General features: G+C 37.0%; 2 protein-coding genes and 1 pseudogene across 7 annotated transcripts; 1 reads left to right on the forward strand and 2 right to left on the reverse strand.

The window, feature by feature from the left end:
• The first annotated feature begins 1,671 nt into the window (after positions 1-1,671).
• Positions 1,672-39,826, forward strand: LOC131150355 (mitogen-activated protein kinase homolog MMK1). Its single transcript, XM_058101033.1, has 6 exons — positions 1,672-2,071; positions 2,246-2,375; positions 3,678-3,815; positions 8,128-8,460; positions 35,588-35,768; positions 39,456-39,826. The coding sequence occupies exons 1-6, from the start codon at positions 1,818-1,820 to the stop codon at positions 39,629-39,631; spliced, it is 1,212 nt and encodes a 403-aa protein (XP_057957016.1). The 5' UTR covers positions 1,672-1,817; the 3' UTR covers positions 39,632-39,826.
• A 1,110-nt stretch (positions 39,827-40,936) lies between these two features.
• On the reverse strand, positions 40,937-45,124 carry LOC131150356 (disease resistance protein RPS5-like). Of its 6 annotated transcripts, XM_058101039.1 has the most exons (4): positions 44,918-45,114; positions 44,428-44,648; positions 41,423-44,257; positions 40,937-41,240 (listed from the first exon to the last, which is right to left on the reverse strand). In XM_058101039.1, the coding sequence occupies exons 3-4, from the start codon at positions 44,249-44,251 to the stop codon at positions 41,223-41,225; spliced, it is 2,847 nt and encodes a 948-aa protein (XP_057957022.1). In that variant the 5' UTR covers positions 44,252-44,257; positions 44,428-44,648; positions 44,918-45,114; the 3' UTR covers positions 40,937-41,222. The 6 variants fall into 6 exon arrangements, with proteins under 6 accessions (XP_057957022.1, XP_057957021.1, XP_057957020.1 ...); XM_058101038.1 differs by lacking the exon at positions 44,428-44,648 and having other exon boundaries at positions 44,922-45,114; XM_058101037.1 differs by lacking the exon at positions 44,428-44,648.
• A 2,366-nt stretch (positions 45,125-47,490) lies between these two features.
• Positions 47,491-52,438, reverse strand: LOC131150358 (disease resistance protein RFL1-like; annotated as a pseudogene).
• Between the last annotated feature and the right edge of the window lie 12,636 nt (positions 52,439-65,074).

Raw genomic sequence — 65,074 nt, forward strand, 5'->3', positions numbered from 1 at the left:
CCATCATGAACCCAATTATATATATCAAAGCAAAATATCAATGAGCCTTGTTGAAAAGTCAAGTCTTCATTGATTTTCATAAAATGATACCATTTTTTTTTTCTTTTGTTGTTATGTTTTAAAGTAATTTATGTGCATTATAATAGATTTTACTTCTTAAATGATAACCCTAATATAGAAAAATCTCTCTCTCTCTCTCTCTCTCTCTCTCTCTCTCTCTCTCTCTCTCTCTCTCTCTCTCTCTCTCTCTCTCTCTCTCGTACACACACACACATGCATCTTTACAAAAAGAGGTAATGTATGTTTATTAAACTTAAACTTTTAGGTAAAGTGATTTCTATGTTGGTATTAGAGCCAATTTTTGGGAGGTCTTGGGTTTTATTCTTGTTGCCTGTACTTATTTTATGGTATGTTTAAAAAAATTATCATATTCCTTATAATGAGTGTTATTTATCGTGTGTTTATCTCTGCGAGCTGTAAGTGCAGAGGGAGTGTTAAAGTTTGATAATTGATATACATTGTTAGCTCACAACTTGATAACTTAAACTTTTAGGTAAAGTGAGTTTAAAAGCTAGTCATAACAAAGGGATGCTTTTGTCATTATCTTCAAATATCAAGTTTGTTGATATCGTTGTTTAAAAATCAATGAAAAATAACGCTTTTCGTTAACTTTATGGAGTTCCAGTGTTTTTGGTTTTTTGTCGTATCTCACATGTTTTAAATTTAGCATACTATGATCGCAACTAGTATTCTTCGACACAAAAAGAAACGATATAATTAATGCTGTATATAAATGCATCTAGGTTTATAATAATTTTAAATAATTACATATTTAAAAAGTATTTAATGTCGGATTTATGTTGGTTTCCCCTAAAAATTTATCATAATTACGCTAATGGACTTTTCAATTAATTCCAGTTATTGATATTAATATATAAACAAAATGACTCTTATACCCTTATTATTTTTAGTAAAGTTGAAAATTTTGATAAAAAAATATTTGACTTTTACAAAAGTACGATCACACGATATGTTAGTTTACAAGTTTTCAGGTTTATGGAATAGCATTTTACGTTAATTTATTAATCTTAATTTAAACTTTCAATTATGATAAATAAAATTAATATTTTAACCAAAAATAATTTAATGTTATTGGAGATGAATACAAAATAACACAAATTAAAGAAAAATATTTTATTATGACTAAATGCTAAACTTAACGGGGTGTCAGAGTGTTTTTTCTAAATAAAAGAGCATCAACGTAATTATAATAGAATTTAGGCAGCTATAGCTTACATTTTATGTGCCGTTATTTTGACTATTTCAAAAAAATAATTATCACAGTGTACTAAATTCTGCTATCATTTCAAAGAGGCTCATCATTAATGCAAAATGACTCATTTCACTGATGAAAATTAATATGATATTATCACGGTGATCGACCTACTTAAAATTCGCCAAACAATATTATAAATTTAAATATGCTTGATTAATTAAATCAAAATGTGTGGAAATAAATGATGAGAGCATCTCAGCCGTCCATTATTGTGGGGCCAGGTGAAACATGTATGAACCGCATGGTAGTAAAAGGAGGGAAGAAACGGCCATGAAAAACAGTGCTTTCACGTGTTCATTTTTTATCCCAAAACGGTAAAAGCAAAAACAAAAAATGAAAATAGTAAAAAAAGAAAAGAAAAATAAACAACAAAAACCATTCTCTCCTTCTCTGCTTCCCAACAAGATTTGCAGAGAGCTTTCAACAGATCTGTTGTTGACCACGGAGACAGAGAGAGAGGGAGAGAGGGAGATTGGGAGAAATGGATTCAGCTCAGCCGACGGACACCGTCATGGAGGACGCGGGGGCGCCGGCGCAGCCGGGGAATCCGCCGCCGTCTCAGCAGGGCCATCCGCCTCAGGCGGCGCAGGCCGCCGGGATGGAGAATATTCCGGCAAGCATGAGCCACGGCGGCCGATTCATCCAGTACAACATCTTCGGGAACATTTTCGAGGTTACCGTCAAGTACAAGCCCCCTATCATGCCCATCGGCAAAGGCGCGTACGGAATAGTTTGGTACTCTCTCATCTCCTTAATATCTTTTTCTTTATCTCTTTCCGTTCCTTTTCTTTTTAACTTCTTTGATGGTTTATAGTTCAGCTTTGCACTCAGAGGCGACGGAGCACGAAGCAGTAAATTCTTCTTTTTCTTCATCTTCTTCTTTTGATAAATCTTTTTGGTGATTTATAGTTCGGCTTTGAATTCGGAGACGAATGAGAACGTAGCAATAAAGAAGATTGCGAATGCATTCGATAATAAGATCGACGCCAAGAGGACTCTTCGGGAGATAAAGCTTCTGCGCCATATGGATCACGAAAACGTCAGTGAGTGATAGATAATGTTTTCCATCTTGTTCATTTTTTAGGTATTTTCGAACGAAATTCGAGATTTTTTATTGAATTGGCACTGAATTATTCTATATCTGATTAGCTCGCGTTCAAGTTCCAATCGGACAAAAAGCGCAAGATAATGAAACTTGCAAGAAATAAGGAGGAAAATGGCATAATCATGGTTCATGATACATCGGAATTTTCGTCTTTGCTCTTGGGCAATCCAGAAAAAACTTTTCATTATCAAGATGAACATATTAGCTTGAACACTTTAGTCCACAATGAAAAATCCACGACTTTGCCTGTCAATATAGGCCAAGACTTAATGATACCCATCCCAGGCAAAGCCCATTGCAAGACATTCTCAATATTGGCCTTGTATTATAAACCCAACCCTGCACAATGGACAGCCAATCTGCTGTTCGAACATGGTCCATAAAACTCAAGTTTGAACTTTGATCTTGGGAACATGTCCAAGCATGAATTATAGGTTAGAAGAGAACTTGTGCACCCGCTGGTTTTCCTTCCTTATATGGTAAATAGCCAATTAAATTGCTTTGGAAAATATATGCCAACTTTGTTGCATGCTTCCTTTTTCTCTTTCTCTTTTTTGTATTACATACCAGGTGGTCCCACCACATGGTTGGGCCCAACTCAACATGCGCGCATTATATGTCTCTAAATGAAAGAAAGGAAAAAACCCGCATATACTACATACTAGTTTTTGTGAGTTTTCTATGTTTTAACTTCCAACCAATTTTAAAAGGCAAACTTCACAAGCATTCATTTTTTTGGAAAGAAACAAGAGCAAATACTTTTGATAGAGGTGTCCTTTGAAAAAAAAAAGCTGTATGCTCAAACAATGACATGAAGCACAAGTGCTTATTGTCTGGCGTAGTTTAGATAGGATTACTTGGCGTTGTCTCATTTTGCCTGCTCATGCTACTTGTGAGTTGTGACCGAGAAAGGCATTGTACCAAATTACCGAGTGATGTTGAAATATGAAAACGGAAGCCAGCATTATTTTACCTTGGTAGATATTTTGTACCATGGATTATTTATTGTCTTTGCATAGATAATTTTCATGATAATCTGAAAGCCAATTGTTGCAACTTGCAGCAAGATGCCTTTTATTTTGTTTTATATGGTATGCCACCAGAATATTATGATATGTCTTATAGGCCTTGATATTAGTTCATCTGAAGGAAAAAAAACTTTTGAGGACACATACACCGATATTATAACCTGATGTAACTTTCTCCTCAACTGATGTTGCTTGCATCAATTTGCAGGTTGTTGCTATTAGAGATATAATACCACCTCCTCAGAGGCAGTCATTTAATGATGTTTATATTGCATACGAGCTAATGGACACAGACCTGCATCAAATAATTCGTTCCAATCAAGCATTATCAGAAGAGCACTGTCAGGTTTAAGTGAACTTTTTTTTTTTGGTTGGATTTGGTGTAGTACATTCACCATTAAAACTGTTTTTAGTTGCATTATTAGAGTTCTTATGTACTTGACCAATCTGAATTGTGACCATACACACACACATTGATATGTGTGTGGGTGTGTAATTATGAATAAGCTTTTCATCGAGAGGGAAAAATGGCTTAAGTCTAAGTGCGTTGACATACATAAAACTTTATCTTGGCCTTCTGGGATTGGCTGTACCATCATAATTGTTTCTTGCTACATTTATCATTAGTTAAATCCAATAACATCTCTGTTTTTCCCTGTTAATTATGTGTAGTACATTCACCATTAAAACTGTTTTTAGTTACATTATTAGAGTTCTCATATACTTGATCAATCTGAATTGTGACCGCACACACACATTGATATGTGTGTATGTGCAATTATGAATAAGCTTTTCATTGAGAGGGAAAAATGGCTTAAGTCTAAGTGTATTGACATAGATAAAACTTTATCTTGGCCTTTTGAGATTGGCTGTACTACCATAATTGTTTCTTGCTACATTTATCGTTAGTTAAATCCAATAAGATATCTGTTTTTCCCTGTTACTTATTCTAATTGCATCTATTTTGACCTTTTTTTCATCCTCGTACTTTTTGTATTCTTCACCACATCACTCTTTGTTGGTTTGATCATTTTTCTTATTGTGCATGAAGAGAAACAGATGTGAAAACAAAAGATCACCATCCTACTGCAGTCTATCTGTAGTTTAAAAAATTCTAAATTTTTGCTGGTGTGTTGATTGGTACTGATCTGGAAGTCATTAGAACTGCATTATATTTTTTTTTTGGCAGTGTGTTGCTTTGTATTGCTCAGGTTAGAAGATGTTTTACTCTAAAATTTCATAGTTCTTGGAATCCTTTTATAGGATTCTTTAATAAGGTAGGTGGGGCAATGTTTCATACATGTGATGGGACAATATTAAAGAGGATTAAAAGCAAACGCATCTGCTGGTTTGGGTTCTGGGGGAGGCTTGGGGTGAAGACTTTTATGCAGACAAGCACGACTTAATTTGTCCCCTCCTCTAAAAAGCACCCTCCCACGCTTTTCTCCCTTCTCCCAACCTCACTCTCTCATTCTCTCTCTCTCTCTCTCTCTCCTGAATTCTCTAAAGTGAGAAACTACAGAACAATTCTCTGCAAATTGCTCATGGATAATCAGGAACCCAGTGTCTGAGAAATCAAACCCAGAAACAGAAGGATCATGGTTAATTACCTCTGCTTCACGACTCATCCTTATGTTAATTTGCTTTTTTTGTTTATTATTTTTCTGTTTTCAATTGGCTTCTGAGGTTTGTGAAAAAATTGAATTGATTGTGGAGCGGGAGGCCCAGAGGATAAGGAAGAAGACAGAAAGTGGCCGCCATGGCTGGGACTATGAAATTCTATTATTTTTTTATAACCTAATTTAATTTAATTTAATTTAATAAAATGACTATATAAGTCGTTGACTAACTTGCATTTGATCTTTCTTTTCGGTAGCTTAAGCAACTTTCATGATATTGAATAGTTCGATTTATGGTATCTTTTTATCCTGATTATTCAAGTTTCTTGCTTGTCTAACCAAGATGCCTTTTTTAATTATATTACCTTTATCTTTTTAAAAATAAAAATAATTGAAATTACAATAAAATAAAATTAAAAATATAAGGTTTCAAAATTAAAATTCAAAAATTTTATTATAAAATTCTAAAAAATCTATAAAGATATGCTAAAAAAAGATTCAATTTAATGGAAATCCCCCCATTGTATATGTCATTCATTTTAATTAATATAAATGTATAAATGCTCTTTCTAATGTAATATATATGCACATATATAATAATTATCATAAGATATGGACAATGAGCGTGCATAAAGTACGTCCCTTATTAATTTTTTAAAGTTTTATTTGTATTTTTTTATAACCTAATTTAATTTAATTTAATTTAATTTATATACCTGCAATAGTTACTAAAATGAGTCATGACATGTATAGTTCTGGTGTATATATGTTTGTTGATAGTGCATAAATATTATGTTTTTGTTAATGCATTTATTGTTGGAAAAATTAATTCCAATCAAATGTTATTTGTGTAGAGAACTCTCGATTGTTATTTATTCTGATAACTTTGTTTTGTATGGTTGTGTTTTCTTGGTAAAATGATCATCTATGGCTTTGGTTTTTTGGTCTTATGGCTTTAGGCTTGCTATTGGGCTATTAATAGTCCAATGAAGAAACGAGACAATGACTTTTATGACTTAAAACGAATGCATATTTTGTTGAGCTGTTGGAACATGAAGGCTGAAGTTATTAATTATGAGGAAGCAATTGCAAATGAACTCATGTGCAAAATCTTTTATTGGTTGTTTAAAAATTAATGGATGTTTATTAAGTGCAGATATAACTTAATGCATGTTCATATTAAAATATATAAAAGTTAGTGTACATATTAGCAATGTGAAACATTTTATGAGTCCATAATAATGAATAGGCAAGGAGTAACTATTCACAAATTTCATCATGGGGTTGTCTATTCTTTCATATTACATGTTGAATGAAATAATTAGGAATATATAAGGAATAACTATTCCTGATTCCAACAGTTAAACTATATTTCATCTTATACCAATGAATAGCTATTTTGCCGAACCAAACGAGCCGTAAGGTTAGGGGCTTTCCTTAGAGATTTTAGTTTTGGCCCACTAGGCAACTTCTATTCTAATTTATCCCAAAGACCCAATATTAGTTTACTTCTGCAAAACTCATAACTAACCCATTCCATCACATGTGAGTCTAGACTTCTCCTGGAACCAATGTATTTTTACTTTGCTTATTCCTCCTCCCCCCCCCCCCTTTAAACACACACACACACACACACACGCACACACACAAACAAAAAGAAAAAAAAAAAAAGGAAAAAGAAGAAGAAGAAACACATGAGACTTGAATCAAAGACCTCCTGGATCAAGAGGTGAAATACCATGATAAATCATCAAGAATGCCAAAAGCTTTAGCTTATAGTGCCCAACAAAATATATCAATTCAAGTTATCGAACAAGATCTTTTTATTTTTAGCGTCATGTTGACTCAATTTTTTAGTAGGAGAGAGCACAAAGATATATAGTCATGGACAGCATTCAATGATTTACAATTGCATTTATCTCTTTTTTATTTTAATAAATGTTGCACATTTACAGAAAAAAATTCTTGTCTTCTATTAAGTGGAGAAAAAAAATAGTAGTGCAAGAAGGAAAAACATTTTCAGGGAGCTCATTATAAGTCCACCATTTTGGGTTTTGTGGATTGCTGCTGCTGTTATGTACTGCAAATCCTGTTTTAACTAGAGCTTAGCACCTAGCAGCATTTTCTTCACGAAGTCATAATAGACAGCAATCTTGTTGCATGGTTCTTCCATTCAACCATAGGGGGTTGCATGTAGAAAATGTTGTGAAATTCTCTGGTGAAATAGGGACTCTCTATTTGTTTAGAATGAACATGCATTTTGGAAAATGGACAATGTAATAGCATTTAATGTATTGAGATAACCGTATATAACCTGTGAAATTGATATTGCAAAATTATATTTGAGTAACCTAAGTGGAAATGGAAACTGATGGGAAACCTAGTCTCTTGCCATTGTTATTTGAATGAAATTTTTGAAAAAATAGTCCCAAAAATTTGAGGCCTGTTGATAATTTATTAGTGTTTAACTCATTTGAGGGATTTATTTGAGGTGGTATATCAAGGGTTCTGGGACATAGTTGAATTCTGTGCAAATATCTTCATTGCTGGTATTATGTATCATATCCATGTAGTTGACAGGTGTACCTGAGATGAATTTTTTGAAAAATTAGTCCCAAAAATTTGAGGCCTGTTGATAATTTATTAGTGTTTAACTCATTTGAGGGATTTATTTGAGGTGGTATATCAAGGGTTCTGGGACATAGTTGAATTCTGTGCAAATATCTCCACTGCTGGTATTATGTATCATATCCATGTAGTTGACAGGTGTACCTGAGAACTATATATTGACTGGTAATTACTGCTTGCACGAAGTTGCAGTCTAGGTATCTAACATCATGTCATGCCCTGGCTCCTGTCCTTGAAATGGGAGGTGTTGTGGGTGTTTGTATTTCTGATTTTTGCTTGTTCAAGCCAGATACTTTTATTTTCCTTGCTAGTTTAGCTTTCTTATATTTTCTTTTACTCACTTATCTTATTGTTTTGTGCCATATCAAGTAACCTGCTGATCAAATTAACTTCTTTGTTGTTCTTTTGCAGTACTTTCTGTATCAGATCCTCCGGGGGTTGAAATACATACATTCTGCCAATGTTCTGCACAGGGATTTAAAGCCGAGCAATCTCCTCTTAAATGCAAATTGTGACTTAAAAATATGTGATTTTGGGTTAGCTCGTGTTACCTCGGAAACTGATTTCATGACAGAATATGTGGTTACAAGATGGTATCGGGCACCTGAACTGTTATTAAACTCTTCAGACTACACTGCAGCCATAGATGTATGGTCGGTAGGTTGCATTTTCATGGAATTGATGGACCGAAAGCCTTTATTTCCTGGCAAAGATCATGTGAACCAGCTGCGTTTGCTTATGGAGGTGATTTATTGTCAATTTTGTATTCTTTTTCTGGGAAATTATTTATCTGACACTTGATTATTGTTTTGTTGTCATTTTTCTTATTTTTGAGTATTTTGGTTTTTAATGACTTTAATTCCTTCTTGGATTTTCTGATCTTGAGTGAACCAAAAGTGTGAAGAGTATGCTGCTACTTGTGGCACTGAATGTATTATTATTGTATAACTGAAAATTTGTAAAGGTACATGCTTGAAGTGCATAACTGTTGTATATAAAAAATTCAGGCCAAACAATATGTATTTTTTATAGTAAATTGGAGGCATTTTCTTTTGCGGAGGATGCTGTTTGTCTGGAGAGACTGTTCTGTGACAGGGAGATTGTTGATACCTTCAAAAAATGGAATGGGGATAATATTCTAGGATCAGATGGGTTTACAATGGGTTTCTTTTGGGAGAACTGGGACGTTGGGAAAATGATGTGTTGAAGGCTTTGTGGATTTTTTATGCAATTGGTGAGTTTGTTGAAGCTTGAATGTTACTTTTTTGTCCTTAAGTTCTAAGAAAAGTGGAGCCATAAATATTTCAGGCATATTGGTCTTATTAGGTGCATGTATGAATTTATTCCCAGTGTTGGCTTAGCCATAATTATCATTGACTTCAGGCATATTGGTTCTATTAGCCATTAGGTGCATATAAACTTATTGCCAATGTTGGCTTGTGATTGAACCTCATCCCTCTCACCATCTTTTGGTGTGCTTGGAAAGAAAGAAATAAGAGAGTCTTCAAAGATACAACTACTCTGCTTCATATTTGCAAAGAGAAGTGGATTGCTGTTGTTTCCCAGCTGGCTTAGTGGGCAAATTGCTAATGATCTTAATGTAATCCTCAATGTTTGCGACACTCTACAGAGTGGTTGATGTTTTGTACGACAGGATGGCATCCCCTTGATCCCTAGCTTGCGATTGAAATGTTTGTGGGGAGTGGGGGCTTATCAAAATGTTTTTGTAAGATGGAGAAAAGTTCATGATGCTGTTGGAGGGTTGTCCACATGTCCCTAAATGATAGGGAGGCAGAGGAACTCTCTTCTTTGTTAGCTCTGTTGGAGCCTGGAGGGTTGTGATCTGTCAAGTGAGAGCGATGTCGGGTTTGGATTTTGGATTCCTCAGGAGTCTACTCTTCTAAATTTTTTTTTAAACATTTGACCAGATCCTTTAAGTCCTTACCCTTTCATTGTTTTATCTCTATAGCTAAAGTTCCTTTGATGATAAAGGCTTTTACTTGGTTGGTTGACTTAATACCAACATTCTGTTGCAGTGTAGGAGGCCTTTAAAGGCATTAGCTCAGATGTTTGTTTCTTGTGTTTTGATAGCTCAGAATCTGTGTTGTATCTATTTTTTGCATCGCTCTTTCTTTTGGGGGATATGGAATAAGTTCTTTGCTGTGTTTGGGGAGAAATGGGGTTTGCCTGGTTTCGGTGGAGGATCTATTACATATCTCTTTTACAGGATTTGGGAAGAGTGGAGTTGGTTTGATATAGTGGACTTGTGGAATCTCTGCTGTTTTATGGGGAATTTGGATGGAAAGAAATGCTTGTATCTTCTCAGGGAATAGGAATTCTGGCACTTTGCTTTGGGAAAGGATTCAGTACTTAGTTTCTCTCTAGTCTGTTGCAGCTGGCTGTTTTAAAGGGATGTCTTTCTCGGCAAACCTTCAGAGAGTTTGGAAGGTGGTTTTATTTTGATTGTTTTCTAGTTTTTTGAGTTTTTTCTTTTCACTGCAGATACTGGGTATCTTATTCTCGTCTTTGTACATTCTTTCCTCTGTGATGAATATGTCTTCTTTTTCTATCAAAAAATAGGGGAAAGGGTGATCTGTTAGCTGGACAGAGAGGCTCATGCCCATGTCTGGCAGGACTTTCTTCTTTATGTCATGGAAGGGAATTGAGGATGAGTCTTGGGGTTTTGATGGATATTTGAGTTAAGAGCTGTATTTCCCTCCCATTTTCATGACTCTCTTTTGTAGAAAAAGAGAATTTGTTAAGAAAGAGAGACTAAGTGGTCCTAAAAGAACGAAACCGACGCATGCATGCACACAACAGATAAGTAAGCAGAGAAAATAGAAGATGTTAAAGTCAACAAATGTCATCCAATCCTGCTAAAAATCTAAGTGCGTGCTAGACCTTTCAAGCGACTAGAGGAGAAAGTCCATGATAATGAGGAAACTGGTTCTGTCCTGGTTCTGTTGCATAGGCAGAGAATGACCATTAAAAATGCAGCAATATTTTCTAGCCATATGCCAAAAAAACAATGCAAAGACAGAACAATGCCACTACCTGCTAGCATTCTTGACCCTCCGGAAACATCTAAAAGGAATAAGCAGGAAAGCCTCCAATGATCCCAGGCACACCAATCTCTAGAGCAGTGCAAGATGAGATTTGGTTAGTGATAACTGGGAGTCCTATTGGTTGCTTTCACTCTAGAAAAGTTCTTGGGCCAAGAGGATATGTGATCTCCTTTTTTGTTCATTTTAGTGATGAAGGTGTTAGCAAAAGAGTTGTTGGGTTTTAAAGATGCATGGGGAAATGAGGAGATTGTAGTCTCACATTTATTTTTGTTGCTGACACAATTACTTTCTCTTGGTACGTGGTCAGCAGATTTGGAATCTGAGGTGTCCTTAGCTTTTACGTGCTGTCTCAATTTAAGATGAATCTTGAGATGACCGAACCAATGCCTTCGGGAAAAAGGGTTGATGACAGACTGTTGGCTAGCATTTTGGGTTGTGGTAAGGGGTAGCATCCTGTGTCTGATTTGGGTTTCCCTTAGAATCGAGTTCAAGGGTAAAATTTTATGGGCTAAATATCGTGGAGAGTTTTAAAAGGAAGGCTGGATGGAAAAGGAACTGTTGTACCAAGGAGGAGATTGACAGTTGAAGATAGTTTAATATCATTTTCTGATCTTCTTTTATTTTCTATTATTTTTTTGAGGAGTAGGGATTAAACGACCTGTAAACCTGGGAGGCTTTGGCATCAAATCTTCCTTTCATTTAAAAATAAAAAAAAGGGTCTTTGGCCCCCTTTGGTAAATGAATGTTGGTAGTTTATGGTGGAGAGGGACAATCTTTGACAAACATCTGTTGTATCCAAGTATGAGCTGGATAACAATGGTCGGGTTACAAAGAATAGAAGTGAATTTTATAGGGACGTTTGGTTCATGGAATAAAAAATATTCCCATGGAATGATATTCCTAGGAATCCTATTCTTGAAGAATGGGATGCCAGCCCCGTGGAAATATATATATATTTTCTACGTCACGTTATAAGATTTCAAGAATGTACACAAGATGCCCACTTCACTGTTGGTTTTGGCAGGCATTTAAAAAATATAGCCGTTATACCCTTGAATGAATAATATATTAAGAATAATCATATCTTAAGCCCAAAAAACCTATTAAAAATATGTACCAAATTAAACCCATGTCTTAAAAATTCCAATTATCTTAAGTAAAAATATTAATACATAATAATCCAATTAACCAAAATAGTGGAGGACAACATGGTCTCAAAGTTTTAACTATTATGTTATATTAATATTAATAGTGGTATTTTTGTTTTTTTCTTCATTTTTTTGTTGCTATAGTAATTCCTTGTTAAATATAATAATATGTATAATACTATATTATAGAGATAATAATGTTGGCAAAATTAGTGAGGGCAATTTAGTCCAAAAAATAAGATTCTCATTGGAACAAGATTCTCATGGAACTTGCCAATGATAGAGCATGGGATTCCATCTTTTATGGGAATCCTTTGTTCCCAAGGAATTTGTTATTCTCGCCATGTCAAGTTCTAGCTTCAAAACAAACAGGGGAGTGGGATGTCATAGACATCACATTCTCAGGAATGTTAAAAGATGCCATGAACGAAATGCCCCCTAAAGGGGTGGGTGTCTTGAAGTAGATTAGAAAAAGATGGAAAAACTTCCTATTGTATGTATAATTGGAAGTGGGAAATGATACTCTTATCTTGTTCTAGCATGCCAAGTGTTTCCTGAAGCTCTCTTTGGAAGATTGTGGTTGGACCTTTCTTGTTGGCAAGAGGTAAATCTGCATTAGTGGGTTCACATTTGTGCCTTTTGATGAAAATGTAGCCTTGGATTTGAATTTTTGTGAGTCATGTGCATGACTAAGAGAATTTCTCAACTTCCACTGGTGGATTCAGCTAAATGGAACTCAATAAAAGCGACTAATTTAATGTTAAATCCTGTAACTGAGCATTGATGAAGATGGTGTGATGGATGGTTGGGTTTGACTTCTTTTGGAAGAGTTCGGTTCCAGCGAGAGTTGTTTCTCTGCTTGGGAAGCTGCAGGGAGGGGGGGGGGTTGATTTATATTTATTTATTTATTTTGATAATTGCTAATCTCTAGAAAATAGAGAAAAATAATGGTGAAATGGATGTTATCTTCTCTAAAACTGCGGCTGAAAAGGTGCATTAGCTTCGTGTGAGAAAAAAAAGGAGCATTATCTCTTATTACAGTGCCCTTTGACTAAGCAGTTGTTTGTTTTGGTTTGCTCAATTGCATTTTATTGGTGGTGTTTAATGGAATGAATTTTGGTTTGGAGAGGTGCTTATACCTTGTCAAGGAGGAAACATATATTTTTTTGGGGGATTGAAAAAAAAAGATTTCATTGAAGAAGAGAGTGTGTGCAAGGAGCATAAAATATTCTCCTCAAAGATAAAACATTCTCCTTTGGGGGAAGGATAAAAAAGAAGAAAAAATTACGATCAAACTAACACAGCCACCCGGTTTCACTGCAAATCCAAAAAGCACACCCCTTTAAAACAACCAGTTGCTACAGCCTAAAGTGAAGCCAAGTAATGAATTATGTCACAAAGCATTGAACACTCTAACATCTTCCCTGCAAAGATAGGAGCATTCTGTTCCAACCAAACTCTCTGACAAAATCCACACCTCCAAAAAGCTGAAACATCTCCACTTCTCCCAAATCTTTCATAGAAAATTGTTAAAAAATCGTCCACTAATTCCGGATAACTCTCCAAAATAACTGAACAACTTTTTCCAAATAGCTTAGAGAAATAAGAATGAAAAAAAAAGATATGCAGATTCTGAACTTAGAAGGCCTCCTCCTCACCAAAAGATATAATTCTATAAAGAATCACCAACCAAATAAAACCTTTTATCTTAGAGGGAACTTTGGCTTTCCAAATACTAAGATGAAGTGGAAAGCTCAAAAAATATTTACAAGAGTAATCCTCCTTATGAATCTAGAACATACTGTTAATGGTTATTTAGTCATTTAGCATTATTATTATGTGTTAGAGTTTGGTTAGTAATAAGTGTGAGTTAGTGAGAGTATTATGGTCATTCCTAATATTATAAATAGAAGGAAAGACATATCATTGAGTTTAAGTCTTCCATTTTACCCAGTTATCCAACATGGTATTAGAGCATGATTTTGAAATCTAAACCCTAGTTGTTACCACCATCTCCAGGCAGTGTCCCACGCGCTCTCACTCGCCTGTCGAAGGCTGCCAGGACCAACCCCACGCACCGGCATGTGAAGCTATTTTCAGGCATGGTTTGGGACCTGAAATCATCCTGTAGTGATCCAATCCCTCTATTAACATGTTATTCGAGATTTATTGATGTTTTTTGCACAATGATCTCTCCTTTTTTAATTGCTCATGTGCGGCACCCAAGGAATGGTTGTTTGATGCTTCTTGAAGCTGTTTATCAATGGTTATTGAGTTTATTGGGTCTGAAACAGTGGGATTTCTTTTGTTTTTTGATTCAGTGTTCTAATTCCTTCCATATATCAAAACATCAAGCTTGTTGGGCATGTGTTTTGCTCAAAGATCCAATCTTTGTTGTGGCCATGCACTCATGGTAATTTGTTAGTTGTTGTTCGGTGTTAGTAGCAGTTATTGGTGACTTTCTTGGAGCAGTGGCAGTGCTCATAATGATGGGGATTTACATGCACCTCGAGTATCTTTCGCGGATATTGTGACACGTGGACGACCACCTGAAGTCCACCATTGGATGTGAACTCTATTTGCAGAAATTGAAGCTTCTCTTGGAAGCTAGCTTGGAAAGAGGGTGACAACTTGCAAGTCAAAGAGTCTTGGTTTTTCAAGAAGCATGACAACTTGCAAGTCAAAGAGTTGTTTTTTCAATAAGCATTTATTTCATTTCAAGTTCCTAGACTCCACTATCATAATTATTCTAGTTCCTAGGCACCTATTTCCTATGACAAACTATTTCCTAGGAACCTCATTGCTTATGTTTTAAGTTTTTTATTTTACTTTTATGTTTTATTTAATCTCTTAAGAAGCCATGTGCAAGTCATGTGCATGCTCATGTAAGGCTATAAATATGTTATCACTTGTATTGTAAAAGGGATCTTTGCATTATCAATTAAAAAGGAAGCCTTTGCTTAAATTTGTGAATCTTGTTTCTCTCCTTGTGAGTGAGTAGTGTGAGGCTATGTTCCATCTCCTCGGAGATTGGGTGGTGAGAGACCATGATGACATCGACGTCATCATCAACACTACATGCCCACTCCTCTTTCATGGCTCATAGCCACAACCTTCCTCAAGTTTCATTCTTGTCCCAAGATTCCTAAGGATCAACAAGCTTGTTTGTGATGCAATCGAGTACTCGTGTGTCTTGGTGTTTGTCATTCCGAACCTTTTGGTAAGTTTATTGCAATTCCTTTTTTGTGATCATCTAAAACAGCCCTTAAAGGTACCTTGTAAGCCTTGAAACTCTACCCGAATCCTTGATTGAAAAACCTTGCTCATTCTATTTGAATCTTCCTAGATTTTCAACATGAACATGCTTGCTAGTATCATGCTTAGGGATATTTGATTTGTACGTTAGGACTTGTAATCTAAGACTTCCAATATAACATATTTTAAAATGAACTTGATTACTTGAATGAAATGATCAACTAAGGACATTTAAACAAAATCATATACGTTTTCAAAATCTCAACAACTTGTGATCATTAGAATATGTTTGTGATGTTCATTCTTGGTTAATTCAATTCTTTCCATAGATTGTGATATTGTGTGTGTGCTACAAAGAGGGTCAATCGTAGGACGAGGGCTACTTAGAACCATCCTACATCATATTAGTATCATAGCCTAGGTTAGGTTCACATTTGACACTACTTTGTGTGACCAAACACCATTTTAAATGGCTGCCCTAGTGCTGGCCGAATCCTTCCCCAACCCCTAGGATGTCTACTCGAGCCGGGGATCCTTACCTGGGTCGTAGGACTGATGTTGAGAGAGATGCCTCAATAGATGAGCTTCAAGATCAAGTCCATGACTTGAATCAAGAGCTAGTTGATCCCTGACAAAGACTAGATAGGTTGGAAGTCCAACTAGTCCATAATCCACCCCAAGACAATTTAGAGCTGCCCCTTGAGCGAAGCAATGATGACGAACAGCCTAGAGAGCAACCTATGCCTCCTAGAGAAAGACCTCCTCTTCCTCCACAAAGGCGAGTGAATTGCCAAGATGACTTTATTAGGAGATCCCTATGTCATGAGCCTTATGCCCAACATTGGGGTGATGAAGACTATGACGTTGATGACTTTCAAGGTAGGAGACATTACCGTAAGGACCATCGTGATCCTTATGAGGATGTGATGAGGCAAGTGAAGATAGAGGGCCCCACCTATGATGGATAGATGGACCCAAGATTGGTTGATTGAGATGGATTCCTATTTTGACTGGTATAGGATGACTGGCCCTCATCAGGTTAAGTTTGCAAAAATGAGGTTGACGGGGCAAGCCAAGCTCCATTGGTTGAGGTAGCATGACCGTGTCAGAATACATTGGGACCTAATGAAGGATAGGTTGAGAGGCAAGAGGTGAGGATAGATCATAGGCTCATTGAGCATTGGAACCTAATGAAGGTTAGGTTGAGGGAGAAGTATGTACCTCTTATAGAGAGCACCTTATGGATCAACTCTATAGTTTGCGTCAGGGTAGCATGATCGTGTCATAATACATGAATCAATTTGATGAGTTGTTGTAAGATGTGATGCCTATGTGACTGTTAATCAGCAGATCTCCCAATTTCGCATAAGATTAAAGCCTGAACTGAGGAGAGAACTTTTTCTCCATCACATTGAGTCCCTTGAACAAGCCTATAATTTAGCTCATGATTTTGAGCAAATGAATGAAGGGCCCATGGGAAAATGGTTTGGTGCCTCTTCAAATGAGCCATACTCTCGAAAGGTATAGAGTTATGACAAGTCTCGACTAGCGCAATGAGGTCAAGTCACCTCCTGAGGGAGCAATCCCACAGTCTAGTAGCCCATGGACAAGGGAAAAGTACATGACTGGATCCTCTCGCCAAAGTTCTAGTAATGCAGTGTGTTTCAGGTGCCATAAGCAAGGACACTTTGCCAAACAATGTCCCACCAGGAACTTGGCACTTGATAGGGAAGATGGTGAGGACGAGCCTGAGGAGGATCAGGTATATGTTCCTTAAGTTGTACCTAGTGAGGATGAGTTGTCAAGTGAGCCTGATGAGAGTGCCCAGTTAAGTGTGATGAGACGCATTATGATCATTCCCAAGGATCAGGAGGACTGGCGTCGCACTTCTATTTTCCATACTTATATCAAGTGTGGGAGTAAAAGTTGCAAGATGATCATAGATGGTGGTAGCTGTATGAATGTTCGTCTAAATTGGCAGCTGAGAAGTTGAGATTGAAAGTTGAGCCACACTCACAACCATATAAGGTAGCTTGGGTTGATGCAACTACTATGCCCATGAGCCATGGATGCCTAGTTCCCATTAAAATTGGTGATTATGAGGACAAGATTTGGTGTGTTGTCCTTCCCATGGACGTTACCCTTATTTTGTTAGGACGACCTTGGTTGTATGATTTGGATGTCCCACATAATGGGCATGCCAACAGTTATTCCTTTAGGTGTAATGGCAAGAGAACTGTTTTGAGTACACTAGAGCCGAAAGGTGAGAAAAAGAAGAAGGAAAAGACAAAAACTAGTGGAAAATCATTAAATATCATGAGTAAAAAGCAATTTGAGTAGGAGAGTCAAGATACACAGGTAGTGTATGTGGTTGTTACTAGGGAGATTGAGGCCTCCCTTCTTGAGCATGAAACACCACTGGAAGCATCACCCATACTTTTCGAGTTTGAGAATGTATCTTTGAGCCACCTAGTGAGTTACCTCCCATGAAAGACATTCAACATGTCATTGACCTTGTTTCTAGTTCATATCTGCCTAATTTACCACATTATAGAATGAACCCGAGAGAACATGAGGAGTTGGTAAAACAAGTGAATGAACTGAGGGAAAAGGGGTTTATTCAGGATAGCATGAGTCTATGTGCTGGCCTTGCTCTCCTCACTCCCAAGAAAGATGACACTTGGAGGATGTGCTTCGATAGTAGAGCAATCAACAAGATCACCGTCAAGTATAGGTTTCCCATTCATAGACTAGATGACATGCTTGATCAAATGGTAGGATCCAAGATATTTTCTAAGATAGACCTTAAAAGTGGATACCATCAGATTAGGATTAGACAGGGAGATGAGTGGAAAACTACCTTAAAGAGGAAGGATGGGTTATATGAGTGGTTAGTCGTGCCATTTGGGCTAACTAACACACCCAGCACTTTCATGAGAGTTATGACTTAGGTATTAAGGCCTTTCATTGGACGCTTCCTTGTAGTCTACTTTGATGATATATTGATCTATAGCCAGACTAGGAAGGAGCACCTTGTCCATTTGAGGAGAGTGTTTGAGGTTTTGAGGGAGTAGAAGTTGTATGCCAATTTAAAGAAGTGTACTTTAATGACTACACACGTCATCTTCCTTGGTTTTGTTGTGTATGAGCATGGTGTTTCTGTTGACCCTGATAAGGTCAAAGCCATTAGAGATTGGCCTACTCCCTGGAACATACATGATGCGAGGAGTTTTCATGGGTTCGCCACATTCTACAGAAGGTTCATTAGGAACTGAGCACCATCATGGCCCCCATTACAAACTTCCTCAAGAAAGGAGAATTTACATGGTCGAAATCTGTGACAAAAGTCTTTTTGGATATAAAAGATTTGATGACTAAGGCACCATTGCTACACCTCCCACATTTTTAGAAATTATTTGAGGTTGCATGTGATGCCTTAGGTGTAGGCGTTGGAGGAGTGCTTAGTCAGGAGGGACACCCCATAGCCTTCTTTAGTGAGAAGTTGACTGAGGCGAAGCAACGGTATTCTACCTATGACAGGGAATTTTATGTTGTAGTACAGTCACTGCGACAGTGGAGATACTACCTTATTCCTCAGGAGTTTGTCTTGTACTCAGACCACCAGGCCCTTAGGTATTTACATACTCAGAAGAAGCTAGGGCATAGACATATGAAATGGGTCGAGTACATACAGAAATACACCTTTGTACTCAAACACCGAGCTGGTGTTGAGAATAAGGCTGCTGATGCTTTGAGCCGAGCTATAGCCACCATACAAACTCTTCAGGTGAAAGTTGTTGGCTTCAATAGCATCAAGCAACAGTACTCTCAATGTAAAGACTTATGTGATATCTTTTTTGATTTGCTACAAGGAGTTCCTAGATCTCACCTAGACTTTGTGATTCATGATGGATTTATTTTTAAAGAAGCTAGACTGTGGATCCCATCCACATCTCGACGTGACCAGCTGATTTGGGAATTACATGCTGGAGGTGCTGCAAGTCACTTTGGTAGAGATAAGACCATAGCTATGATTGAGGATAGGTTCTACTAGCCTAGTATGAAGAGAGATGTTGCTAAGATTATTTCACAATGCCATACTTGTCAAACAGCAAAGGGTAGGAAACAGAACTCAAGATTGTATAACCCTTTGCTCGTGCCACACATCCCATGGCAAGATATCAGTGTGGACATTGTGTTAGGTCTCCCTAGGACTGCCAGGGGAAATGATTTAGTGTCTGTTGTTATGGATAGATTTTCAAAAATGTCATATTTTATTCCATGCAATAAAACACATTGCCACTATATTTCTCAGGGAAGTAGTGAGACTTCATGGTCTTCCCAAAACCATTGTTTCTGATAGGGATGTGAAGTTTGTGAGCTACTTCTGGAAAACCTTATGGGCATTATTAGGTACCAAGCTCAAATTTCCTAGTGCATGTCACCCATAGACTGATGGGTAGACTAAAGTGGTAAATTGGAGTCTTAGGGACCTATTAAGATATTTGGTAGGTGAGAACATCACAACTTGGGATTTATGCCTTCCTATGGTCGAGCTTGCATTCAATAGTTCAATGAATAGGACCACAGGACTTAGCCCATTTTAGGTTGTTACAGGATATAATCCTAGGAAGCTTGTAGATCTCATTCCATTACCACTTGAGTCTAGAGTGAGTGAGCAGGCTGATACATTTGCAAAGCACATACAAGATTCACACTCTCAGATAAGAATGAAAATTAATTTAAGCAATGAGCATTATAAATCTATTGCTGATGTACATCGCAGGTTGCAGGTTTTTTTAGAAGGTGATATGGTTATGGTTCGAATTCGCCCCAAACAGATTTCTTTAGGAAAGGTAAGAAAGTTTCATGCCAAAAAGATGGGACCATTCAAAGTTCTCAAGAAAATAAGTTCTAATATGTTAGATATTCTTGATGATTTTGGTATAAGCAATGTATTTAATGTTGAAGATCTAATGCCTCTTTTGGAAGCTAATTCTTTTGCAAAACCTAGCCCTACTAACCCTGCAAGTGAACCTACTCCATTCATAACTCCAGTTGCACTAGAAAAGCCAAATTTACCTTTACCACCGCCATGAGTCCAATCAAAGAAACTCGAGCAAATTGAAGACATTTTGGATGTTAAAACAACAAACACACAAGCTAGAACGTACCAAAAGTTTCTAGTCAAATGGAAAGGGAAGCTACTATCAGAAAGTAGTTGGATTCTTAAAGATGATGTCCTTCGTCTCAACCCGGAGCTGTATACCGAGTACTTTCAACATAATTCTCGGGAGGAGAATTCTTTTCGGTCGGGGAGAGATGATGGGAACCAACATGCACCTCGAGTATCTTTCGCGGATATTGTGGCACGTGGACAACCACCCGAAGTCCAGCATTGGATGTGAACGGAATTGAAGCTTCTCTTGGAAGCTAGCTTGGAAAGAGGATGACAACTTACAAGTCAAAGAGTCTTGGTTTTTCAAGAAGCATGACAACTTACAAGTCAAAGAGTCTTGTTTTTTCAAGAAGCATTTATTTCATTTTAAGTTCCTAGACTCCACTATCATAATTATTCTAGTTCCTAGGCACCTCTTTCTTATGACAAACTATTTCCTAGGAACCTCATTACCTATGTTTTAAATGTTTTATTTTCCTTTTCAATTGATAGTGCAAAGATCTCTTTTACAATACAAGTGATGACATGTTTATAGCCTTAGATGAGTATGTACATGACTTGCACATGACTTCTTAAGTGATTAAAGAAAATACAAAAGTAAAATAAAACATTTAAAACATAGGTAATGAGGTTCCTAGGAAATAGTTTGTCATAAGAAATAGGTGCCTAGGAACTAAAATAATTATGATAGTGGAGTCTGTCCACAACAACAGACACTAAATCATTTCCCCTAGCAATCCTGGGGAGACCTAACACAATGTCCATACTGATATCCTGCTATGGGATGTGTGGCACGTGCAAAGGGGTATACAATCCTGAGTTCTGTTTCCTACCCTTCACCGTCTGACAAGTACGACATTGTGAAACAATCTTAACAACATCTCTCTTCAGACTAGGCCAGTAGAACCTATCCTCAATCATAGCTATGGTCTTATATTTACCAAAGTGACCTGCAATATCTTCAGCATGTAATTCCCAAATCAGCTGGTCACGTAGAGATGTGGATGAGATCCACAGTTTAGCTTTTCTAAAAATAAATCCATCATGAATCACAAAGTCTAGGTGAGATCTAGGAACTCCCTGTAGCAAATAAAAAAAGATATCACATAAGTCTTTACATTGAGAGTAATGTTGCTTGATGCTATTGAAGCCAACAACTTTCACCTGAATAGTGCGTATGGTGGCTACAACTCGACTCAAAGCATCAGCAGCCTTGTTCTTAACATCAGATTGGTGTTTGAGTACAAAGGTGTATTGCTGTATGTACTCGATCCATTTCATATATCTATGCCCTAGCTTCTTCTGAGTATGTAAGTACCTCAGGGCTTGGTGGTCCAAGCACAAGACAAACTCTTGAGGAAGGAGGTATTGTCTCCAGTGTCGCAATGACTAAACTATAGCATAAAATTCCCTGTCATAGGTAGAATACCGTTGTTTTGCCTCTTTGAACTTCTCACTAAGGAAGGTTATGGGGTGTCCCTCCTGACTAAGTACTCTTCTAGCGCCTACACCTGAGGCATCACCACCTCAAATAATTTTTGGAAATTTGGGAGGTGTAGTAGTGGTGCCTTAGTCATCAAATCTTTTATATCCAAAAACACTTTTGTCACAGATTTCGACCTTGTAAATTCTCCTTTCTTGAGGAAGTTTTTAATGGGGGCTATGATGGTGCTAAAGTTCCTAATGAACCTTCTGTAGAACGTGGCTAACCAATGAAAACTCCTCGCATCATGTATGTTCTGGGGAGTTGGCCAATCTCTAACGACTTTGACCTTATCAGGGTCAACAGAAACGCCATGCTCAGACACAACAAAACCAAGGAAGATGACATGTGTAGTCATGAAAGTACACTTCTTTAAATTAGCATACAACTTTTGCTCCCTCAAAATCTCAAACACTCTCCTCAAATGAACAAGGTGCTCTTTCCTAGTGGCTATAGTTCAATATATCATCAAATTAGACTACAAGGAAGTGTCCAATGAAAAGCCTTAATACTTGAGTCATAACTCTCATGAAAGTGCTCGATGCGTTAGTTAGCCCACTCCTCTTTCATAGCTTATAGCCACAAACTTCCTCAAGCTTCGTTCTTGTCTCAAGATTCCTATGGATCAACAAGCTTGTTCGTGGTGTGATGGAGTACTTGTGTGTCTTGGTGTTTGTCATTCCGAACCTTTTGGTAAGTTCGTTTCAATTCCTTGTTTTTGACCATCTAAAATAGCCCTTAAAGGTACCTTGTAAGCCTTGGAACTCTGCCCTGATCCTTGATTGAAAAACCTTGCTCATTCTCTTTGGATCTTCCTAGATTTTCAACGTGAACATGCTTGCTAGTATCATGCGTAAGAATGTTTGATTTGTACGCTAGGACTTGTGATCTATGACTTCTAATATAACATCTTTTAAAGTGAACTTGATTACTAATGATCAACTAAAACCAAATCATATACGTTTTCAAACTCTCAACAACTTGTGATCATTAAAATATGTTTGTGATGTTCATGCTTGGTTAATTCAATTCTTCCCATAGATTGTGATATTGTGTGTGTGCTATAAAGAGGGTCAACCGTAGGACTAGGGCTACTTAGAACCGTCTTACATCACATAAGCTGTTTTTTGTGAGGCTGTGACAATTTTATATAATTTTGTTGGTGATTCGTCCGTGACAGTTTCAGTGGTTCACCTCTCTAGTTGTTCTAGTGCCGTGTGTTGCTTTCTTGGGGCTTTGTCTGAGTTTCTTGGTGCTATGGCAGCCTTGTACTAATTTATTTGTGGCTTGTTTGTGGTGGTCACCTCGTTTGTGGTTGTTCTGATTGTTTTTGCAATTAATCTTATGATCATTGGTTAGAGTTTGTGAATGTTGGGATGGAGTTTGCAAATCCCAAAAGTATAGTTCCTTCATTAGTCACTTGTTTGAGTGAACCGCATACTGTGACTATGTCAGAGGAGGAGTATTCAAGGTTTGAATAGTATCAATTGTCTCAACAAGCATCTTATCACATTGAGTCTTTTGCCTAGAAAGGTAATTTTATAGTCTGTATGTCATCTGATATCCTTCCTACTAGTCCTTGGGTTATCGATTTTGCTGTCGTTGACCATATAACATGTGCAACCAACTTCTTTTCTGATTTCCAGTATTTTAAAAATCTACCTCAAGTTACCCTTGCTAATGGGTCCACTATTGCTGTTAAGGGGATAGGAATAGTAAATTCTACTCCTTTCATCTCTCTTTCTTTTGCTTTATACATTCATAAATCTCCTTTCAATCTCATGTAAGTTAGTAAGCTTACAAAGTCACTAAATTGTTTTATCACATTATTTCCTGATTTTGTGGTTATTTAGGATTTGAAGACGTGAAAGACGATCGGCATAGGATGGGTGAGGCTTGTGGACTATACTACTTTGGGTCGCCTTCTCCATCCATTGCCTGCACAGTCGCAGCTACACCACTTCAAATCCATTGTGGCCTTGGTCATCCGTCCTTGGACAAGTTGAAACGGCTAGTTCCTACATTGAGTTTTGTATCTCATCTTGAGTGTGGGTCTTGTCAATTGGGCAAGCGTCATTGTGTGCCCTTGCTTCTTGATTGACAAACGGGTGGTTAGTCCTTTCATAGTTCATTTCAATATTTGGGGTCTAGTCATGTCACATCAAAGTTGGGGTTTTGGTACTTTGTTACATTTGCTGATGACTACTCTAGGTTGACTTGGTTATATTAATGTAAGATCATTCCGAGTTGTTTGATATCTTTTTTACCTTTTGTTCCCAAATAAAGACTCAATTTGATATGCTAGTCAGAATACTTTGTAGTGATAATGCTAAGGAGTACTTCAGTACCCAATTCAGTACTTATATAACTAACTCTGGTATGATCCATTAGTCCTCTTGTGCCCACACTTCACAACAAAATGGAGTTGTAGACCAGAAAAACAAACATATTCTTGAAGTCACTCATACCCTATTGTATCAAATGATTATCACCAAAGTTTTTTGGAGTGAAGTTGTGCTTACAACTTGCTCCCTCATTAATAAAATGCCATCCTCTGTCCTTGGAGGTAAAATCCCATATTCACTTATCTTTCCTATATTTGGTTGTGTGTTCTTTGTCCATTAGTTAACTCTAGGAATAGATGAGTTGGATCCTCGTGCTATCAAATGTATGTTTCTGAGCTATTCCTATACCTAAAAAGGATATCGATGTTATAGTCCTACTATACATCGATTCTTTGTCTCTGTTGATGTCACCTTCTTTGAGTCCACACCATGCTACTTTGATTCTTTGAGTTCTATTGACCTTTGATGAGTCCCTTTCTCTACCTTGCCTTCCAGATCCAAACCTAATATTTGTGTCTGATCTCCTACATCTTTATCCAGTTTGAGTCCTTATCGTTGCTTGGATCTTTCCTATACATACAGCAACTCAAGGGGAAAGTGCCTCCTCTAGCTTCTACTATTGTGCCTCTAGTTCCCTCGTCAAATGATCTTATTCCTATGATGTTGATCCTCTTATAGCTGTTTGAAAAGGTACATGCACTTGTACCCAACATCCGATCTCTAATTTGGTTTGTTATGAATTTTTGTCACCCTTTTATTACTGTTTTGTTAGTACTTTGTCTTTTGTTGCTCTTCGAAAATCTAATTTTGAAGCCCTATCCCATTTTGGATGGTGGACAACAATGGTTGAAGAGATGTGTGCACTACATGATAATGATACTTGGGATTTGGTTTCTTCCTCTTGATAAGTCTATGGTTGGTTGTTGCTGGGTGTACAATGTGAAAAACAATTGTGATGGTTCTATGGCTCGTTTGAAGGCCCGCCTTGTTGCTAAGGGGTATACTCAGGTGTATGGTTTGGATTATTCAAAAACATTCTCTCCAGTTGCTAAACTTGCCCTAGTAAGTTTGTTCATTTCTTTAGCCACGACTTGTCATTGGCCTCTACATCAGTTAGATGTGCAGAATGCTTTCCTACATGGTGATCTTCATGAGGAGGTATATATGGTAGCAACCACCTAGGTTTGTTGCTCAAGGGGAGTCGGGCTTAGTATGTCAACTTGAGAAATCATTGTATGGATTAAAACAATCTCCACAAGCATGGTTTGGTTGTTTTAATATTGTAGTACTTGAGTTTGGCCTCCGTCGGTATGCAATAGATCACTTTGGTATTCTATCGTCATACTCCATGTGGCAAGATTTTGCTTATTGTGTATTACTAATGATGATTGAGGCATCCAAGCCCTAAAGCTTTTCCTACAGAGTATGTTTCAAACCAAGGACTTGAGACCAATGAAGTACTTCTTGGGTATAGAAATATTGAGATCTCGTACAGGAACTGTCTTCTCACATAGGAAGTATGTTCTTGAACTTTTAGATGAGATGGGGCTGTTGGGATCCAAACCTGTTTGGTGGAGGAATGCAATGATAGTAGAGATGCATGCTTTATAGGATAATGATGCTTAAGACTTGGTTCTTAATAAGTCTATGGTTGGTTGTCATTGGTTGTACATTGTGAAGGTTAATCCAGATGGTTCTCTGGCTTGATTGAATGCCTGCCTTGTTGCTAAGGGATATGCTTAGCTGTATGCTTGGACTATTCAGACACGTTCTCCCTATAGCCAAACTTGCTTGAGTACGTTTGTTCATCTCCTTAGCCACCACCTATAATTGGCCTTTACACCACTTAAAATGTGAAGAATGCTTCTCACAAGGTGATCTTCAGGAGGAGGTCTATTTCGAGCAATTGCTTGGGTTTGTTGCTTAGGGTGAGTTAGGCTTAGTGTGTTGGCTCAAGAAGCCATTATATGGTTTGAAATAACCTTCGAGGGCATGTTTTGATTGCTTCAATGTTGTAGTACTTGAGTTTGGCCTTGAATGGTGTGCAATAGATCATTCTGTATTTTATTGTCATACTTCATTCGGTAGGATTTTTCTTATAGTGTATGTGGATGATATTGTGATTATTGGTGATGATGATCAAGGTATTCAAAGCCTAAAGCTTTCTTTCAGACTAAGTTTCAGACAAAAAATTTGGGACCATTGAAGTACTACTTGGGTATAAAAGTATTGAGATCTCGTAGAGGAGCTTTCTTGTCATAAAGGAAGTATGTTCTTGATCTTTTAGACGAGACATTGCTGTTTATCCAAACTTGTTGACACACTCATGGATCCTATTAACAAGTTAATGTCAGATATTGGTGATTTATTTCCTAATCTCGGGCGGCATTGGAGAGTTGTTCGAAAATTGAACTATCTTACAATCACTTGAACATATATGTCCTTTGCAACAAGTGTTGTGAGAAAGTTTCTTGATTCCCCGAGAATGAATCATAGGGATGCAATAATTCACATTTTGAGATATCTTAAAGGTGCATCGAGAGAGGTCTCTTATATCAGGATTGGGGCTACACTCATATTCCGGGATATATTGATGCAAATTGTACTAGGTTGCCTTTCGACCGAATATCCACAGCTGGGTACTGTATGTTTGTTGCTGGTAATGTGATGTCTTGGAAAAGGAAGAAACAAACTATGATGGCTTGGTCAAGTGCTGACTCAGAGTATAGGGCTATGGCGCACACTCCATGTGAGCTTGTTTGGTTGAAGAACATGTTGAAAGAACTTGATTTTCCACATTCGCAGCCTATGAAGTTGATGTGTGATAATTGAGCTGCTATTCATATTGCCTCCAACCCGGTCTTCCATGAGCGAAAAAAGCACATAGAAGTTGATTGCTACTTTATTTGGGATAGACTTGTACCGAAGCTCATTATGAAAACTCATTGGAAGTCTGAGTTTCAGCTTGCTGATTTGTTTACTAAAGCCTTGGGAGATGCTCATGTGAAATTCATTTGTAACAAGCTAGGAGCATATGATTATATATGCTCCAACTTAAGGGGGAGTGCTAGTTGTTATTTAGTCATTTAGCATTGTTAGTGTGTGTTGTGTTGGAGTTTGGTTAGTATTAAATATGAGTTAGTAAGGGTATTATGGTCATTCATATTGTACTGACATATGTTATAAATAGAAGGAGAGACCTATCATTAGGTCCTCCGGTTTACCCGATTATTCAATGCACACGAACTGATATCCCTCCTATTGATGGGCAATAACCCTATATAAACACAACAAAGAAGGGAGCCTCTTCACCTTCCTATCATTAGGAGACTTACGGAAGTACAAGGAGAGATGATACAAATGAGAAAAAGAAATGAAGGCGATGAATCAACCAACCAAATGTCTTCCCAAAAATGAACACGAGAACTACTAACCACAATAAATTTAGGATAAGGAGAAAGAATAAATCTTCTCAAAGGAACATCTCACACCCATATTTGCATCCCTCCCATTTACCTGCATAAATTAACCTTAATCACTTTATGTCAAGGGGAATGGGAACCAGCAAGCCGTTTAACCATTAAGGCGATGTTTTGTGACACAAACTTACCAAACTGCAAAACCTCCTTAGCCTAGTCCTACGAACAATCTCCCAACTAACCAAATGATCCTTCCCTCTCCATAGGCCGAAGAAAATCTCTCATGACACTCAATATTCCTAGCTACTCCTATAGTAATTCGGAAATAAGCGAGAAATAAAGAGGGGCACTAGAAAGTAAAAAGACAAGCTTGAATGAGGGTGATGCAACCACTTCAAGAAAACAAAGCACCCTTCCACCCGTCCAAATGCTCAAACACCTTCTGAAGCGTAGGATCCGAAAAACTACCTAGGATTACCAGCACAACAGAACCCCTAAATAAGTCAAAGGCCATTGTGAAATACCACATCCAACTAAAGAAGCCAACTCCATAAATTTATCCACACTCAGAATAATCCCTGCCATCGCATTCTTCCCCAGATTTACTTTTTAAACTAGAAATTTTTAAAAAAAAAAAACTGTAAAATAGTAAGTACATTCAAAAAAGACTATGATCTTCTAAAGGAAAAAATAATATCATGTGCAGAACTAAGGAAAGACACCATAATCCCCTCCTCATCCTAATTCCTATGGCAAACCTTCTATCCATGGTCCCCCCCTATCACTCTACTCAAGAGAAGGACAAATTAAAAATGACAAAAGGGAAATCAATCATTTTTTTAATCTCTTTCCCCTTGCTTTTGAGGGAAATGGAAGCACCTTCATGGCCATATGAAGCGGGTGGCTGTAAATATATATTATAGTGGGCAGAAAAAGATGAAATGCGCATAAGGTACAAGATTTTGATGATCATTTAACTTGTACATGTGGATACACAGAAACTGGGCTTGAGTGGGTCCCACTTATATAACTACAGCAACTGAGGACAGCATGATGCGTGCACCATTGTGCTGCATTTGGACAAGAAGTGCATGGGACATGCTTTCCGTTGCTGCCAGAGAGCAAAGACAAGTACAGTTTGTCTGTCGACTATTTCTGCATAAACAACCATGATTGGCGACACACAAGAGAACATTAGAAGGTAGACAAAAGGTTTTGGGTGGTTTTGAACATTGATTGCAGCCCCTGTTGTGCCTATTAGGGTAATATATTTGGATCTTGGGTTCTACTTGTCAAAAAGAAAGAAAAATCTAGAGGTCCAATGAATCTATGGATAACAATTAAGCTGTTATTAGTTTTTTCATTATCACTTATATAATTCCTTGAAATGTGTCACTTGTCCTCTGTAAATGTAGGAATAATTCTTAAAATTCATAATTACGAGTTTTAAGATTATATTACTAACATGTTTATTGGAAAATCAAATAAAAAAATGACATGAAAAGACTGCTTCGTGATTGTGGTGATTGCCATATAAACAGTAGAGAGAAAAATGTACAGGACCAAGGAGAATGTGATGTGTGGTTGGATGAAGAAGGAGATGGCAATGTAGAGATGCTTGGAAGATTGCCACTTGTTTAGAATGACGTGTGGGTGTTATTTGAGCTCACTTGGAGAGGTTAAAGGAACAGGCTCCATCCAAACCCAACAAGTGTAATCTCTCAGAAAAATGTGCATGACTAAGGACATTGAGCTGTGTGCTTGGATGTGGAAGGAGATAACAATGGAGAGATGCATGGAAGATTGCCATGTGTTGAGAATGACACGTGGGTGATATTTGGGGTCACTAGGAGAGGTTAAGCAAACAGCTCCAATCCAGAACCAGCGTTGTCTCTGTAGGTGATCCTGAAGACTTAGGACCAATCAATGACTTCACGAAAAATCCATTAGTTGTTCATATCCCCACGATTATTTGTTCGGTTTGTGCCTTGAGCATTATTATTCAGTCCCTTGATTGCTGCTTGATCAAAATTTCTTTTGCTTTATCATCGCAGAGATTAGCCAAAAAAGTGATATGAAGTGCTGTTCCTGCATGCATATGTGTCACGAGTTAAGCTTGTTCAGGGCATTATGCTTGCCTATGACCGCTTATCTCGTGTTCTTGGGATGGGTTTCTATCATGTAAATACTAGTGTAGGGTTATTTTTTGCTAGTAGTGTCTTTGTATGCCAAATAAGGCAGTATGACTCCTCGGTTACTTTGATGTTTCCTAGTGCCAAGATGATAATTACATAAAAACCTCTTTAGGGGAGAGTGAGTGTTCATCAATCATTGTAAAACTCACTAGCTATTGTCAATGTGTTTAGCCTACTTGTGTCCCTCGCTAAGCACACAATGTCAACGGAGGTGGTGTTAAAGAATTCTGTTTGCTTAAATGTTTACTGCTTGCTTGCCACGACTTTTATGAATTGATTACTGTTTTCGCTACTATTTGAATGAATGTAAATGAAAGTGTTTCGTGGATGAATGTTGGTAAACGATAGATTGGCTAGTGAAGCAAGAGTGTTTTAGCTAGCGCCGCACGGCCCTTCACAAGGGTGTGAAAATAGTTGATACGTGACACTTGGTATCAGAGCCCAAGGTTGAGTTGCTACGTGAATTCGATTGCCTTCGTTGTGGGATTTGGAAAGCTTTGGTAAGGGATCATGGCACCAAACAATGCTGAGAGGATCAGTGTGCTAGAAGCACAGGTTGAGGCAACAACCAATACTGTGGCCGCGGAGGTGGCCCAGGTGAGAGAACTTGTTGATGAAGTGATGGGATCACAAAAACATCAAGCAGGTTTGATAGGCGACATGTCAGAAGACTTTCGCCACATAGTTGAAACTTTGCAGTTGCGGATGGCTGATCTGGATGCAAAGGTGAATCTGATGGTTCTTGCTATGGGGAACTCCAACACTTCGGGAGTTAACAAGACCAAGGTGCCAGAACTCTGGACGTATGGGGGTGCCCGAGATGCCAAAGAGTTAGAGAACTTCTTGTTTGATGTGGAGCAGTACTTTCGCGTTGTGAGGATAGCCTTAGAACAAGCAAAGGTGAATACTGCGACCATGTACTTGGTTGGTGATGCCAAACTGTGGTGGCGTACCAAGTACCAAGAAATTGAAAATGGAAGCTGTGTAATCGATAGTTGGGTAGACTTGAAGAGAGAGCTTGAGGCCCAATTCTTTCCTGAGAATGTTGAGTGTAATGCAAGGAGAAAACTGAGAGATCTCAAGCATACGGGTCGATTAGGGAATATGTGAAACAATTTTCTGCCTTAATGTTGGATATTCGGGATATGTCGTAGAAGGACAAGTTCTATTTTCTTGAGGGGATGAAACCGTGGGCAAGAATTGAACTTCATAGGCAAAGGGTTCAGGACTTGTCAACTGCACAAGCTGCTGCAGAACGCTTGACTGACTACATTGGTGATGATACCGCTTCGTCCAAACGGTTTGGCGGAGAGGGAAACAGTGGAAAGTCCTTCAAGAAAGGCAAACCCAAAAGTGGGGGAGCCGACTTTAAATCATCAACCTCGATGGAAGTTTCGTCATCTCAAGGGTTCAACACACCCAATGGAAAGGGAAAGAGTAAAATTTCGTGCTACTTGTGTGGTGGATCTCACAGAGTGAGTGAGTGTCAACACAAGGGATTACTCAATGCCTTACAAGCTTCCACTTCGGGAAAAGAGTTGGAAAGCAAGGAGGAAGAGGATAATGCCCCGAGGGCAGGTTAAGTGAGGCTGGTGAGCGCATTGGAAAAGCAGGAAAAAACATCGAAAGTTACACGAGCAAAAGGGTTAATGTTTGTGGACTTGAGGATAAATGGGAAGAGTACCCGCGTTATGGTGGATACGGGGGCTACTCATAATTTTGTTTCACAGTTGAAAGCATGGAGACTCAACTTATCCTTAGAGAAGGATACAGGACACATGAAAGCAATTAACTCTGTAGCCCGACCTACTTTGGGAGTAGCCAAACAAGTGGCTGTAAAGCTTGGACATTGGGAAGGTCATGCGAATTTGATAGTGGTGCCAATGGATGACGTTTCTGTCATTTTAGGAATGGAGTTCCTAAGGGGGACGAGGGCAGTGCTGAAGCCTTCAAATGGTTCCCTATGTCTGATGGGAGATCACTCGTGCATGGTGTAAGTCGTTGCAATGAAAGGAGACGACAGGAAGTTCCTTTTAGCTATACAACTCAATGAAGGATTGGGTCAGGGTGAATAGACACGTCTAGCCGCGGTGGTGGTAGACAAAGAAGTAGGCCAAGAGTTGGAGCTTGCAACCATCCATGCGGTGTTGGATGAGTACAAGGAGGTGTTGCCGGATAAGCTGTCTCACAATTTGCCTTCACGATGGACTTTGGAGCATGAGATTGAGTTGTTATCAGGAGTGAAACCACCTGCTAAAGGGCCATGTCAGATTGTGCCACCAAAGATAGTAGAGTTGGGAAAACAGTTTGATGAAGTGGAAGCGGGATGTGTTCGCCCTTCCAAAATACCGTTGGGAGCATTAGTGTTGTTTCAGGGGAAACATGAAGAGCATCTACGGAAGGTGTTCAACAGACTGAGGGGAAACTGTCTGGATGTGAAGAAAGAGAAGTGCTCTTTCGTTCAGTGGAGCAACAAATTCCTTGGTTATGTGGCTAAACAAGGTCGTATCCGGAGGGGTATGGAGAAGGTAAGGATGATTCAAGAACGGAAGATCCCCATGACAGTGAAGGAGTTGCGTTTCTTTCTTGGCCTTACTAATTATTGTAGGAAGTTCGTTGAGGGGTATTCGCGGAGAATGACTTCAATGACATAACTACTGGGGAGGTATTATTGGCCGCACACATGGGATGATGTGGATAATCATACCAAAACTTGTCTCACTTGCCAACAAGACAAGGGAGAGCGGAAGAAGTATATTACTTTCAAGGCCACACCAAAGTACTGTTCGGCAGAGGAGGCGACATGATTGTTCTTTGTGACTGTTGTGAAACATTGGGGTGTTCCCCAAGTTATTATTTGTGACCGAGATTTAATGTTCATTGACAACTTCTTGACAGAGTTTTTCAGGATATTCAGGTCACATCTTGACATCTCTTCGAGTTATCACCGATAGACAGACGGACAAATGAAGAGATTCAGAGGGCTATTGAAAGAGTACTTGTGCCATTTTGTCAACGACAATCAGAAGAATGACGTGTAACTACTTGATGTGGCTTTGTTCTGTGGCAAAGCCGAAAGGAGCTCAACAACCAACAAGAGCACTTTTGAGCTTGTTACAGGCCAGCTGCCGCTATTACCTCACATAGTGGACGAGCCGTACAGACAAAAGAGTCTTAGGGCATACATCTTCACCAGAGAATGGAGACAGAATGCAGAGTTTGTCAGAGCCAATCTGGAGAAAGCTTCTAAGCAGATGAAGAAGTGGGCAGATCAGGGGAGAAAACCGCAGTTTTATGCCAGCTACCTCAAGCCGTTCAACGCCAACACCAATGATCTGAGCAGAAGTCAATCAAACAGAGCAGAGTCGAAGACAGTGCAACTTGACAGACGTGAAGTTGAAGAGATCCTTGAAGAAAGAGAGTTCGTATCCTCAAGGAAGAAGCGGCAGAAGTTCCTAGTGAAGTGGAAGTGCCTTGATGACAAAGAAATCAGATGGATTTTTTCGAAAGATTTGAAGCCGTTAGTGGACAAAGTTGAAGTGTACCTACCGCCAAAGTCTACGAGGATGTCGACCGCATAAGTGGGGGAGAATGCCACGAGCTAAGCTTGTTCAGGGCATTATGCTTGCCTGTGACCGCTTATCTCGTGTGCTTGGGATAGGTTTCCACATGTAAATACTAGTGTAGGGTTATTTTCTACTAGTAGTGTCTTTGTATGTCAAATAAGATAGTATGACTCCTTGGTCACTTCGATGTTTCCTAGTGTCAGGATGATAATTACATAAAAACCTCTTTAGGAGAGGGTGAGTGTTCATCAGTCATTGTAAAACTCACTAGTTATTGTCAACGTGTTTAGCCTACTTGCCTCCCTCGCTAAGCACACAATGTCAACGGAGGTGTTGTTAATGAATTACGTTTGCTTCAATGTTTACTGCTTGCTTGCCACGGTTTTCATGAATTGATTACTGTTTCCGCTACTATTTGAATGAATGTTAATGAAAGTGTTTCGTGGATGAATATTGGTAAACGATAGGCTGGCTAGTTAAGCAAGAGTGTTTTAGCTAGCACCGCACGGCCCTTCACAAGGGTATGAAAATAGTCGGACCGTGACAATATGTTTGGTCATGTTTCTTGTTGCGTATTCTGTACATGTGTTGCATTTTTGGCATGAGATTCATTTCCTTGTTGTTTAGGATATAAGAAAATGAGTCTTATGAATTAGTTGATTTGTTTTGGTTACGGCTGTTTGTTGCTGTTTTGGCGATTTCCTACACATCCAGCTGACTCTATTGGATTTGTAGATTGCTGGATGGGATAGCACCAACTGAAGCAAGAGGAATAATTTTTTTGCGGTTCAACTGTTCAACTAAAGCATTTTTTTGCACCCCAAAAAAATCATGTTGCCAGAGGATAAAAAATCTGAAGGATCCCCAGGCCACAAGGCTCCCCGCTTTGTGAGGGCAGGGGGAGGGTCATCTTAGAATTCGCAGTCTTACCCCTGTTTTTATGCAGAGAGGCTGTTTCCTTGGACTCGAACTCGTGACCAACTGGTCACAAAGGAGCAAACCTTATCCTTGATCGAAGGTCCACCATCAAGAGGATAAAATATCTGATTAAGGTTATGTTTGGCTTGTGAAATAAGTATTTCTTGGAGTAAGATGGAATATAATGAAGAATTTGAGACTAGACAAATAGCTATTCCTTGTATATTCCTTACTATTTCATCCAACATGTAATAGGAAGGAATAGACATTCCCATGGTGAAATTTGGGAATAGTTATTTGTTGTTATGGATTAATAAAAAGTTTCACTTTGATTCCTTGTTATGGTTTCATAAAAGCTTTCACTTTGTTATTTTTTGTTCTGCTAATGATATATTTTTTTTATATTACGAATTGTAGTTAACCTATTATTACTAATCTATTCCTAGGAATAGCCATTGTACGAACCAAACATAACCTAAGAGAATGAATATTGATGTAAACTGAGCTATATAAAAGGATGTATATTTACATTTGCAGCAAAATTGGTGTTGGGGCAACCAAATTTTTATTCTCTCATGGTCACTGAAATTTTTCCTCTGGCAGCAATTGGGAGTCAAGGTTGGACTGCCCATGGAGAGAGAGTGTAGCTGGTGGTAGTGTGTGTGTGATTGCATATATATGCCCATGTGTATTTACCTATTAAAAAACATACAATTTTGCAGTTCTGCATTGATGCAAGGAGGGTTTAGAAAACATTTGCAAGAACTAAATAGACTCTCATTATGCATGTTGAAGTGGACAAGGCTGAATGAATTTGGAAAGGGGCGGGCAAAACAACACTCTTTCAGATCTTTTTGCTGGGTTTGTTGTAAAATGCAGTGAACGACAGATGGAACAGTGTTTTATTTGAATCTTATGCACAATTTGACTTTTCTTGTTTTACATGTGGCCTGGATACTCTCTCTCTCTCTCTCTCTCTCTCTCTCTCTCTCTCTCTCTCTCTCTCTCTCTCTCTATATTTATATATATATGTGTGTGTGCATGTGCGTGTGTGTATTTGCAAGAAGTTCTTGGATGGCATTGAGTTATGCTTCTCTTATTTTGTTATGTTTATTTAAACTTCAGTTCTTTGAATTAATTTTTGTTGTGCTCATGTCTGATGCATAACAAACTTTCATGTTTTAGAAGTCATGCATGTGCAACTTCAAAATCCATCCTTCATGATTTTATAAATAAATTATATAATTAGTATACAAATACATGCTTCACTATGATTAATCAGCACTATGCTATTGCAGCTGATTGGCACCCCAGCTGAGTCTGAATTGGAATTCTTGAATGAAAATGCAAAGAGATACATTCGGCAACTTCCTGTCCACCGTCGGCAATCATTCACTGAAAAGTTTCCACATGTCCACCCAGCAGCTATTGATCTCATTGAGAAGATGTTAACATTTGATCCTAGGCTGAGGATTACAGGTAATTTTATTTTGGCTGACGTTCTGTTATTAGAATTATACTGATTAGTTCATGCCATATCATACACCACTTTTGCTTTAATGGCTCCTTTGCCTCATAATCCTCCATTTAATCCTAGGAGATAGTTTATTGACATCATATGCAGGCATATTTGTTCACAACTTTGCATGCATTCATAACATACTATTTGATTGTGCATTTTCCATATATTTAATATTTTCCAGTATCTTGTTTGGGTTGTTGTAACCTTTTTCTTTGGTTTATTGTCTTCTTTTGATGGACTAAAGGCCTAATTAAGGTTCTCCAGTATGAATTCATAATTTTATTTTGGGTTTAATTCAGCAACAACCAAGCCTAAGTCCCACAAAGTGAGATTGGCTGCATGAATCCTCTTTTGTACTTGTGCGCAATCTAGTGTAATATCCTATGAAAGTTGTGGTGCTGTTAAATCTTTACCAAGTACTTTATTTTGTGTCATTTGATTGAAATTTGATCAGTGGATGGCCACTGCTTACTTTGTTCATCTATGGCAATTACTTCTCTAGAGTAGCGGTAGCGGGCTTTTTGTTTTCTCTCACTTCAAATAGAGTGATGTTATATATTTTTGCATACATTCACCTGCCACTTGTGTAGAAAAGGGTGAAGTGTTTGAAGTACTTTGATGCATCTTTTTTTCATTTTATCTTGGTCTTCTCTGTTTTCGTTGACATTTGACAATAGGATTGAAGGCGTCTCAATTTTTGATTTCTAAAAAAAGTAATATTTTTAAATATATTGCGAATGATGTAATAGAGTGGTATACTACCTTATCTACATCCATCCTCTCTCTCTCTCTCTCTCTCTCTCTCTCTCTCTCTGTGGATTTAAGGCACAGGTTCTAATGTTTAATGATCCTTCATTTTGGTGTCAAGTTGAAGAGCAATGCAATAGTAACCAAGATCCCCTTCTCTTACAATTGAAGTGTCATTATCACTAAGACAAAAGTTTAGTTCCATTTATAGAATTCATGTGTCGACTACTATGGAGTTTATAAACTCTTATTTATTTATTTATTTTTTTCCCATATTTTTAAGTCATTATTTATTCCATTCCAAGTACAAAATTTTGCATTTAAAACTGATGATGATCTTGCATGGGACTCCTCGTTAGGTACTCCACTGTCCCCATCCTTCTATAAGTTTCTAAAGATCAGAGGGTAAGATCCCTAAATTTCAGAGCGAAAGGGGAATGACAGACGAATACTGTCTGAAACATCTGCTAAATACCTCCTGTGCTTGATTGTTTAGGTGTGCATGTAGATAATTATTTTAAGAATTTCTTATGATTATCAATTTTGGCTGAATTTGAGAGAGAATTCGAATTTTAATATACGGTTCTTTTTCTTGTCCAATGTTCAAAACCTGGTATATATAGATGGAAGAAAGTGCATCGACTCAATGTTGAGCATGTTGAGTCTGATGGGAAGTCATTCTAGTATTGCTCATTTTTTAATAGCTCTGTTTCTTTCTGGAATCAGAAATCAATAAATATCTGTATGCCCTGCTCAGTCAGTTTGTCACAGTAAGTTTGACCTGGATAGTGTAATGAAGTTTGGTAGGTTCTTTTCATTTCTTTTTGTGAACGGCATAATCAAATTGGTAATGATAGTCCTGGTGTGAATTGTTTTCTATTTACTCCCACAATCCACTTTTTCATATTTGGTTATTAAGGGAATTGAGAAAGAAAATGAAATAATATCATATGACAAAATTTTCAATTTTACACATAATTAACATTTGATTTTTCTTAATTTATTTGTGTTTTTTTTGGTTAGCAAATGAAATATATTAAGGAAGGGAGTAGAAAAAGTTTCAAGCTAGTGGAGGACAAGAGATCCTCAAAGCTTAAATTTTTTTAAAAAATAGAAATAAAAAAACCTAGAAAAATAAAATAATATAAAAAACCAGGCACACACTAAGTAAGAAAACCCTTCTTTAAACTCTGGCCTTCATAATTGATAGAGCTTTGATGCCTTGCTAATTCCCGCTGACCTTTATTCATTTTACTTCTAGCTCCATCCAATCAAACTTCATTCCCTTCATGATCAGCCATCCACAATCCTATTCTATCCTAAAGATTTTGAACAGCAACATCCTTCTCACTAGTCTTCTCCTAAGGAGTAGCTAGCATCCCGCTGATTACTCACTGCAACATTGTGCTCATTAATCTTCTCCATGAGTAGGTACTATCCCATCCTTGCACTGAGTACTTACGAACAAATCCAACCCCAACGCAGAGAAGGTGGCACATGAGAAATGTACCCCAACGCATACCAGATTTTTGCGAATCACATCCAACAGTGAACGGCTATCATAAGCAGTCAAAATCAAATTCACTATCCTTCACTCTGAATTTGATTCACACTTTTATCCATACCAATGTAAGTGCAATTTTAGGAGTTCTTGGCGTAAAAATTCCCAGCATCATGTTTTTAAAAAATTTGCCTCGCTGTGAGTTTGAATTCAGACACTTGTTTACAAACAGAGTTTTCATATCTTTCCCCTCCTTCCCTGCTGATCGACGCTTGTGTAACTTCATAACCCCAGTTGTCTTACATTTGTTTCTATTCTTTAAACTCCTTGAAATACGCACCTCTTGACATGAACCATTATTAAGATTCTCCACAATCTGTTTTCCAGCTGATTGAATTTCCTGCTCCACCAGAGAGATTCTCCCCTTTGCATCTTCCCCAAAATTCTCCCTTCTCAAACCAACATTCCATCGTCCCTATGTTTATCCCTTAAATCTTTGGTCTCTCTACTGCATTAAGTCCCCCCTTAAAGAAACTCCATGGCTCTTACTCTTAATTTTAATGATATTAGAGCATATTTTCATTTTTAATAATATTTAATACACAGAAATACAATGGAAAATAAATTCTTTTTTCATTTGCCTTTCTGTTCGTTTCCGTGTACAAAATCCTTGATCCAAATGAAGCCTCAGTCTTGTCCATCTTAAGGAAAAATTTGTTTCTTATTTAATCAGCTATGAGGTCATCATCAATTACACACATAATTAGCTTCAAGTGATAAAATCAATGAATAATTAATAGAGACATTGAGGGATGATGTATTGATTCAGAGGATTTAGGAGGGGATATTAAGCGCTGCAATCAAACGACTATGGTTTACTGAGTTGGTTCAAATGACACTAGCATATTAAGAGGAAATTATGTTTAAACTTCCACTCACTGGCATTTTCTGACTACCGGTCCATATTTACCCTCTAAATGTACATGTATTGTTGCATTCATCTTTGCAGACGCAGAACAGCATTTTATTACGCAATGTAATTTTCTCTTGTTTTTATTTATTTGTTCATTTATTTTCTTGCTCAAGCACATATTGCATATCCACTCTATATCACGGTATCCAGCGTATCTCTTATTTTTTTCATTTATGATTAATGACCATTGACCTTTGATCCTGATGTTAGCCGTAGATCTCTGTTCTGTGGGTTGAGTGAACTACCTTCGACCAATATTAGATGCTGTATTTTTTATCAGTTGTATTTTATGTAGGCAAAACAGTATTGTCCAAGAGTGTATGAGAAACTCTTACGAAGTCTGTTGTTACACTTACTCAAACCGAACTCTGCAATTTTCTAGTTTATTGTTCTTATTTCTCTTTGAATTTTTGCTTGAGGCAGTTGAAGATGCACTAGCACATCCATACTTGACGTCGTTGCATGACATAAGTGATGAGCCAGTTTGTATGACTCCCTTCAGTTTCGACTTTGAGCAGCATGCGCTGTCCGAGGAGCAGATGAAGGAGCTGATCTATAGAGAGGCCCTTGCATTTAATCCTGAGTATCAATCAGCATGAATTGAAGAGTCAAATTTTTAATCTTTTTGGCCTTGGTCGGCGTGGTTCTATGTTTCATTTGTTCTGGTGATTTGATGATTTCTTCATGTATATATCTTCCATCTGAGATGGACTTTACATTGAAATATTTAATTATGGGCAGAATTTTCGGACCTTGACAATTGATATGGTCTGTGCATGGACTTCTTTTTAAAATTTTTTTTGTTCTTTGTGATTGGTCATAATGTTTTTAATTTTTAATAATTTGGTTAATTGTTATGATTGGTTTGGTTTTCTTAAAAAAAAAGTGTACCATGATGGCCCCCATTATATTTCGTACTCTAGAATGAAATAGATTCATAATAAAAATCATATAATAATTATGTACTATCACAAAGATACAAAGATCAATTCAATTCTATTTTATATGCAAATTACTCTTTGATTTTAATTGATATTCATGCCCTACAGCCCAGGGATCATTTTCTCTAATTATCAGAAAAAAATTGTATGGTCAAATGTAACCGTAACATATTATAATTAGTACATTTTAAATTTTGTGTTTTTTCCAATATTTCTCTGCTTCAATCTTTGTAACAGAAAAAAGTTCATCCTTGTTTTGAAGGATTATGCCATTTACAGTTAATTTTAATTAGATTAAGTTATTTGGAAAATTCTAAATTTTATATAAATATTTTACATGAATTGTTTCCTTCTTATGGCCAATTTGAATTGTTTGGAAAAAAGAAAGAAGTAATATAAGAAGGAAATTTATTTTTCACTATTTTCTCTCTATGTTAAATACCATTTAAAATAAAAAATATTTTAATATGATTAAAAATTTTAAAAAATTAAATATTAAGAATGTGTAAAATTAAAATTTTTTTATTAATTTAATATATATATATATATATACATTTCTCCCTTAATAATCAAACATGAAAGAGTGAAGTGGGTTTGTTCTTCCACCTTCATTCTTCACTCCCTCTTCCCTTAGCACCGTTAATTAGGGTTTTAGGGTCAATAAAAAAACATTCTCCCTCCAAGAAAATTAACCTAATATTTTGTATTCTAGAATGAAATAGATTCAGAATAAAAATCATATAATAATTATGTACTATCATAAAAATCAATTCAATTCTATTTTATTCCATCATGTTCAGGAGAATTCCAATACTTTTCAAACAAACTATTTTCCCTGAGGAAAATATTTTTCATACATTAGTTATAGAAATGCACTTGCGGAGCCAATTTTCTCTGTTCAAAGTTTTTAACCCGCCAACATCAATCATCAAATATTACAAAATAAAAATGATAAAATAAAAATAGATAACAAGAAATTATTTATCATAAAAGAAATTAAAGGGAAAATAAAAATGATAAAATAAAACTAGATAGCAAGAGGGCCCAATTTCCACCAAAAGCAAAGGGAGAATGGATTCACTCATCTGCCGTTTAAAGGAAAGAATCTTTAAAAATACAAATGACTCAAAATAGTGTTCTCCTTATATTTTTACGCTATGGCTACCAAAGAATGTGGACAGTGGCACTGGCCCTTCCGCCTCTTCATTGCTATGGCTCTAATTTGTTCTCTTCACTCTTCATCATCACTTCAGGAACTCCTTGAGTGCTACAAAGGTAAATTTCAAAGAAAATGCTTAGGAAGAATACGGAAGACAAAAACATGATTAGTTAATACCTATTTCCTTGGGTTTAATATTGAGAAGGTCAGAGGTTAATACCACAATTTTCATAAACTCAAAATATACGAAAGAAAGGATCCAAAACTTCAATTTGAGTTGACTTTGATACCTTCCAGGCAGAGGGAGATAGAGGGAGCCTCTTCAGCTTCGGACACTCACTTACTATATCAACATTTTCAAGAGTATCACAAACCATCTTTCCCCTATAAATGCTTCTCAATTCTGGTAGATTCCGCAACCATAATTTCCTCAATTTTGGAAGGTGGATTGTTTTTATGCCAATTTCGTCATTGTTTGAGGCTGAACAGGTAATACTTAGATCAGCAGTTGCCTGGTCGTCATTTTCTTCTTCACCTGCTACTATCTCCTCCATTTGCTCGCAGTTGATGACAATGATTGCTTCCAGGCAAGGAAGATATTGCTGCGGCAACCCACGTGGGAATAGCTTCTTGATTTTTGGGCACCTAACTATTTTCAGCACTTTAAGACTTGAAAATGTGCCATTGACTTCTCTTTCTTCTTCACCTGCTACAATCTCCTCCATTTGCTCGCAATTCCGGACAATGATTCTTTCCAGGCTAGGAAGATATTGCCGCAGCAACCCACGTGTGAACAGCTTCTTGATTTTTGGGCACCCACCTATTTCCAACACTTTGAGACTTGAAAATGTGCCATTGACTTCTCTTTCTTCTTCACCTGCTACTATCTCCTCCATTTGCTCGCAATTCCGGACACTGATTTCTTCCAGGCTACGAAGATATTGCTGCAGCAACCCACGTATTAACACCTTCTTGATTTTCGGGCACCAATCTATTTTTAACACTTTGAGACTTGAAAATGTGCCGCATGGAAGTGCCTTTAAATCATGACACCTATGAAAATTTAGGTACTCAATGTTAGGAGGTAAATGAACAACGATCTCTGTATTCACACTACAGCCCTTTAAAATTACTGCTCTAGAAGAATACCGCTGCATTTCTCCAAAATCATAACCATTTCCGAATCCAACTATTATAGAGTAGGCATTCAGCTGTGGGGGGAATCTTCTCACATCCCCGAATCGGCCAACAAATTTTTCGAGATCCCTCATTTGATGCAGTATCTCTTCTCCTACAACTACATTCTCCTTTAGACTATCCATAAACAAGACTTTCAGGTTGACCAAATTCGCCATACCTTCAGGTGCTTCTTCTATACCAGTCCCTCCAAGGTCCAACTCCTTTAATGCCTGAAGCTTTGCTAGTGAAGGCACATATTTTAGACTCCGACAATCTCTGAGCAATAATGCAGTAAGATTCTCCAAGTCTGATATGGTATTTGGTAGCCCCTGTAGAACCTCATTTCTAGATAAATCAAGAACTTTAAGGGCACACATCTGCAAAAAGAAAGAGCCTGGAATTTTCTTCAAACGATTTTCCTGTAGCATCAAGGTTGAGAGTTTAGGACATCTTGGCGATATCCCTGCCTTAATTTCTGTCATATCATTACGCATTAAGGAAACTCTCTTCAGATCCTGTGGCCAGTCCTCCGGATTTTCTCTCAATTTAAGTCCAGCTTTTACCAAGAAACGAGGACCACTTATTTGTAGCGCCATGTCTCTTACCAAATCATGCATCTTCACATATTTTGAGTTTTTGTCCCGCCTTGCATCTTCTATCAAGCAAGAGTTCTGCAGTTCGTTTAATATGGTGTGACCCTTGTCAAACTCGGCCTGCCTACTGTCCATTCCGTTTATCAGTCCCTCCGCAATAAAGTACCTAATCAATTTCTCTCTTTCCATTACACTGTCTTCAGGAAACAGTGCGCAATATAAGAAACACTGCTGCACAATTGGATCCTTCAGGCGACCATAGCTGATTCTCAACATAGAGAAGACCTCCTCTTCCATATCAGGTCTCCCTGACTTTGATTTTCTCAATTCCTCCACAACAGTCCTCCATTCATGAATGTCATCGACTCCTCGCATGCTTGTTGCCAATGTGATAATCCCAAGTGGCAAACCCTTGCATTCTTTAGCCATGGACATAGCAGCAACTTTCACATCTGGAGAAAGTTCGTCATGAGGCTCGAGTTTTCTCATAAATAGCTCCCAAGCTTCGTCATTTGAAAGAGGCTCCACTTTGATTATTTTTTGGAGACCCATCCGGCGGCACACTGCTAATGATCGAGTGGTTAGAATCAACTTAGGCCCATTTGGCCCAATAGGTATCCCAACTTTTTCCAGGGTAAAATGCTCCCACATATCATCTAAAATTAGCACCACCGTTTTCTTCCTGTTTGCCAATGCTCTGAACAAAGTGGCAGCCCTTTTCGTCTCGTTCTCCTCCGAATGAAAATTTTCTAGGCCAAGTACTTTGGCAATGTCACCCTGCAATTTGTAAATACTGAATTGTTGAGATACGGTGATCCAGTAAACGTGATCAAAACTTCCATGATTCTTTAAGAGTTCATTGTGGATATGCATTGCAAGTGTGGTCTTCCCAACTCCCCCCATTCCGTAGATGCCAATGCTGAACACCCTGTCATCCATTACGCATGCCAAGAGCCTTTTCATGCTCTCTTCTGCTTTTTGGCCCACTAATTCCACTGTCAATAGTTGTAAGGGATCTTGCACATCTACTGTGAGCCCTTCAGCAAATTTACCTTGTTCTAAAAGTTCTTCCACCTCCTTGATCATTTTCTCAATTTGATTCCCAAGATGTATGCGTGAAAGATTTATGCCCCCGGGGACTTGTTCCATACTTCGTACCTCATCTTTTATTCTTTGTACATTCGTCAACCAATTTTCAACTTCCCTCTTTCGTTTCCTTCCCGTTCGAAGCTCCAAATTTTCAACTTCTATGCATTTGTCAGCCTTACGAGCTTCCAATAATTCAAACTTCCGTTTCAAATTCTGCATTTTTTCATCAAGGTTAATGTAACTCAAGATATTATTCATTGCCACCTGAGACCAAAAGGGTGAGAGATAGTCACGTTTCACCAAATAAACGAAAAAAAAAAATTAATCATTTTTTAATGAACAAAGAAGAGAAAAAAAAGGAGGATAAAATATCCACTAGAAACAAAAGAAAAAGGAGCAAAATAAAAACTCCAGAAAACAAAGAAGATATCTACTCAAGCAAAGCCACACAGTCCTGCTCTAAATCTGCCAGAGGAAGATACTGAAGGAAGCCATTCGCGGAAACCCACAGCAACACTAAAAACACCACTCTAATCCAAAGCAAGGTAAGAGGGGTGTCCAAGTTCTTAAAAATTCTGGCATTCCTCTCTAGCCAAATACAGCAAGAAGAAAACCATAACTAAGAACTGCCAAAAAGCCTTTCTCTCCATACCCTCTGCGAGGCAAGGCGTAAAGTGTAAGAAAGAGATCTAGATCCAGATCTTCATATCCGGTTCCGATCAGAGCAGGGGAAACGAAAATTGTAAAAAAAAAGAAAAGAAAAGAAAAGAAAAACTATGCATTTTGTACATAAAATAACTCTGCAATAAAATTGAATTAATTATAGGCAGATGCATATGAATATATATCTTCGAAATTAGGAAAAAACTAAAGTAAGAACACAGGGATTTATGAAAGTGGAATTAAAGAAGAGGAAGGAATTACCCACAAATCAAGCAGCTAGTCGGATGGATGTACGCAGGGACTGAGGATAAGGCTGAGATCTGATCAGGTCAAATGGGAAATAATTTGAAGAGATGAGTATGCACATGTACATAGAGAAAGGTTGAATTGAGTGAAGCAGTACCAGATGAGGACACCAGCCACGAAGGTGGGGAGAAACCACTCCCCTTTTCTTTTTCTTTTTCTTTTTCTTTTTTGTTTTTGCCTTTTTAGTATTCTATTTCTACCTTTGGCTGCCTAAGAAAAAACACTCAACTTGGGCAACCACTACCTTTAAATTACTTCGTAAATAATTATTTTATTTTTAAAAAATAAGAATCACTGATTTAATTTTCAAGATTTCTTATATGCTTATAAAATTTCAGTATGACAGAAAAATTAAAAGCCAAAACATCTAAACATTCAAGTAAATAAATTTAATAGATATATGCAATACTTGAGATAAAAATGTGTATTAATAGGTATGTAATCTTGTACGCAAGACTTCCTCAATGCCCATCTGGGCCTGAGATGATAGAATAGATATTATAAGGGCATCAAAGTAATTTTGCTAAATATATTTGTAAAAAAATGGTATGAATTTTGGATCGTTACAACTAAAGTATTAGAGCATGTTCGTGTTCAAATTAAAGAAGGGTCAGCCTCTTTCTGGTTTGATCGATGGTTTGCCTCCGGTCCCCTTGGTACTAAGGTTCAGGAAATCAGAAACGATAAACTACGAACATGAGATTGTTGGGATAGAGACAGGTGGAATGTTAATTTATTAGTGGATCTGTTGGGTGAAGAACAAGTTGAGGTAGTAATGAATTCACCTATTTCTTGCAAGTAGGGTCCAGATACAGTAATTTAAGAACCTTCAACAGATGGAAAATTTACCACGGCAAGTGCTTGGGAAATTATAAGCGATTTCTTGCTACTAGAGAGCAAAGACAAGTACAGTTTACCTATCGACAATTTCTGCATAAACCATGATTGGCGACACACAGAGAACATTAGAAGGTAGACAAAAGGTTTTGGGTGGTTTTGAACGTGGATTGCAGCCCCTGTAGTGCCTGTTAGGGCAATATATTTGGATCTTGGGTTCTACTTGTCAAAAAGAAAGAAAAATCTAGAAGTCCAATGAATCTATGGATAGCAATTAAGCTGTTATTAGTTTTTTCATTATCACTTATATAATTCCTTGAAATGTACACTTGTCCTCTGTAAATGTGGGAATAGTTCTTAAAATTCCCAATTACGATTTTTAAGATTATATTACTAACATGTTTATTGGAAAATCAAATAAAAAAATGACATGAAAAGACTGCTTCGTGATTGTGCTGATTGCCATATAAAAACTTGATTGGGGCAATCAAGTTTGAATTCTCTTATGGTCACTGTAACTTTTCCTCTGGCAGCAATTGGGAGTCAAGGTTAGACTGCGCATGGGGAGGGAGTGTACCTGGCGGTAGTGTGTGTGTGCCCGTGTGTATTTACCCTATTAAAAACATACAATTTTGCAGTTTCTGCATTGATGCGAGGAGGGTTTAGAAAACATATGCAAGAACTAAATAAACTCTCATTATGTATGTTGAAGTGGACGAGGCTGAATGAATTTGGAAAGGGGCGGGCAAAATAGCACTATTTCAGATTTTTTGCTGGGCTGCTTGTAAAATGCAGTGAACGACTGATAGAAGAGTGTTTTATTTTGAATATTGTGCACAATTTGACTTTTCTTGTTTTACATGTAGCCTGGATACTCTCTCTCTCTCTCTGAATATATATATATATATATATATATATATATGTGTGTGTGTGTGTGTGTGTGTTTGTATGTATGTATGTATGTATATATTTGCAAGAAGTTCTTGGATGGCATGCTTCTCTTATTTTGTTATGTTTATTTAAACTTCAGTTCTTTGAATTAATTTTTGTTGTGCTCATGTCTGATGCATAAAACTTTCATGTTTTAGAAGTCATGCATGTGCAACTTCAAAATCCATTAATGGAATGATTTAAAAAGTCGGGAATGATTTAAATCACCTCCACTGTTTATGGTATTCTTTTTGCTGGAGAGGGTGACTTTTTGCACCAAACACATGGAATTTCAGGGCTGGGGCCGGTTGTGTGGGGCATGGACTGGGCTCATGTGGCCCAGTTTGGATGGAGTCCTCTAATTTTGGGCTTGCCAAGTTTGTGGGCCCTGGCCCCAGGCTTTCTTTGGATTCTTCTTCGTCAAACTCAAAGGCAGGCAGGTTAAGCAAACCACTCCGGGGAATTAGGTTGGAATTACTCATCTATTTCTAATTATGCCTCAAAGCTTCTATATTTTCATTTTTGATGAGAGAGAGAGAGAGAGAGAGAGAGAGAGAGAGTACCATTATCCCTTTCAGATTAATAATGTTTGCTTTGGCAATTTTGTTGTGATGAAGAATAGTATGAGCCAGCTGGGGAACGTAGTGACCAGCATAGCTTTCACCAGAAATAAATAATTATTTTATTTTTAAAAAATAAGAACCACTGATTTAATTTCAAGATTTCTTATATGCTTATAAAATTTCAGTATGGCAGAAAAATAATAAACTAATCATGTTTTATTGCGGAGAGTGTAATAACCAATTTTCCCTGTTCAAAGTTTTTAACCTGCCAACATCAATCATCAAATATTACAAAATAAAAATGATAAAATGAAAATAGATAACAAGAAATTATTTCTCATAAAAGAAATTAAAGGGAAAATAAAAATGATAAAATAAAACTAGATATAACAAGAGGGCCCAATTTCCACCAAAAGCAAAGGGAGAATGGATTCACTCATCTGCTGTTTGAAGGAAAGAATCTTTAAAAATACAAATGACTCAATAGTGTTCTCCTACAAGGGCATCATCAGCTCTTCACGCTCCCAAGGGACAGTGGCACTGGCCCTTCCGCATCTTGTATATTATCTCTAATTTTTTCTCTTCACTCTTCATCATCACTCGAGGAACTGGAGGGAGATCTCCTTGAGCGCTACAAAGGTAAATTTCAAAGAAAATGCTTAGGAAGAATACGGAAGACAAAAACATGATTAGTTAAATGAGTCAATAACAAATTAAAAAGCATTTCCTTGGGTTTAATTTTGAGAAGGTCAGAGGTCAACAAAATATACGAAAGAAAGGATCCAAAACTTAAATTTGAGTTGACTTTGATACCTTCCAGGCAGAGGGAGATAGGGGGAGCCTCTTTAGCTTCGGACACTCACTTATTATATCAACAGTTTGAAGAGTATCACAAACCATCTTTCCCCTATAAATGCTTTTCAATTCTGGTAGATTCCACAACCGTAATAGCCTCAATTTTGGAACGTGGATTGTTTTTATGCCAATTTCGTCATTCTTTGAGGCTGAACTGGTAATACTTAGATCAGCAGTTGCCCGGTCGTCATTTTCTTCTTCACCTGCTACTATCTCCTCCATTTGCTCGCAGTTGATGACAATGATTGCTTCCAGGCAAGGAAGATATTGCTGCGGCAACCCACGTGGGAACAGCTTCTTGATTTTTGGGCACCCAAGTATTTCCAGCACTTTGAGACTTGAAAATGTGCCATTGACTTCTCTTTCTTCTTCACCTGCTACTATCTCCTCCATTTGCTGGCAATTCCAGACACTGATTTTTTCCAGGCTACGAAGATATTGCTGCAGCAACCCACATGCAAACAGCTTCTTGATTTTTGGGCACCCAACTATTTTCAACTCTTTGAGACTTGAAAATGTGCCATTGACTTCTCTTTCTTCTTCACCTGCTACTATCTCCTCCATTTGCTGGCAATTCCAGACACTGATTTTTTCCAGGCTACGAAGATATTGCTGCAGCAACCCACATGCAAACAGCTTCTTGATTTTTGGGCACCCAACTATTTTCAACTCTTTGAGACTTGAAAATGTGCCATTGACTTTTCTTTCTTCTTCACCTGCTGCTATCTCCTCCATTTGCTCGCAATTCAAGACACTGATTTTTTCCAGGTTACGAAGATATTGCTGCAGCAACCCACGTGGGAACAGCTTCTTGATTTTTGGGCACCCAACTATTTCCAACACTTTGAGACTTGAAAATGTGCCATTGACTTCTCTTTCAGTTTCTTCTTCACCTGCTACTATCTCCTCCATTTGCTCGCAATTCTGGACACTGATTGTTTCCAGGCTAGGAAGATATTGCTGCAGCAACCCACATGCGAACAGCTTCTTGATTTCTGGGCACCCAACTATTTTCAACTCTATGAGACTTGAAAATGTGCCGCCTGGAAGTGCCCCTAAATCATGACACCTACGAAAATTTAGGTACTCAATGTTAGGAGGTAAATGAACAAGGATCTCTGCATTCACACTACACCCCTTAAAAATTACTGCTCTAGAAGAATACCGCAGCATTTCTTCAAAATCATGAACATTTCCGGATCCAACTATTATAGAGTAGGCATTCAGTCGTGGGGGGAATCTTCTCACATCCCCGAATCGGCCAACAAAATGTTCGAGATCCCTCATTTGATGCAGTATCTCTTCTCCTACAACTACATTCTCCTTTAGACTATCTACATACAAGACTTTCAGGTTGACCAAATTCGCCATACCTTCAGGTGCTTCTTTTATACCAGTCCCTGCAAGGTCCAACTCCTTTAATGCCTGAAGCTTTGCTAGTGAAGGCACATATTTTAGACTCCAACAATCTCTGAGCAATAATGCAGTAAGATTCTCCAAGTCTGATATGGCATTTGGTAGGCTCTCTATGTCCTGATTTCTAGATAAATCAAGAACTTTAAGGGCACACATCTGCAAAAAGAAAGAGCCTGGAATTTTCTCCAAAAGATTTTCCTGTAGCATCAAGGTTGAGAGTTTAGGACATCTTGGTGATATCCCTGCCTTCATTTCTGTCATATCATTACACATTAAGGAAACTCTCTCCAGATCCCGTGCCCAGTCCTCCGGTATTTCTCTCAATTTAAGTCCAGCTTTTACCAAGAAACCAGGACCACTTATTTGTAGCGCCATGTCTCTTACCAAATCATGCATCTTCACATATTTTGAGTTTTTGTCCCACGTTGCATCTTCTAGCAAGCAAAAGTTCTTCAGTTCGTTTAATATGGTGTGACCCTCGTCAAACTCGGCCTGCCTACTGTCCATTCTGTTTATCAGTCCCTCCGCAATAAAGTAACTTATCAATTTCTCTCTTTCCATTACACTGTCTTCGGGAAACAGTGCGCAATATAAGAAACACTGCTGCACTGTTGGATCCTTCAGGCGACCATAGCTGATTCTCAATATAGAGAAGACATCCTCTTCCATATCAGGTCTCCCTGACTTTGATTCTCTCAATTCCTTCACAACAGTCCTCCATTCATGAATGTCATTGACTCCTCGCATGCTTGTTGCCAATGTGATAATCCCAAGTGGCAAACCCTTGCATTCTTTAGCCATGGACATAGCAGCAACTTTCACATCTGGAGAAAGTTCGTCATGAGGCTCGAGTTTTTTCATAAATAGCTCCCAAGCTTCGTCATTTAAAAGAGGCTCCGCTTTGATTATTTTTTGGAGACCCATCCGGCGGCACACTGCTAATGATCGAGTGGTTAGAATCAACTTAGGCCCATTTGGCCCAATAGGTATCCCGACTTTTTCCAGGGTAAAATGCTCCCACATATCATCTAAAATTAGCACCACCGTTTTCTTCCTGTTTGCCAATGCTTTGAACAAAGTGGCAGCCCTTTTCGTCTCGTTCTCCTCCGAATGAAAATTTCCTAGGCCAAGTACTTTGGCAATGTCACCCTGCAATTTGTAAATACTGAATTGTTGAGATACGGTGATCCAGTAAACGTGATCAAAACTTCCACGATTCTTTTAGAGTTCATTGTGGATATGCATTGCAAGTGTTGTTTTCCCAACTCCCCCAATTCCGTAGATGCCAATGCTGAACACCCTGTCATCCATTAAGAGTGCCAAGAGTTTTTTCATGCTCGCTTCTGCTTTTTGGCCCACTAATTTCACTGTCAATAATTCTAAGGGATCCTGCATATCTACTGTGAGCCCTTCAGCAAATTTACCTTGTTTTAAAAGTTCTTCCACCTCCTTGGTCATTTTCTCAATTTGATTCCCAAGATGTATGCGTGAAAGATTTATGCCCCCGGGGACTTCTTGTTCCATACTTCGTACCTCATCTTTTATTCTTTGTACATTTGTCAACCAATTTTCAACTTCCCTCTTTCGTTTCCTTCCCGTTCGAAACTCCAAATTTTCAACTTCTATGCTTTTGTCAGCCTTACGAGCTTCCAATAATTCAAACTTCCGTTTCAAATTCTGCATGTTTTCATCAAGGTTAATGTACTTGCCTAACCCTTCTGTGCAACTCAAGAAATTATTCATTGCCACCTGAGACCAAAAGGGTGAGAGATAGTCACGTTTCACCAAATAAATGGAAAAAAAAAATTAATCATTTTTTAATAAACAAAGAAGAAAAAAAAGGGAGGATAAAATATCCACTAGAAACAAAAGAAAAAGGAGCAAAATAAAAACTCCAGAAAACAAAGAAGATATCTACTGAAGCAAAGCCACACAGTCCCACTCTAAATCTGCCAGAGGTAGATACCGAAAGAAGCCATTCGCGGAAACCCACAGCAACACTAAAAACACCACTCTAATCCAAAGCAAGGTAAGAGGGGTGTCCAAGTTCTTAAAAATTCTGGCATTCCTCTCTGGCCAAATACAGCAAGAAGAAAACCATAACTAAGAACTGCCAAAAAGCCTCTCTCTCCATACCCTCTGCGAGGCAAGGCGCAAAGTGTAAGAAAGAGATCTAGATCGAGATCTTCATATCCGGTTCCGATCAGATCAGGGGAAACGAAAATTGTAAAAAAAAAAATATACATTTTGTACATTAAATAACTCTGCAATAAAATTGAATTAATTATAGGCAGATGCATATGAATATATATCTTCGAAATTAGGAAAAAACTAAAGTAAGAGCACAGGGATTTATGAAAGTGGAATTAAAGAAGAGGAAGGAATTACCCACAAATCAAGCAGCGAGTCGGATGGATGTACGCAGGGACTGAGGATAAGGCTGAGATCTGATCTGATCAGGTCAAATGGGAAATAACATTGCTTTAATTAATTTGAAGAGATGAGGAGTATGCATACGTACATAGAGAAAGGTTGAATGGAGTGAACCAGTACCAGATTAGCAGTAGTGAGGACACGCCAGGAAGAGATCTAGATCCAGGTCTTCATATCCGGATCGGATCGGATCAGATCAGGGGAAACAACAAAATTGAATTAATTATAGGCAGATGCATATGAATATATATCTTCGCAATTAGGAAAAACCTAAAGTAAGAGCACAGGGATTTATGAAAGTGGAATTAAAGAAGAAGAAGAAAAAGGAATTACCCACAAATCAAGCAGCGAGTCGGATGGATGTACGCAGGGACTGAGGATCAGGATGAGATCTGATCAGGTCAAATGGGAAATAACATTGCTTTAATTAATTTGAAGAGATGAGGAGTGAAGTAGTACACAGAGAAAGGTTGACTGGAGTGAAGTAGTACCTGATGAGGAGAAACTTGTTGTGCACTTCCCTTTTCTTTTTTTTTTTTTTCTTTTTTTTTTTCCTTTTTTAGTATTCTATTTCTACCTTTGCGCTGCCGAAGAAAAAACACTCAACTTTGGGCAACCACTACCTTTAAATTACTTCATAAATAATTATTTTATTTTGTTGTCTTGGTTATAAAATGTTTATTGGTTAGTTTCAATCACCTATTAACTAAGGTGAGACATTTTATCCTCTCCGAGACAAGACATAAGTCTTAAGGCATTAAGGAAATTAAAGTATATCTTAACTCTAATCTACTCTATTTTTATAGTTGCAAATAATTTATGTCTATCATAATTTATATGTTTATATTAGATTTGCTAATTATTATAACTATATATATATATATATTGTTTGTTAATTATTCTTTAAAATAAGGTAAAATATAGTTTAAAGTTTGAATCAAAAGAATAGTTTTTCCTTTTATATTTCTAATTATTTCATTTAACATATAATCAAGAACCATCCTTGGCCCCACAATGGTTATTTTTCTCGAGTCTTCTGATGCACATGTATAGGCCTGATTGTTTACAGATTCTAGCCACGAGATTTGATCGATATCTGGGAACTGACAATGATATTGTAACGACCCGACCCTTTATGCGGGCCCAAGTAGCTACCAAACATACAATATACCTGTACCTGTTCAAAGATACATATACAACTCGCCTTAAACAGGGACATACAGATGTAAATCACACATAAATATGATGTAAATGTTACAAAAAATTATAAACATTCATTGAAATTTCTACTAGACTTATACCAGAGTTTACTATCATATCCAAAATATATATTCATCTAGATTCACAACAGAACCCATTTGTGTACTTCCCTTTTCTTTTTCTCTTTCTTTTTTCCTGTTTAGTATTCTATTTCTACCTTTGGGCTGCCCAAGAAAAAACACTCAACCTTTGGGCAACCACCATCTTTAAATCAATTCATAAATAGTCAATTTATTTTCTTTAAAAGTAATAACCCAACGCTTTTATCATCTTTCAAAATAATTAGTCATTTTTCAAAGGGGATGGACCACTTTCGTAATTAGCACAAGTTTCCTTTAAAAATCACTGATTTAATTTCAAGATTTCTTATATACTTATAGAATTTCAGTATGGCAGAAAAATTAAAAGCCTAAATATCTAAACATTCAAGTAAATAAATTTAATGGATACCTGCAATACTTGAAATAAAAATGTGTATTAAAATAAAATATAAAATTGAGCATAATTTGGACGTATATATTAATACCAAATATTTAATGAAAACTTCAAAGGCAGAAAAATATGTTAAAATATTAAATGATAAAAAACTTCATCAAAGCCTTCATTTTTATTACTACTATTTTCTAAAGATAATTATATAGAAAAAATTGAAATAGCATATTTGTTGTCTTAGTTATAAAATGTTTATTTGTTAGTTTGAATCACCTATTAATGATGCATTAGTTACGGTATTCATACCAAATCACACACATGCACACACACAAACTTTACTATCCAACCAATATTTGTGTGTGTGGTTATGTATTAATTCCATAACTAAGGCGAGACATTTTACCCTCTACGAGACAAGGCATAAGCCTTAAGGCGTTAAGGAAATTAAAGCAAATCTTAACTTTAATCTACTCTATTTTTATAGTTGTAAATATTTTATGTCTACAAGCTTAACGATTTTGGAATTCTCCCTCTTGCCAACAAGCTTCTCACCATATTGAGGATGGTTCTATTTTTACTCTCTGATACACCATTTTGTTGTGGTGTATAAGCAGCTATCAGTGCTCTTTGAATGTCATGAACTTCACAAAAAACTTCAAATTCGGTTGAGTAATATTCTCCACCATGATCTGTTCGGAGGGTCTTAATGGTCTTTCCTGTTTCATTTTCCACACGAGCCTTGAAGCTTTTAAATGCACAAAAAGCTTCTGATTTTTTCTGTAAAAAATAAACCCAAGTTTTTCGAGTATAATCATCAATGAAGGTAATTAAGTATCTTTTACCTCCATTAGAAGATGGTGTTATCAGGTCACAAATATCGGAATGAATTAGCTCTAAAACACCTTTTGTTTGCCATGACTTCCCTTGGGGAAATTGAGAACAATATTGTTTGCCAACAACACATTCTTCACAAACTCGGGAAGGAATACTAATCTGGCGAAGACCAGTCATCATATTTTTCTGTTGGAGGGTCTTCAATCCACCAAAACTCAAGTGGCCATAACGAAAATGGGACAACCAAGAAGGATCTTTTACTTCAACTACCAAACAAGATTGCACACTTTCAATCTTTAATGGAAACAACCTGTTTGAACTCATTTGCACAGCAGCAATAGCTCCTCTCGTAGGATCATAAATCTCACAAACACCCTTTTGAATAGTGATTACATATCCCTTTTCTTGCAATTGACCAGCACTTAACAAATTGCTTTTCAAGTCAGGAACGTAAAGGACATTAGAAATTGTTTCTACAAAACCATTCTTTGTTTTTATCTCAATATCACCTTTTCCCATCACCCTCATAGTGGAACAATCTCCAAAACTTACTATAGAATGAAAGCCTTCATTTAAATAAGAAAAGAAGACTTACTTCCACACATGTGGTTATTGCAACCCGTATCAACATACCAAACATCAGATTCAAGTTCCCGATTAGCTTGAACAGCCATCAACAAAGTTTCCACTTCCTTATTTTTGGCAAAATTCGATTGCTCTTTCTTTTCTTTGTCATTAGGCAACCTAGTATAACATTCCGAACGATAATGTCCTAATTTATGACATCTAAAGCACTCTACCTTGGATTTGTCAAAATGTTGATCTCGTCCTCTACCTTTGCCCTGAAATTGATTATCATTTGCTTTGAAATACCTTCTGCCATTTCTATTGCCTCGATCTCCCCTTCCTCTACCTCTACCTCTACCTCTTCCTTTAGAGTTTGAGAAATGAGTAGTGGTAGAAGCCTTCAAAGCTTGCTCCTCTAAAGTTGAACTTCGGTTCATATTCTATTCATGGACCAGCAAGGAGCTCTGCAGTTCATCAAGAGAGAATGCATCTATGTCTTTCGATTCTTCAATTGAACACATGACATAATCAAACGCTGGTATTAGGGAATGCAATATCTTCTCCACAATGGTGACATCGTCCATCTTCTCACCATGAAATCGCATTCTGTTGCTGATCTCCATAGTCCTGGCACAATAGCTGGTGACAGATTCCCCATCCTTCATTTGTAGAGTCTCAAAATTTCTTCTCAATGCTTGAAGTTGTGCACGCTTCACTCTAGCAGAGCCTTGATATTTTTTCTTCATGGAATCCCAAATATCTTTGGAAGTTTTTTTACTAAGAATTGTTTCCAAGATGGGAAGATCAATTGCCTGAAAAAGGTAATTTTTTGCCTTCAAATCTGTTAGTTTTCTCCCTTCCAACGCTGTTTTTTGGGCATCCGTCAAGACTGTATTTGTTGCTGGTTCTTCAATTCCAGATTTAATGATCAACCAATACTCTTTTGACCGTAGAAAACTCTCCATTAGCATACTCCAATGGTCATTGTAACCATCAAAATGTGGGATCGTTGGCTACACAAAATTTGAATCTAAAGCCATCGATTTTGTTTGGGAACTCTATCTCTCTTGTTTTCTCTCATACGTTTTCTACTCTGATACCACTGATGCAAAGGTAAGAGTAAACAAAAGAGATGAGTTAAAATGGTAAAGCTCAGATCTAAAAATTGATAAGAAAAAGGGCCTATAAATAGGCTTTACATCATAACACTTCATCTTAGCACTAACCACAAACTCCTATAAAATAGGATCGCATCCTACCACTAACCACAACTCCTATCAAATAGGATCACATGCTAGCACTAACCACAACTCCTATAAGATAAGATCTTCCAATAAATATTAATAAATATGAAATAAAACATTTAAATCTTAACATTATATAGGACAACATGATGCATGCACCATTGTGCTGCATTTGGACAAGAAGTGCATGGGACATGCTTTCCGAGGCTACTAGAGACGAAAGACAAGTACAGTTTATCTGTCAACTATTTCTGCATAAACCATGACTGGCGACACACAGAGAACATTAGAAGGTAGACAAAAGGTTTTGGGTGGTTTTGAACGTGGATTGCAGCCCCTGTTGTGCCTGTTAGGTTAATATATTTGGATCTTGGGTTCTTCTTGCCAAAAAGAAAGAAAAATCTAGAGGTCCAATGAATCTGTGGATAACAATTAAGCTATTATTAGTTTTTTCATTATCACTTATATAAATGCTTGAAATGTGTCACTTGTCCTCTGTAAATGTGGGAATAGTTCTTTAAATTCCCAATTACGAGTTTTAAGATTATATTACTAACATGTTTATTGGAAAATCAAATAAAAAAATGACATAAAAAGACTTCTTCGTGATTGTGGTGATTGCCATATAAAAAGTAGATAGCAAAAATGTACAGGACCAAGGAGAATAGGATGTGTGGTTGGATGAAGAAGGAGATGGCAATGCAAAGCTGCTTGGAAGATTGCCACTTGTTCAGAATGACGTGTGGGTGTTATTTGAGCTCACTTGGAGAGGTTAAAGGAACAGGCTCCATCCAAACCCAACAAATGTAATCTCTTAGAAAAATGTGCATGACTAAGGACATTGGGATGTGTGCTTGGATGCGGAAGGAGATGACAATGGAGAGATGCATGGAAGATTGCCATGTGTTGAGAATGACACGTGGGTGATATATTTGGGGTCACCAGGAGAGGTTAAGTGAACAACTCCAATCCAAAACCGGCGTTCTCTCTATAGGTGATCCTGAAGACTTAGGACCAATCAATGACTTCACGACAAATCCATTAGTTGTTCATATCCCCATGATTATTTGTTTGGTTCGTGCCTTGAGCATTATTATTTAGTCCCTTGATTGCTGCTTGATCAAAATTTCTTTTGCTTTATCATCACAAAGATTAGCCAAAAAAGTGATATTAAGTGTTGTTCCTGCATGCATATGTTTGGTCATGTTTTTTGTTGCATATTTTGCACATGTGTTGCATTTTTGGCATGGGATTCATTTCCATGTTGTTTAGGATATAAGAAAATGAATCTAATGAATTAGTAGATTTGTTTTGGTTAGGTTTGGTTACGGCTGTTTGTTGCTGTTTTGGCGGTTTCCTACACATCCAGCTGACTCTATTGGATTTGTAGACTGCTGGATGGGATAGCACCAACTGAAGCAAGAGGAATAATTTTAGTGTGGTTCAACTGTTCAATTGAAGCATTTTTTTGCACCCCAAAAAAATCATGTTGCCAGAGAATAAAAAATCTAAAGGATCCCCAGGCCACAAGGCTCCCCTCTTTGTGAGGGCAGGGGGTGGCTCATCTTAGTATACGCAGTCTTACCCTTGTTTTTATGTAGAGAGGTTGTTTCCTTGGACTTGAACCCGTGACCAACTGGTCACAAAGGAGCAACCTTATCCTTGATCGAAGGTCCACCATCAAGAGGATAAAATATCTAATAAAGGTTATATTTGGATTGTGGAATAAGTATTCCTTGGAATAAGATGGAATACAATGAAGAATTTGAGATTAAACAAATAGTTATTTCTTGTATATTCCTTACTATTTCATCCAACATGTAATAGGAAGGAATAAACATTCCCATGGTGAAATTTGGGAATAGTTATTTGTTGTTATGGATTAATAAAAAGTTTCACTTTGATTCCTTGGTATGGTTTCATAAAAGCTTTCACTTTGTTAGTTTTTTCTGCTAAGGATATAATTTTTTTGTATTACAAATTGTAGTTAACCTATTATTACTAATCTATTCGTGGGAATAGCCATTGCACGAGCCAAAGATAATCTAAGAGAATGAATATTGATGTAAACTGAGCTATATAAGAAGATGTATATTTACATTTGCAGCAAAATTGGTGTTGGGGCAACCAAGTTTTAATTCTCCCATGGTCACTGTAATATTTCCTCTGGCAGCAATTGGGAGTCAAGGTACCTGGTGGTAGTGTGTGTGTGATTGCATATATGTGCCCGTGTGTATTTACCTATTAAAAAACATACAATTTTGCAAGAACTAAAAAAACTCTCAGTATGCATGTTGAAGTGGACGAGGCTGAATGAATTTGGAAAGGGGCGGGCAAAACAGCACTGTTTCAGATTTTTTTGCTGGGCTGCTTGTAAAATGCAGCGAACGACTGAGGGAAGAGTGTTTTGTTTTGAATCTTGTGCACAATTTGACTTTTCTTGTTTTACATGTGGCCTGGATACTCTCTCTCTCTCTCTCTCTCTCTCTCTCTCTCTCTCGCTATACATATATATATATATATATATATGTTGTGTGTGTGTTTATATGTATGTGATATGATTAAAAATTAAGAAAAATTAAATATTAAGAATATGTAAAATTAAAATTTATTTATTAATTTGATATACATATATATATATTTATTTATTTATTTATTTTTCTTTCTCGCTTGATAACTAAGCATGAAAAAGTGAAGTACTTTTGATTAGTTTTGAATGGAACTCATATTTCCGATTAGGTCTGTTCTTCCACCTTCATTGTTCATTCTTCATTCCCTCTTCCCTGTTCTCTTTTTAATTTCCTCAATTCTTCTCTCCCTTCTCATCTGTCCTCTGTCACTCGGCACCTTAATTAGGGTTTTAGGGTCAATGAAAAACATTCTCCCTCCAAGAAAACTAACCCAATGTTTCGTATTCTAGAATAAACTAGATTCAAAATAAAAACCATATAATAATTATGTACTATCATAAAGATCAATTCAATTCTATTTTATTCCATCATGTTCATGAGAATTCTAATACTTCTCAATCAAACTATTTTCCCCTTGAGGAAAACATTTTTCATACATTAGTTTTTTCCTGCAATGACAACACATTAGAAATGCACCTGCGGAGAGTGTAATGACCAATTTTCTCTGCTCAAAGTATGTAACACGCCAACATCAATCATCAAATATTACAGTGCTAAACACTCAAAAGTAAATTTTTTCTCGTAAAAGAAATTAAAGGGAAAATAATTATGAGAAAATAAAACTAGATAACAAGAGGGCCCAATTTCCACCAAAAGCAAAGGGAGAATGGATTCACTCATATGCGGTTTAAAGGAAAGAATCTTTAAACCGCAGATGAGTTGCTATGGCTCGGGCGTTTCCATATGGACCTGTGTTTCCTTTCCAGGCAGAGTTGACTTTGATACCTTCCAGGCAGAGTTGCATTAACTGGTGCCTGTTGTTACAAACCCAGTTGCTTTTATCATATTTAAAAGGAAATGCTGCCTTTTGGTCAATTTCTAGCTCAGGCAGCTTTATACTACAACCCAACAGATCGATCAAATTAAGTTCTTCCATGAAAACACCAAATCATCATCCACAAGCATGGACCGGAATATTCAACTGCTTCAATATTAATTGAAATGACATCAAAGCTCCAATTTCAAACGGCAAAGTTCAACGAGCTGTCACTTGCTCAGAATTATCGGGTTACTAATTTTGATATGCACAAAATGGTCCACTTATTACGTGATGATTAATTTTGTATAAAGAAATTAGAATATGTGTCTGTTTTATTATGAAACACAAAGGATAAAATTTTGAACTAGCAACACAATTTTTAAAAATGATACTCTATCTCTCTCTCTCTGTTTGTGTGTATGTATGTATATATTTGCAAGAAGTTCTTGGATGGCATTGAGTTATGCTTCTCTTATTTTGTTATGTTTATTTAAACTTCAGTTCTTTGAATTAATTTTTGTTGTGCTCATGTCTGATGCATAAAAAAGTAATATTTTAAAATATATTGCGAATGATGTAATAGAGTGGTATACTACCCACGTTGCATTATCTACATCCTCTCTCTCTCTCTCTCTCTCTCTCTCTCTCTCTCTCTGTGGATTTAAGGCACATGTTCTAATGTTTAATGATCCTTCATTTTGGTGTCAAGTTGAAGAGCAAGGCAATAGTAACCAAGATCCTCTTCTCTTATAATTTAAGTGTCATTGTCACTAAGACAAAAGTTTAGTTCCATTTATAAAATTCATGTGCCGACTACTATGGAGTTTGAGGAGAGACTCTAAGGTCATAAACTCTTATTTAATTTTTTTCTCCATATTTTTAAGTCATTATTTATTCCATTCCAAGTACAAAATTTTGCATTTAAAACTGATGATGATCTTGCATGGGACTCCTCGTTAGGTAATCCACTGTCCCCACTCTTCTATAAGTTTCTAAAGATCAGAGGGTAAGATCCCTAAATTTCATAGCAAAGGGGGAATGACAGACAAATACCGCATGAAACATCTCATAAATACCTCCTGCGCATGATTGTTTAGGTGTGCATGTAGATAATTATTTGAAGAATTTCTTATGATTATCAATTTTGGCTGAATTTGAGAGAGAATTCAAATTTTAATATATGGTTATTTTTCTTGTCCAATATCCAAAATGTGGTATACATAGATGGAAGAAAGTGCATCGACTCAATGTTGAGCATGTTGAGTTTGATGGGAAATCATTCTAGTATTGCTCATTTTTTAATAGCTCTGTTTCTTTCTGGAATCAGAAATCAATAGTATTTGTATGGCCCTGCCCAGTCAATTTGTCAGAGTAAGTTTGAACTGGACAGTTTAATGAAGTTCGGAAGGTTCTTTTCATTTCTTTTTGTGAACGGCATAATCAAATTGGTAATGATAGTCCCGGTGCGAATTGTTTTCTACTCTTTAGCCTTGTTTGGAACTCGGCCGCCGGGGGAGCAAAACAAGGAGGAATCCATATTTGGTTATTAAGGGAACTGAGAAAGAAAATGAAATAATAGCATATGATAAAATTTTCAATTTTACACATAATTAACATTTGATTTTCCTTAATTTATTAAGGAAGGGCACACACTAAGTAAGAAAACCCTTCTTTAAACCCTGGCCTTCATAATTGATAGAGCTTTGATGTCTTGCTAATTCCTGCTGACCTTTATTCAATTTACTTTTAGCTCCATCCAATCAAACTTCATTCCCTTCATGATCAGCCATCCACAATCCTATTCTATCCTAAAGATTTTGAGCAGCAACATCCAGATTTTTTATACCCCAACACATACCAGATTTTTGCAAATCTCATCCGACAGTGAACGACCATCACAAGCAGTCACTATCAAATTCACTATCCTTCACTCTGAATTTGATTCACACTTTTATCCATACCAATGTAAGTGCAATTTTAGGAGTTCTTGACGTAAAAATTCCCAGCATCATCTTTTTTAAAAATTTGCCTTGCTGTGAGTTTGAATTCAGACACTTGTTTACAAACAGAGTTTTCATATCTTTCCCCTCCTTCCCTGCTGATCAGCGCTTGTGTAACTTCATTACCCCAATTGTCTTACATTTGTTTCCATTCTTTAAACTCCTAGAAATACGCACCTCCACAATCTGTTTTCCAGCTGATTGAATTTCCTGCTCCACCGGAGAGATTCTCCCCTTTGCATCTTCCCCAAAATTCTCCCTTCTCAAACCAACATCCCATCGTCCTTATGTTTATCCCTTAAATCTTTACTTGGTCTCTCTACTGCATTAACTCCCCCCTTAAAGAAACTCCATGGCTCTTATTCTTAATTTTAATGATATTAGATCATATTTTCATTTTTAATAATATTTAATACACAGAAATATAATGGAAAATAGATTCTTTTTTCATTTGCCTTTCTGTTCGTTTCCTTGTACGAAATCCTTGATCCAAATGAAGCCTCAGTCTTGTCTATCTTAAGGAAAAATTTGTTTCTTATTTAATCAGCTATGAGGTCATCATCAATTACACACATAATTAGGTTCAAGTGATAAAATCAACGAATAATTAATAGAGACATTGAGGGATGATGTATTGATTCAAAGGATTTAGGAGGGGATATTAAGCGCTGCAATCAAACGACTATGGTTTACTGAGTTGGTTCAAATGACACTAGCATATTAAGAGGAAATTATGTTTAAACTTCCACTTACTGGCATTTTCTGACTACCGGTCCATATTTACCCTCTAAATGTACATGTATTGTTGCATTCATCTTTGCAAGCGCAGAACAGCATTTTATTACGCAATGTAATTTTCTCTTGTTTTTATTTATTTGTTCATTTATTTTCTTGCTCAAGCACATATTGCATATCCACTCTATATCACGGTATCTAGCGTATCTCTTATTTTTTCATTTATGATTAATGTGACTGACCTTTGATCCTGATGTTAGCCGTAGATCTCTGTTCTGTGGGTTGAGTGAACTACCTTCGACCAATATAAGATGGTGTATTTTTTATCAGTCGTATTTTATATAAGAAAAACAGTGTTGTCCAAGAGAGTATGAGAAACTCTTACGAAGTCTGTTTTAAACCTTATATTCAAGCTTTTGAAGTGACTATGTTCATGCTTTGTTACACTTATTCAAACCCAACTCTGCAATTTTCTAGTTCATTGTTCTTACTTCTCTTTGAATTTTTGCTTGATGCAGTTGAAGATGCACTAGCCCATCCATACTTCACGTCGTTGCATGACATAAGCGATGAGCCAGTTTGTATGACTCCCTTCAATTTCGACTTTAAGTAGCATGCGCTGTCCGAGGAGCTGATCTATAGAGAGGCTCTTGCATTTAATCCTGAGTATCAATCAGCATGAATTGAAGAGTCAAATTTTAAATCATTTTGGCCTTGGTCGGCGTGGTTCTATGTTTCATTTGTTCTGGTGATTTGATGATTTCTTCATGTATATATCTTCCATCTGAGATGGACTTTACATTGAAATATTTAATTATGGGCAGAATTTTCGGACCTTGACAATTGTTATGGTCTGTGCATGGACTTCTTTTTTAAAAAAATTTTGTTCTTTGTGATTTGTCAACATGTTTTTAATTTTTAATAATTTGGTTAATTGATATGATTGGTTTGGTTTTTTTTTAAAAATGTGTACTATTACAGCCCCTATTATATGCAAATTACACTAATTGATATTCATGCCCTACAGGGATCATTTTCTCTGATCATCAGAAAAAAATTGTATGGTCAAATGTTACTGTAACATATTATAATTAGTACATTTTAAATTTTGCATTCTATCCAATATTTCTCTGCTTCAATCTTTAGATAGATTTAGTTATTTGGGAAATTCTAAATTTTATAAAAATATTTACAAAATTTATTGTTTCCTTCTTTACTTATGGTCAATTTGGATCAAAGATTTTGTTTGGAAAAAAGAAAGAAGTAATATAAGAAGGAAATTTATTTTTCACTATATTTTCTCTCTAAGTTAAATACCATTTAAAATTAAAAAAAAAATTAAATATTAAAATTTATTTATTATTTTGATATATATATATATATATATATATATATATATATATTATTGTTTTCTTTCTCACTTAATAATCAAACATTAAAAAAGTGAACTATTTTTTATTAGTTTTGAATGGAACTCGTATTTCCAATCAAGTCCGTTCTTCCACCTTCATTCTTCATTCCCTCTTCCCTGTTCTCTTTTTTAATGTACTCACTTCTTCTCTCCCTTCTCATCTGTCCTCTGTCACTTGGCACCCTTGATTAGGGTTTTAGGATCAATGAAAAACATTCTCCCTCCAAGAAAACTAACCCAATATTTCATATTCTAGAATGAAATAGATTCAGAATAAAAATCATATAATAGTTATGTGCTATCATAAAGATCAATTCAATTCTATTTTATTCCATCATGTTCATGAGAATTCTAATACTTTTCAAACAAATTATTTTCCTCCCGAAGAAAACATTTTTCATACATTAATTTTTTCCTGCAATGACAACACTTTAAAAATGCACTTGCTCTCGTAATGACCAATTTTCTCTGCTCAAAGTTTTTAACATGCCAACATCAATCATCAAATATTACAGTGCTAAACACCCAAATTAAATTATTCTTCCGTTTGCTTATGAACAATACGGAAGATAAAAACATGATTAGTTAAGGATGGGGACTAATCAATCATCAAATATTACAGTGCTAAACACTCAAATTAAATTATTCTTCTGTTATCTTAGGAACAATAGGGAAGACAAAAACATGATTAGTTAACTAGTAAGCTTGGATGGGGACTAACTAAACGAGTCAATAACAAATTAAAAATCTATTTCATCGGGTTTAATATTGAGAAGGTCAGAGGTTAATACCACAATTTTCATAAACACAAATATAGGAAAGAAAGGTTCCAAAACATCAATATTGAGTTGACTTTGATAGCTTCCAGGCAGAGTTGCATTAACTGGCTACAGACGTTCTTAAATTTTTTAAAATTTTATACAAGGAAAGCAGTTTGTAATTTGTACTGGTGCCTGTTGTTACAAACCCAGTTGCTTTTATCATATTTAAAGGGAAATACTGCCTTTTGATCAATTTCTAGCGCAGGCAGCTTCATACTACAACCTAACAGATCAATCAAATTATGTTCTTCCATGAAAAGCTTAAACTTGGGTCAGGAAAACACCAAATCATCATCCACAAGCATGGACCGGAATATTCATCTG

The sequence above is a fragment of the Malania oleifera genome, chromosome 3 (assembly GCF_029873635.1).
Source record: "Malania oleifera isolate guangnan ecotype guangnan chromosome 3, ASM2987363v1, whole genome shotgun sequence".
NCBI lineage: Eukaryota > Viridiplantae > Streptophyta > Magnoliopsida > Santalales > Ximeniaceae > Malania > Malania oleifera.

Coding starts and splice junctions, on each gene's coding strand:
- LOC131150355 (XM_058101033.1), top strand. CDS start 1,818: ATGGATTCAGCTCAGCCGACGGACACCGTCATGGAGGACGCGGGGGCG. Junction 2,072..2,245: donor GGCGCGTACGGAATAGTTTG/GTACTCTCTCAT, acceptor GGTGATTTATAG/TTCGGCTTTGAATTCGGAGA. Junction 2,376..3,677: donor GCCATATGGATCACGAAAAC/GTCAGTGAGTGA, acceptor ATCAATTTGCAG/GTTGTTGCTATTAGAGATAT.
- LOC131150356 (XM_058101034.1), bottom strand. CDS start 44,251: ATGAATAATATCTTGAGTTACATTAACCTTGATGAAAAAATGCAGAAT.